Genomic DNA, 71,071 nt, shown 5'->3' with positions numbered 1-71,071 from the left:
TGAGCCTGGAGCAACTGCGGGCTGCTCGCCTCTCCATGGCCACTGTTATTAGGCAAGGTTGCAGAGTGCAGAGAGGAGGGAATCACAGCACTCCAGGGACCAGGAAACAAGGCTCCTCCCATGGCCCAGGGGTGTCCCTGCCACCGGACACAGCACTACTACTACAGGCAAATGGAAACAGAGATAAGGACACTAAAGCAAACTTTACATGCAGATGCAGGTTGCCAAATTCAACATAACTTTGTAAGGTGGATGGATGGATGGATGGATGGATGGATGGATGGATGGATGGATGGATGGATTATGGATGGATGAATGAAAAGATGGATGGATGGATGAGTGGATGGATGGATGGATGGATGGATGGATGGATGAAAAGATGGATGGATGGATGGATGGATGGATGAGTGAATGAATGAATGAATGAATGAATGAATGAATGAATGAATGAATGAATGAAAGAAAAGATGGATGGATGGATCAATGAATGGATGGCTGGATGAGTGAATGAATGAATGAATGAATGAATGAATGGATGGATGCTTGTCCCCATCTTCGTGACACCTCATTTGTTTTTCCCTTTTGGGCCCCGGAATGTTAAGGGTCTTGCATGGAGCAGCACCCACTCCTGATCCACAAAGATGATCCAAGGGCTGGAGCAGCTCTGCTGTGAGCACAGGCTGAGGGAGCTGGGGGTGTGCAGCCTGCAGAGGAGAAGGCTCCAGGGGCACCTCAGAGCTGCCTGCCAGCACCTGAAGGCATCCTGCAGGAAGGCTGCAGAGAGACTTTTGCTGAGGGGGTCTGGAGCCAGGCCAAGGGGCAATGGTTTGAAGCTGAGGCAGAGCAGGGTGAGAGTGGAGCTGAGGCAGAAGTTGTTGCTTGTGAGGGTGGTGAGAGTGTGGCCCAGGCTGGCCAGGGAGGCTGTGGCTGCCTCCTTGCTGGGGGTGTTTGAGGCCAGGCTGGCTGAGGCCTTGAGCAGCTGAGTGTAGCTGAGAGGTGTCCCTGGGCATGGTGGGGAGCTTGGAGCAGGTGAGCTCTGAGCTGCCTTCCAGCCTGAGCCATTGTAGGGTTCTCTGATATCCATTAGAAATGGCACTTAGAGCAGTACCATTTGTAAAACTCTGGGTGTCATTTTTATCATCTTCCTCACAGTATGTTGGCAAGAATTAATTCAGTTCAATTAAAGCCCAACCCCGAAAGAACTAATAAAACATTGATAGGGAAAGGGAAATCTATGAAAAATGATCCCCAGCTGCAGCCCCTGGTACTTGCTGGAGAGAAAAAGCTGAATGAGGATCTGAATGTCTAAAAATAGGCATTGGGTGGGGGGTTGTGGTTTTTTTTTTCCCCCTTCCTGAATGGTATTGAATTATTGAATTGCATTCTGGTGGTGTAGAGCAGATAATGGATTCACTAAATTCAGCCCTAAAGGATTTACTAGAAGATCAGATAAATATAGTTAGAGACATGAGGAAAAGTATAAAAATGCCATCAAGAGCTTTCAAATTTCTTCATTTTAAAGCCAGATTAAGAGGAGAGAAACTACAGGGAAGAGATGGATATTGGTTGCTTAATTAGATAAAGGCAGTACCTTGATTTTAATGAGCTTTCTCCATCTACAAGTGGCCTTAAAGACTGCAGCAATTTACACCAACAGGTACCTAATAGGGCTGGTAGATAATATTGCCCTTAGTTATAAAGCACCTACCATAAGAACTCCTTAGCATTCCCTTTGCACATGAACACACTGCAAAGCCTTCTGGACAGTTGATTTTCAATCATTTGGCTTTGGTTTCCAAATCTCCACCTACCCTGCGAGCCTGGGCTGGTGGATTAGTCAGTGCTGATAAGCCTAATTGAGGGCACTTAGAGATGTCCTACCTCTTAATGACCAATTTGTAATTATCCAGGGCTGCTTCCCATTATTTCTTGGCCAACTGGAACAAATCAAACCCTTCCTGCTTAGTAACCAAAGGTGTAAGCTGCTGCCATCTCTCAGGGAGGAAGGGCTGGGCGGCGAGAGGAAAGCTCACACCTCTGCTGATCCTAAAGCAATAAAAATGTATTTCAAAGCTATTACAATTTTCCAGTCAAGGTCAAGGAAGATTTATGAGCTGGTGGATTTCTTGCAAAGGCACAGCTTTCCTGGCCTCCAGCTGCAGAGGAAGAATAATGGGGTTTGTTTCTTTGGGTTAAACTCCAGGCAAAACAAATGGCAACCCTCTGCCTGCTTCTGAACCTGCAAGCACTCACGTCAGACTTCCTCAGCTCTTCACGTGGTTGAACTTCTACAAGCCAGAGCACTGCAGATGGCAGTGCAGGTTGGTGACATTCATCTACCTCTTGCCAGCTGCTGGAAGCCAGACAGGATGTTCCAGGGGCAGCAGATGTTGTCCTGCATCTCGTCCTGGGCTTGAGCTGTCTCCCACCCACGCAGACGCGGTGGGCAAAGTTCTGTTCCTGTCCTTCCCAAAAACGGGCAAGATGCCATTTCTCTCTAAAAATATCCCAGCTCAGGGCTTTTAACTGGTTTCTAACACTGCTGTCTTCGTACAAGTTCCTTGGCATAGCAAGCTGCAGCACATCCCAGAGGGCTCACTCCGTACTGTGTATCCTCAGGCAAAGGTGGCAGCTGCAGGGTACCATTACCCAGCCACGCTTTACTGCTAGCCTGCTTGGGATCATTGACTTTCAAGAAGCTGCTCAGGTGTTGTCCCCTGGACTCCATGGAAATGACCTAGGAAAGCCACAGTGCCAGATGAATTTTGTGAGTTCTGCAGGCAGCTGCCCCTCTCTGTTCCAGAAGTACTCCCCTGTGGCTTGGCAGAGTCATTAAGCTTGGAAAAGTTCTCTAAGATCACTGAGTCCAACCTTCAACCCAACCCTACCATGGCCACTAGACCATGGCCCCAGGTGCAATGGCCACAGGTTTCTCCAACACCTCCAGGGATGGAGACCCCACCACCTCCCTGGGCAGCCTGTGCCAAACCCTGACCACTCTTGCAGCAAGGAAATGTTTCCTCATACCCAATCTAGAGCTCCCCTGGCACAACTTGAGGCCATTCGCTCTTGTCCTGTCACTTGTTACTTGAGAGAAGAGATAAAAACCCCCCTGGATCCAGCCTCCTCTCAGGGAGCTGTAGAGAGCCAGAATGCCTCCCTTCAGCCTCCTTTCCTCCAGGCTGAACACCCCCAGCTCCCTCAGCTGCTCCTCCCCAGCCCTGTTCTCCAGACCCTTGCCCAGCTTCATTCACCCTCTCTGGACAGGCTCCAGCCTCTCAATATTCTTCTTGCACTGAGGGGTCCACAATTGAAGCCAGGATACATTCACAGATAGTTCAGCTGCAGAAAGTTTGCAAACAGGAGGTACAAAAGTTAACTTTAAGAAGTGACACCTTGGCCTTTTCACCACCACTTGGACCTCCCACAAATAATCTCTCTCACTAGCTTCTTATTATTACTTTCTGAATGGGTCCATTTAGAAGCATCCAGCAGCTCACCTTCGTTCTTCTGAACTGACTTTGTGGCCATGTCTCTAAATGGCTCTTGCAGATAGCAATGCATCATTTCAGCAATTAATTACTTATTAAACTCTTGGTCTGGTGTGGAAATGTATGGAGGAGTGCTGCAAAGGCTGATGGCTGTGATACAGGCTGGCTGCTTCCTGTTAGAAAATTGAGAGTAATGATTTCAAATTAGAACCCACTGAGGCAGTTCTTTCATACCCAGATACGCAGCAAGCAACAGGCCCCAAAGGTCCATGGAAGGAATGTCACCACCAGCCTGTGTCACAGGGCCTGGACACAAGTTTCTACTGGCCCCAAGGCACTACACCAAGGCATAGAGGTGGCAGTCCTGGTTGAGTTAGAGGTTGGACTTCATCTTGAAGGTCTTTTCCAACCATAGTGACTCTGTGGTTCATTAGGTATAACAATTTCTATCAAGAAATAGAGCTTTAATTTAGCCCAAAGTGGAGAGTTCATCATCGTCATCATTATCACTGTCATCATCTTGACTCTCGGGCAAGCAAGAAGATCCTGACCTGAAGGAATAAGAGGCAAGTCATCCAAAGGAAGGATTTCTGACACAGTTTGTCCTCGTGCCTGCCAGTCCTTGGACACTGCTGGCATGCTCTGGATTTTCAACCCAGCCACTCCTCTGTGGAAAGTGGAGAGGTTCCAAGAAACATTCAGGGCTCTCAGAGCACTCAGCTTTTGTGAGGGACAGGAACTGGGAAGGAAAGTGTAGGTGGAAAAGGAAAGGAAAGGGGGGGGAAAGGAAAGGAAAGGGGGGGAAAAGGAAAAGGAAGGGGGGGAAAGGAAAAGGAAGGGGGGGAAAGGAAAAGGAAGAGGGAGTGGGGAAGGAAAGGGAAGGGCAAAAGGGAGAGGCAAAAGCAGAGCAGGAGAAGGAGGAGTGGTAGAGGGAGTGGGGGAGGAAAAAGGAGAGGGAAAGGATAAAGAAAGAGAGGAAAAGGAATGCATAGAGGAAAAGGGAAAGGGAAAGGGTATAGGCAAAGGGACGAGAAAAAGGGAAAGGGAGAGGGTATAGGGAAAGGGAGAGGGTATAGGCAAAGGGACAGGGAATATGGAAAGGGAGAGGGAAGGGGAAGAGGGAAAAGGAAAAGGGAAAAATGAAATAAATGATAATAAAAGGAAGGAAGGGAGGGAGGGAGGAAGGGAAAATAAGCAAAGAGCAAAGTTTGTGTTTCCCAAGCCAATACCTCCCTCATATCCTCCCAGAGCTACCCAATGTCAGGGCTTGCTTATCCCGGTGGAGATGTACTGGACCCCTCTCTCATGCCTCTTCCTCACTGCTGTAGCTCTTGTTGCCTCTCTGCCCTCAGTACTGCTCCCAGTAGTGCCTTGTAGAGGTAGGTATTTTGAGGCAGCCCAGGATTGACATAGTATAGGTAGCACAGCCCTTTGAATGGCAAATTCTTCTGAATGCAGACCTAGCTGGAGGCCATCCACTTCCAATGCAAATGAGGGTCACTTGTGCCACCACCACCGAGGGAACTTTGTCTTCACAGCCTGGCTCAGCAAACAGGCGTGGGGCAGCACAGCAAGCAGTGCCCGAGAGAGCTTCACCTAAGGAATCTGCCATCAGGAGCACAGCTCCCTGCTTGACAGCTGCACCACTGCATTCTGATTTGCAGCTTTATTAATTGGGAGACCCTTACAATAACCTCTGCTAATCACTGCCTGAGCAGCTGCCAGCACACTGTCAGGAGGATGCCAACAGATGAGGAGCCTGCACTCGCTTGAAGCTGTATCTGCACAAGCAGGCTGCTGCCCAGCACTTGTTGAAACTGCCAGAATGAAACCCTTCTCACACACCCCAGAGTGGCAGTGCAGAGCGTTTCATAAGGCATTTGTGTTGCACATAGTGGTGCCACTTCCTTCCACGAAGCACCAGCAAGAAAGGAAATTGTACTGAGAAGAGTTTTGGTGACTTGGAAAACAGAAGCCATGGGTTCAGCAGAGAAATAAGTTTTGTATCTCTGATGAGGAATTCTCTGGTGAAGTTTTCCATCACAGTTATGAGTTTGGATCAATTCAGTTCAGACACACAGGGCCATGTTAGCATCTTACTCATACAGCCTCATTTCAGTTAAGCCTGGAATGGCTCAGGTGGGCAGGGACCTCAGAGACCTACTCCAACCTCCCCACCATGAGCAGGGACACCTCTCAGCTACACTCAGCTGCTCAAGGCCTCAGCCAGCCTGGCCTCAAACACCCCCAGCAAGGAGGCAGCCACAGCCTCCCTGGCCAGCCTGGGCCACACTCTCACCACCCTCACAAGCAACAACTTCGTCCTCAGCTCCACTCTCACCCTGCTCTGCCTCAGCTTCAAACCATTGCCCCTTGGCCTGGCTCCAGACCCCCTCAGCAAAAGTCTCTCTGCAGCCTTCCTGCAGGATCCCTTCAGCTATTGGATCATTGTGGCCTCCCATGGACTCACTCCACAGCTCTGTGTCCTTCATGCTGGGGACCCCAGAGCTGGAGGCAGGATTGGAGGTGAGGTCTGAGCAGAGCCAAAGGGCAGAATCCCCTCTCCTGCCCTGCTGCCCACACTGCTCTGGCTGCAGCTCAGCACACAGCTGCCTGCTGGGCTGCATAAGGACACTGCTGGCTCCTGGGGAGCTGCTCAGCAACCAACACCCCCAAGGCTCTCTCTTCAGAGTTGCTCTGAATCCACCAAACAGAACGGCAAAGTTTTCATTTCAAAAATTAGGCTGAAGCAGAAAACTTCAGACAAGCCCAAAGCTGGCCACATTTTTACTTGCATTTGGGTGATGCAGCAACCAAGACCAACATCCAACAGCTGCTCCAAGAGGAAAAACAGTAACAGACAACACCCACAGGACTATTTCACAACATATCTGCAACATGCACAGTGCAAGATGTGCTTCCCCCAGTCCAACATTCAGCTTGCAGAAGTGTGATCCACCTCTCCCACAAGACACTGGGCAGGAAGGAGAATCCCAGAGCTGATGTCCTTAACCACTTTTAATTGAAGATATCTGGAAGGGCTACACTCTGCTGACAGAGGGTAGAAGGGCTCTGCAGAGGGACCTCGACCAACTAGACAGATGGGCAGAGGCCAACAGGATGGCATTCAACAAGTCCAAGTGCCAGGGGCTGCACTTTGGCCACAACAACCCCATGCAGAGCTACAGGCTGGGGTCAGAGTGGCTGAGAGCTGCCAAACAGAGAGGGACCTGGGGGTGCTGACTGACAGCTGCCTGAACATGAGCCAGCAGTGTGCCCAGGTAGCCAAGAAGCCAAGGGCATCCTGGCCTGCATCAGGAAGAGTGTGGCCAGCAGGAGCAGGGAGGTCATAGTGCCCCTGTACTCTGCACTGGTTAGGTCACACCTTGAGTCCTGTGTCCAGTTCTGGGCCCCTCAGTTTAGGAAGGACATTGAGAGACTTGAAGGTGTCCAGAGAAGGGCAACAAGGCTGGGGAGAGGCCTTGAGCACAGCCCTGTGAGGAGAGGCTGAGGGAGCTGGGGTTGCTTAGCCTGGAGAAGAGGAGACTCAGGGGTGACCTCATTGCTCTCTACAACTATCTGAAAGGAGGTTGTAGCCAGGAAGAGGTTGGTCTCTTCTCTCTATCAACCAGCACCAGAACAAGAGGACACAGTCTCAAGCTGTGCCAGGGGAGGTTTAGGCTGGAGGTGAGGAGAAAGTTCTTCACCAAGAGAGTCATTTGTCATTGGAATGTGCTGCCCAGGGAGGTGGTGGAGTCCCCATCCCTGGAGGTGTTCAAGAGGGGATTGGATGTGGCACTTGGTGCCATGGCTTAGTCATGAGGTCTGTGGTGACAGGTTGGACTTGGTGATCTTTGAGGTCTCTTCCAACCTCAGTGATACTGTGAGACTGTGATACTGTGACATATGCTCTGTATGGAGGTCCTGTCTGTCCACTGGCAAGGTAAACTCCATCTCAAACCCTATAATCCTGGAATCCTAGAATGGCTTAATTTGGAAGGGACCTTAGAGATCATCTGCTCCAACCTCCCTGTGTGGTCCATAGCACTTCCCATCCAAGTATGTGAAACCAGTTTACACATATTATGTACTGACTAATTAATTAGAATGGCTTTTGGGACTTGTAGATATGATCATCATTTGATCATGCTGGAAACTGAGCCAGAGAGAGGCAAAACCCCTCCTGAGAGGTCACAGCTTCTCCTCACATGGTAGTTAGGAAGGAACTCAGCTGTCTGACTCACTGCTACCACCCCAGAAGACAAGGATTCCTTAGCACAGCCACACCAATGCTACTGATTCTCCTGCTTCTTCCTGGGTTTCTTCTCCTTTAAAAGGCTGTGTTATAGAGTCTTGAATGAGGTAGTGATAGGACTAGGGGGAATGGAATGAAGCTGGAGGTGGGGAGATTCAGGCTAGATGTGAGGAGGAGGTTCTTCCCCATGAGAGTGGTGAAGCCCTGGAATGGGTTGTCCAGGGAGGTGCTCGAGGCCCCGTCCCTGGAGGTGTTTAAGCCCAGGCTGGATGAGGCTCTGGGCAGGCTGATCTAGTGTGGGGTGTCCCTGCCCATGGCAGGGGGGTTGGAACTAGATGATCCTTGTGGTCCCTTCCAACCCTGAATGATACTATGATACTATGTCATCGAGAAGAAAGCTCATATTTAAGCACTCTTAGGTGTTTGACAAATCCACAAACCCAAGGAAATTCAGATTTAAGGCTGGAAAATCCAGACTGGCACTCCCCCCCCTACTGACAGAGCCACCAGACTCCTTGCTTTTGTGCATGCAAGTCAGACCTCTTAGTGCCCTGAATACTGGGCTTTTTGTGTAGCTAAATTATAGTAACAAGTGCTCCAGTTTCACTAAACCCCACTACCTACAAGATGTGGATTACTCAAGTGTAACCTAAATCCTTTCTGCTGGGGGTGTGTGTGTTTGAAGATAAGTAGCGGGGTGAGTAGGCTAATAATGGATTGGAATCTCCTATGGAGAGTTCAGCACATCTCTAATTTCATTGCAACTCTTTTTCTGGGTAAATTTAGATGAAAGAGGAGGACACATCTCTTTCTTGCCTGCTGTTGCCTTCCCCCCCCTTTTAAGGTGTCAGGAGAATTCTGTTACATAAACTTGTGAGGAGAAGCAGGTGAAAGGCAGAAGCCTCAGAAGTGCCTTCATCTGCAGCACGCAGCTAATGGTTTGGGCTGATCAGAGTGGGGAGGAAGCTGGTCCACAGTTGTCAAGCACACAGCATTGTAGGACCTGTAGGCTGCCCAGAGAGGTGGAGCAGGTCAGGCTGGATGGGGCTCTGAGCAACCCAGTCTAGCTGAAGGTCACAGAATCACAGAGTCATCAAGGCTGGAAAAGTCCTTTAAGATCATTGAGTTCCTGCATAACCCAGCTACCATGGCCACTAAACCATGTCCTGAGCACCACATCTACAGCTTCTTGAACACCTCCAGGGATGGGGACTCCACCAGCTCCCTGGGCAGCCTGTTCCAACCCCTCACCACTCTCTCACTAAAGAAGTTTTCCTAATATCCAATCTAAAGTTCCTCTGGCACAACTCAAACCTGTTTCCTTTTGTCCTCTTGCTGGTTACTTGAGAGAAGAGACCAACTCCAGCCTCACTGCAGCCTCCTGTCAGGGAGCTGTACAGAGCACTGTGGTTTGCCCTCAGCCTTCTCCAGACTGAACACCACCAGCTCCCTCAGCCACTGCTTATATAGAACCATAGAATCAATAAGGTTGGAAGAGACCTCAAAGATCATCAAATCCAACCTGTCATCCAACACCTCCTGACAACTAAACCATGGCACCAAGTGCCACATCCAGTCCCCTCTTGAACACCTCCAGGGATGGTCACTCCACCACCTCCCTGGGCAGCACATCCCAATGGCTAACAACTCTCTCTGTGAAGAACTTTCTCCTCACCTCCAGCCTAAACCTCCCCTGGTGCATCTTGAGACTGTGTCCTTTTGTTCTGGTGCTGGTTGCCTGGGAGAAGAGACCAACCCCTCCCTGGCTACAACCTCTCTTCAGGTAGTTGTAGAGAGCAATGAGGTCTCCCCTGAGCCTCCTCTTCTCCAGACTAAACAACCTCAGCTCCCTCAGCCTCTCCTCATAGGGCTGTGCTCAAGGCCTCTCCCCAGCCTCATTGCCCTCCAAACCCCTCCCCAGCCTCACTGCTCTTCACTGGTGTGGTGGGTTATGCCCATCCTGAAAGCAGCAGGGGAGAGGTTGTGAGAGCCTTGCTGTCCCCAGAGGGGGGTTTTCCCCCCAGGAAACCAAGTTCGTCTGTTCCACTCCCCCTTCCTGTCCAGCAAAGCTATAAGGGGAGGGTACAGCGACCATTTGGCTCTTTTGCTGCTGTCTTGCCGGGATGAGAGGACTAAGAGAACCACTGCTGGCTTCCTGCCTCTGCTACATGGTCAGGCCTGGCCTTTCTCCCTGCTGCATCTTCAAAGAACTATTGGGTTTGTATATATTCTTCTTATATATCCTTGTTCCTTACCCTTGGGAACCCTACCGGGTATTGCTTAAAGAAAACTTTTACCTCTCTACTTCCAAACTGACTCCCAATTATTTCTCAGTAGATTTGCCTCCTCCTTTTTTCCCCCCTTATCATCTTCCTTTCCCTTTTGTTTTGTTTTGGTTTGGTTTGTTTTATTTTGGTTTGGTTTGGGTTTTTTTTTTGGGGGGAAGCAGGGGAGGGATTCTCAGTCTTGCCCCCATCTGAGCTCTTAAGCCCCAGTTAAGGCTCAAACCACCACAACTGGACATGCTCCAGCCCCTCAATGTCCTTTCTATGTCACCCAGAATTGAACCCAGTACTCAAGCTGTGGCCTCACCATGGCTGAGTACAGAGGCACCATCACTTCCCTAGTGCTGCTGGCCTGGTTTTGACCTAGGCCAGGATGCTATTGGCCTTCATGGCTGCCTAGGCACACTGATGCCTCATGTTGAGCCATCCATCAACATCCCCAAATCCTTTTCCACCTGGCTGCTTTCCAGCCACTCTGCCCCAAGCCTGGAGCACTGCTTGGTGTTGTGACCAAAGATGTTCCTGCTCATTGCAAGGAGGCTGAACTAGATGACCTTAAAGGTCCATTTTAACCCAAGCCATTCAGTGACTCTATGAATTAACTTAAAATTGAACCACTAAGCCACCTTTCCTTATGTGGAGACCTAACCCCATAGTTATAATATCTTCACTGTAACTGACGTGGCATTTCTGCCACTCAGGTCCTACAGGTATCAGTCTTTAGGAGGAGGAAGCCTCAGGTTCTACAGGCACCAGCCTTTAAGGGCAGAAGGCCTCGGGTCCTGCGGGCACCAGCCTTTAAGGGCAGAAGGCCTCGGGTCCTGCGGTCTCCAACATTTAAGGGCAGAAGGCTTTGGGTCCTACGGGCACCAGCATTTAAGGGCAGGAAGCCTCGGGTCCTACAGGCAGCAGCCTTTAAGGGCAGAAAGCCTCAGGTCCTACGGGCACCAGCCTTTAAGGGCAGAAGGCTTTGGGTCCTACGGGCACCAGCATTTAAGGGCAGGAAGCCTCGGGTCCTGCGGGCACCAGCCTTTAAGGGCAGAAAGCCTCAGGTCCTACGGGCACCAGCCTTTAAGGGCAGAAAGCCTCAGGTCCTACGGGCACCAGCCTTTAAGGGCAGAAAGCCTCAGGTCCTACGGGCACCAGCCTTTAAGGGCAGGAAGCCTCGGGTCCTACGGGCACCAGCCTTTAAGGGCAGAAAGCCTCAGGTCCTACGGGCACCAGCCTTTAAGGGCAGAAAGCCTCAGGTCCTACAGGCACCAGCCTTTAAGGGCAGAAGGCCTCGGGTCCTGCGGGCACCAGCCTTTAAGGGCAGAAGGCCTCGGGTCCTGCGGTCTCCAACATTTAAGGGCAGAAGGCTTTGGGTCCTACGGGCACCAGCATTTAAGGGCAGGAAGCCTCGGGTCCTACAGGCAGCAGCCTTTAAGGGCAGAAAGCCTCAGGTCCTACGGGCACCAGCCTTTAAGGGCAGAAGGCTTTGGGTCCTACGGGCACCAGCATTTAAGGGCAGGAAGCCTCGGGTCCTGCGGGCACCAGCCTTTAAGGGCAGAAAGCCTCAGGTCCTACGGGCACCAGCCTTTAAGGGCAGAAAGCCTCAGGTCCTACGGGCACCAGCCTTTAAGGGCAGAAAGCCTCAGGTCCTACGGGCACCAGCCTTTAAGGGCAGGAAGCCTCGGGTCCTGCGGGCACCAGCCTTTAAGGGCAGGAAGCCTCGAGTCCTACGGGCACCAGCCTTTAAGGGCAGGAAGCCTCGGGTCCTGCGGTCTCCAACATTTAAGGGCAGAAGGCTTTGGGTCCTACGGGCACCAGCATTTAAGGGCAGGAAGCCTCGGGTCCTGCGGGCACCAGCCTTTAAGGGCAGAAGGCCTCAGGTCCTACGGGCACCAGCCTTTAAGGGCAGGAAGCCTCGGGTCCTGCGGGCACCAGCCTTTAAGGGCAGAAGGCCTCGGGTCCTGCGGGCACCAGCCTTTAAGGGCAGAAGGCCTCGGGTCCTACAGGCACCAGCCTTTAAGGGCAGGAAGCCTCGGGTCCTGTGGGCACCAGCCTTTAAGGGCAGAAGGCCTTGGGTCCTGCGGGCACCAGCCTTTAAGGGCAGGAAGCCTCGGGTCCTGCGGGCACCAGCCTTTAAGGGCAGAAGGCCTTGGGTCCTGCGGGCACCAGCCTTTAAGGGCAGGAAGCCTCGGGTCCTGCGGGCACCAGCCTTTAAGGGCAGAAGGCCTTGGGTCCTGCGGGCACCAGCCTTTAAGGGCAGGAAGCCTCGGGTCCTGCGGGCACCAGCCTTTAAGGGCAGAAGGCCTCGGGTCCTGCGGACACCAGCCTTTAAGGGCAGGAAGCCTCGGGTCCTACGGGCACCAGCCTTTAAGAGCAGGAAGCCTCGGGTCCTACAGGCAGCAGTCTTTAGGAAGAAGCCCAACCCCAGCACTTTCTGGCAGTAGCAATATGTGCCCATTTTCTACCCATACATCCACATCCATGCAATCCTACCAGCAGGCAGACACCAGAGTGAGCACTCAAGTTGCTGTCCTGCCCTTTCCCTTTTGGTTTTATCCAGCAAACTGAAGAGAATCTGGCAAGGCTTGTTTTACAAAGGGCAATTAAACAGAAAGGTTTGGGTAGGTCTGAGATGGAGGAGAGGTTTGCAGCTGGTGGGCAAGCAGCTCACACGCTGCATGGCTCTCTGGCTGTGGCTTTGTAGGTTTGAAGCATGACTTTGGCACAGCTTTTACCAGGGACTGTGAATATTCATCACCTGTGTGTTCCAAGGGAGAAAAAAAGCACAACCACTTATGGGGAAAGATGATTTACAATACAGCTGAAAAGAAAACACCAAAAAAACCCAACAATCCCTGAACTAATGTTTTTGAAGTATAAGGAAAACTTTGGAAGGAGCAGGTGAAAAACTCTTTCTGTGGGCCCTGGTCTGCCCCAACAGAATGGGAATTGGAAAGGCCTCCCAGCATGGAACTTGATGAGAATTAGATCTTGCTTTACATCATGCTGGAAACCAAATCCCCAGCTTGGTTACAGGAGTGCAGACTGTGCCTGATGATCCTGCCCTGCATTTCCACCTTGCTCTCATCTCTGTCCCACCACATCCCAGCAGAGGTGGATCTGGCCCTCAGTGAGCAGTGTGCCTGAAAGGAGAGTGACAGAACCCAGGAGCCTGCACATCAGCAGAAAGAATTCCTGGCTCCCAGCTTGCCTTTCACACAATCATAGAGCTGTCAGGCTTGGAAGGGACCTCAAGGATCAGCCAGTTCCAACCCCCCTGCAATGGCCAGGGACACCTCACACTGTGTCACAGTTGCTCACAGCCACCTCTAGCCTGGCTGCAAACACCTCCAGGCAGGAGGCTTCCACCACCTCCCTGGGCAACCTGTGCCAGGCTCTCACCACCCTCATGGCCAACAACTTCTTCCTCACAGCCAAGCTCAATCTCCCCACTTCTAGTTTTGCTCCATCCCCTCCAGTCCTATCACTCCCTGACACCCTCAGAAGTCCCTCCCCAGCTTTCTTGGAGCCCCCTGCAGATCCTGCAAGGCCACCAGAAGGTCTCCTGGGAGCCTTCTCCTCTCCAGCCTGCACAACCCCAACTCTCTCAGGCTGTCTCCAGAGCAGAGCAGCTCCAGCCCTCTGCTCCTCCTCCTGGCCCTTCTCTGGACACCTTCCAGCCCCTCCAGATCCTCCTTGGCACAGAGGCTCCAGAACTGGCCCCAGAGCTGCAGCTGTGGTCTGAGCAGAGTGGAGCAGAGGGGCTGAATCCCCTGCCTTGACCTGCTGTCTATGCTTCTCTTCATCAGCTGGCAGCTATTAATGCCTTCCCCACTAACACTCATTTGAAAGCCTTTCTCTTCATGTTTGAGGTATTTGCCTTCAAAGCCACTTCAATATTCCAGCTGCAGAGATTCTCACCACCTTTGACTCAGCTAACATTTGCTTGCCAGAGCCCCAGCTGAAGCAGTTGGTAGTTTCTAGAAGAGGTGTTGGCATTAATGTGCTTCTGTTACGTCTTGTTGCTCCAGGAGATGCTTGTCGATGCCAAGGGTGCCCTATATTTGTCCCTGTTTTGCTTAGGGTTGACAGGTTCCTCGTTGGTTATTGCCCATGGGAAGCCTGTGGGGCAATGTTAGAGTCTGAAATGAAAAGTTAGCTGCACTCAGGACTTTGCCAAGGTTTCAGAAAGTTGGAGAAGGGTGGCCCCCTCACAGGTTACATTACAACAATGCCAGGGCCATCTAATTCCATTGGTCTGAAGAACAGTAAGGACAGACAGGTTAAACTCATTCCACTGCAGTACTGAAACCCTGATGTCGTGCAGCAGAGCTGTTCTGTGCTCTCTTGGCTCTGGGCTGTTGGATTCTGCTGCTTCACTGGTGGGGTTCAGGCTGTGCTCTCTTCCTTCTGACCTTGAGCCTTTGCTGTTTGCTTCCTGTAAATGGTATAAGGGGAAGGGGGAGGCTGAGCTTTCCTTGGGGACCTCTGTCCATAAGGGGCAGCAAAGGGGGAACTGAGTGAGCTGTTCAGCTGTGTCTGTGTGTGTCAATACATTTTGTACAGGTTGATTGTCTTTTATACTGCCAGATTTAGTTTCTTTTGTAAATACAATTGCATTTTTACCACCACATTCTGAGTGTGGTGGATTTGCCCTCTGGGGCAGAATTACTGACCACTCTTCATTATCTTTGGTCTGGGACTGGAGGAAGGCAAATGTCACTCCAGTCTTCAAAGAGAGTAAGGAGGAGGACCCAGGTAACCCTGGATCAGTCAGCCTCACCTCCATCCCTGGAAAGGTGATGGAGCAACTTATCCTTGGTGCTGTCCTTAGGCGTAGCAAGGACAAGAGGGTCATCAGGAGCAGTCAGCATGGTTTTACCAAGGGGAAGTCATCTCTGACCCACCTGATAGCCTTTGATGTGGACGTAACCAGGTGGATAGGTGATGGTAGAGCAGTGGATGTGGTTTATCTTGATTTCAGTAAAGCATTTGACACTGTCTGCCACAGCATCCTCACAGCTAGACTGAGGCAGTGTGCTCTGGAGGATCAGAGAGTGAGGTGGATGGGAAGTGGTTGAAGAGAAGAAGTCAGAGAGTTGTTGTCAAGGGGATGGAGTCTGGTTGGAGGCCTGTGTCTGGTGGAGTCCCTCAGGGTTCAGTAGCGGAACCAAAGCTGTTCAATATCAACCATCAACCACATGGATGATGGCCCAGAGGGCACTGCCAGCAAGGTTGCTGATGGCACCAAGCTGGGTGGAGAGGCTGCCACAGGAGGACTGTGCTGCCATCCAGCCTGACCTGGACAGGCTGAGAGCTGGGCATGGAGAAACTGAATGAAATCCAACAAGGGCAAGGGGAGAGTCTGGCACCTGGGAAAGAACAACCTCATGGAGCAGGACAGGTTGGGGACTGAGCTGCTGGAGAGCAGGGAAGGGGAAAAGGACCTGGGGGTCCTGGTGGATGGGAGGTTGACCATGAGCCAGCAATGTGCTCTGGTGGCCAGGAAGGCCAAGGGCATCCTGGGGTGGATTAGAAGGGCTGTGATGAGTAGGTCAGAGAGGTTCTCCTGCCCCTCTGCTCTGCCCTGCTGAGACCACATCTGGAATCTTGTGTCCAGTTCTGGGCCCCTCAGGTCAAGAAGGACCTCAGGGAACTGCTTGAGAGAGTCCAGCACAGAGCCACAAAGCTGCTGCAGGCAGTAGAAGATCTTCCTGATGAGGAGAGCCTGAGGGAGCTGAGGGCTCTGGAGCTTGGAGAGGAGGAGCCTGAGGGTGAGCTCCTTGCTGTTGCTAAAGCTGTGCAGGGGGAGTGCCCAGAGGCTGGAGCCAGGCTCTGCTGGGGGCTGCCCAATGCCAGCACAAGGGGCAGTGGTGGAAGCTGAGGCAGAGGAAGTGCCATGGAAACAGGAGGAAGAATTTTTTCCCTGTGAGGGTGACAGAGGCCTGGAGCAGGCTGCCCAGGGGGGTTGTGGAATCTTCTTCTTTGGAGACTGGCTGTGTTCCTGTGTGCCCTGCCCTGGGTGCTCCTGCTCTGGCAGGGGGATTGGACTGGATGACCTCTGGAGGTCTCTTCCAGCCTCTGACATTCTGTGAGAGTCAATCCATACCAGCTGATGTTTTGCTTCTTTGCCTGTGGTATAAGGCATAGAGCCTTCGTTTATTTCATGACAGTGCTTTGTCTGCCACTAACCCAAAGACATTTTTATGACCTCCACTGGTTCTTGGCAAACTCTGGGCACTGTCATTTCTGATTGCATGGAATGAAGACAAGGTGCTAATTTGCTGAGTGACAATGGAGACAGGATTGTCTAAAACATGTGCAGTCTCCTTTTCATCTCACATTCCTGTACCATCAGAAGGAAATTGCTTCTCTTTCATAGAAAAATCTATACTGATGAGTTCCAGGATTACCAAGGTGTTTGAAGTGTGGGTTAAACATTGGAAAGCCAAGACTACAAGCAAGTTGTTGCAAGGCTCTTTTCTAAGGTTTCAGTCCAGCAGCTGAATAAGGAAGAAAACCACCAAAATGGGAGACCAGCAGTGATTGTTAGAAGATGATTTAATGAATATGCTAAGGGCTTGTGCCAATAATTGCCCTCACATAAGAGCACTCAGTGTTGATACCCTCTTGAACTATCCTTGTCAACAGACATTAGCACATCATTCCATTCAAATGTCTGGGTCCTGGAGTAATTGCAGACCACAAGCAGAGCTGCCTGGTTTGACTTTTGATTCCTGTGACTTGGCAGAAGACTTAGCTGTGGTCTCTCTGAATAGCTATGACTGCAGCAGCAGCTGGAGTAGAATCATACAATCACAGACTTGCTCAGGTTGGAAAGGACCTCAGAGATCAGCTGCACCAACCTCCAGTTGTAAGTGAACTGGGAGAGAAATTAGCCCTAAAAGGCAGGCTAATGATAGAGAGAAAATCTCCTGCACCATTTTTAATAGGAGGATAAATGGCTGGATGTAGACCTTCAGCTTTGCATGGCATCTGTTATGGAAACTAAGAGAGTTCAGTGGAAGGGTCTTGCGAGTGCCAAGTTCCAAGTAACTGGGTCATGACCCCCCAGAGAGATTATTAGTGCTGTGGTTATTCCCTGGTATCAGCATTTCAGCTCTGGTAGTCACTGAAATATTTGTCCAAGCTATCTGAAAATTATGATTAGAAGAGAAGGTCATCAGTGTTTATTGCAGGATTTCATAGGATGGCTCAAGGTGGGAGGGAGCTGAGAGCTCATCTGCTCCAAGCTCCCCACCATGCCCAGGGACACCTCTCAGCTACACTCAGCTGCTCAAGGCCTCAGCCAGCCTGGCCTCAAACACCCCCAGCAAGGAGGCAGCCACAGCCTCCCTGGCCAGCCTGGGCCACACTCTCACCACCCTCACAAGCAACAACTTTTGCCTCAGCTCCACTCTCACCCTGCTCTGCCTCAGCTTCAAACCATTCCCCCTTGGCCTGGCTCCAGACCCCCTCAGCAAAAGTCTCTCTGCAGCCTTCCTGCAGGATGCCTTCAGGTGCTGGCAGGCAGCTCTGAGGTGCCCCTGGAGCCTTCTCCTCTGCAGGCTGCACAGCCCCAGCTCCCTCAGCCTGTGCTCCCAGCAGAGCTGCTCCAGCCCTTGGATCATCTTTGTGGCCTCCTCTGGCCACTCTCCATCAGCTCTGTGTCCTTCTGCTGGGGACAGCAGAGCTGGAGGCAGGATTGGAGGTGAGGTCTGAGCAGAGCAGAGTCCAGGGGCAGAATCCCCTCTCCTGCCCTGCTGCCCACACTGCTCTTGCTGCAGCCCAGCACACAGCTGCCTGCTGGGCTGCAGGAGGACACTGCTGGCTTCTGGGGAGCTGCTCAGCAACCAATACCCCCAAGGCTCTCTCTTCAGAGCTACTCTCAACCCACTCTGTACCCAAAGTGGATTTGTGCCCCTGGAGACCATTAGACAGTCTCCAGCAGTCTCTTCCAACCCCTAGCCTGCTCTGACTCCAGGATCATGTGGAGGAGTCACGAGGGCCCTGATGCCTTCCCAACATATTCTTTCTTCAAGTCTTCCACTTCACATATTTTGGCTCTTGCCAATAAGCAGCACAGAATCCATTACAGAGGAGTCTTCTGCAGTGGTGTAAAGGGGTGTGAGGAATCATTTCAGCAGCCCTGGTTCCTGCCAGTAATGCAGAGGTTTATATCTCCACTCCTGATGTTCTTGGTGGCTCAGTGTCCGTGCTGGCCTCAAGCTGCACCGTGCTCATCCACGCCACAGCTTGACAGCTCTTCCTCCTGCCAAGTCATGTTTGCAAGCCCACATTGGGTGTTATGCTGCAGGAAGCAGCTCAAGCCTGGCCAAAGTCGTTCTTCACCTCAGTCTGAGAGGAGCTGAGCTTGCCCAGCTGTGGAAATGCCAAAGGGATTTGCACAGAGATTGCAAAAGCCAAGTAAAAGTAGGCCGTGGTAACACCATCCCTGCCTTCCTCAGCTTCAAAGCAGGGCTGAGTGCTTGTGGCTGGAGAATGCAGGCACTGCCTTTGGAAAGAGCCAGAGCTGGGTTTAGTGGCTGGTGTTAGCAGAAGGGGCAATAAAAACAGGCAGCAGATAGCATTGGATCACCTGAAATTGCCAGCTGTGTCCTTTTGGTAAGCAATTGCCCAGCCTTGCAACACAGCAGAGCAGCTGAGGGAAGGGAACACAGAACAAAATGAAACTGAAACCTCTCCTGATGCTCTCACCAGAAATCCAGCCCAATCTTCTTCAGAGCTGTAGTAGTGGTAGGACTAGGGGGAATGGAATGAAGCTGGAGGTGGGGAGATTGAGGCTGGAGGTGAGAAGGAAGTTCTTCCCCATGAGAGTGGTGAAGCCCTGGAATGGGTTGTCCAGGGAGGTGGTTGAGGCCCCAGCCCTGGAGGTGTTTAAGGCCAGGCTGGATGAGGCTCTGGCAGCCATCCAGCTGGTGGCCAGTCACCAGTGGCGTGCCCCAGGGATAAGTGCTGGGCCCCATCCTCTTTGACATCTTCATTGGTGATCTGGAGGAGGGCATTGAGTCAGGCATCAGTAAATTTGCAAATGACACCAAGCTGGGAGCAGATGTTGGTCAGTTAGAAGACAGAAGGCTCTGCAGAGGGACCTCTACAGGCTGGACAGATGGGCAGAGGCCAACAGGATGGCATTCAACAAGTCCAAGTGCCAGGGGCTGCACTTTGGCCACAGCAACCCCAGGCACAGCTACAGGCTGGGGTCAGAGTGGCTGAGAGCTGCCAAACAGAGAGGGACCTGGGGGTGCTGATTGACAGCTGCCTGAACATGAGCCAGCAGTGTGCCCAGGTGGCCAAGAAGGCCAATGGCATCCTGGCCTGCATCAGGAAGAGTGTGGCCAGCAGGAGCAGGGAAGTCCTTGTGCCCTGTGCTCAGGACTGGTTAGGTCACACCTTGAGTCCTGTGTCCAGTTCTGGGCCCTTCAGGTTAGGAAGGACATTGAGAGACTTGAAGGTGTCCAGAGAAAGGCAGCAAGGCTGGGGAGAGGCCTTGAGCACAGCCCTGTGAGGAGAGGCTGAGGGAGCTGGGGTTGTTTAGCCTGGAGAAGAGGAGGCTCAGGGGAGACCTCATTGCTGTCTGTACATACCTGAAAGGTGGTTGTAGCCAGGAGGAAGGGGTTGGCTTCTCTCTATCAACCAGCACCAGAACAAGAGGACACAGTCTCAGGCTGTGCCAGGGGAGGTCTAGGCTGGAGGAGAGGAGAAAGTTCTTCCCAGAGAGAGTTGTTAGCCACTGGAATGTGCTGCCCAGGGAGGTGGTGGAGTCCCCATCCCTGGAGGTATTCAAGAGGGGATTGGATGTGGCACTTGGTGCCATGGTCTAGTCATGAGGTCTGTGGTGACAGGTTGGACTTGCTGATCTTTGAGGTCTCTTCCAACCTTGGTGATACTGTGAGACTGTGATCTAGTGTGGGGTGTCCCTGCCCAAGGCAGGGGGGTTGGAACTGGATGATCCTTGTGGTCCCTTCCAACCCTGACTGATTCTATGACACTATGAATCTGCCCCTCCAGCTGGGCTGCATGCACAGCCTGTGTGATTTTCTGGAAATAAAGAAGAATTAACCAACAACCAAAAGCATTTTAACAAAGGAAGCATTTAACAAAGGAACAAAGGAGGGCAGTGATGAGAGCCCCGTGGTCTGTTCAGCACGTTCCAAGAGCAAATTATGTCCCCTGTGTGCTACACTTGGGGAAACAAGAGATCAGAAGGCTCTGCTGCTGATTTAGAAGTCTTGGCTGTCTTGGAAGGCAGGGAAAATATTTCACCAGTTGCAGAAGATGCTGTTGTGGATAAAGGTTTCTCTTCCACCTTCATCAAGTAATTAGGTGGGTGTTTTAATTAGTCATCCTAATCCAAGCCTCGAGGAGGCAAACACCCCGGGGTCAGTAAGGCTGCTGCAGCCTGAGCCTCGTTTGCTCAGGGTCACAATGCTGCCGGGAGAGATGACTTAGTGCCAACACCTCCCAGCATGGGGGAGCCACAGACTCATACAATGGTGGTGGTTGGAAAAGGTCTCCAAGGTCACCAGCTCCAACCATACTCCTGTGTTAGAATGATGGAATTGTTGTGGTTGTTGGAACAAACCTGGCAGATCACTGAGTCCAACCATCATCCAACTCATGTCAGCCTGCAGGGGAGAAGGCTCCAGGGGCACCTCAGAGCTGCCTGCCAGCACCTGAAGGCATCCTGCAGGAAGGCTGCAAAGAGACTTTTGCTGAGGGGGTCTGGAGCCAGGCCAAGGGGCAATGGTTTGAAGCTGAGGCAGAGCAGGGTGAGAGTGGAGCTGAGGCAGAAGTTGTTGCTTGTGAGGGTGGTGAGAGTGTGGCCCAAGCTGGCCAGGGAGGCTGTGGCTGCCTCCTTGCTGGGGGTGTTTGAGGCCAGGCTGGCTGAGGCCTTGAGCAGCTGAGTGTAGCTGAGAGGTGTCCCTGGGCATGGTGGGGAGCTTGGAGCAGAGGAGCTCTGAGCTCCCTTCCCACCTGAGCTCTTCTATGATGCCAATCTCCTCAGCACCAAGCTACACTTTCCAGTTGCAGTTCCTGTAGCAGAGCCGCCATGTGCTTCCTGGTTGGGAAGTTCTGCAGGGCCAGGATCTGCAGGTAAGCCCACATGCACTCATCTCCTGTGCTGTCAAAGTTGTGGCATCTTTGTTGACTATCAAAGACTTCCACCATCCTCTGGCCTTAATCTTCAGACTTGCTTCCAGACCCTCAGAAGCTGTCTTTGGCTGAGTGCAGCTGAGCAACCCAAACCCTTTGTGGATGTGGTGGAGTTTTCCCTTTTCTTTTCAATCCCCATCAAGCTTGAGATTTTATGTAACCAATTTAAATGTGTCATAAGAGAGTTTATTTGGCTGCAGGCAGTGCTTTCCTGATGGGTTTTGCTCTTTTTTTATGTTCTCTTTTTTCCCCTGAGCTGATAAGAATGGCATTAGCAGGTATTAGCAACTCAATTAGGTAGCAGGCATTAAAAACAAAAGAACCTGTTCAGGTTCACTGAAGCAGATTTACTTCTAGTTAAAGGGAACTATTTTTTTTATAAGTTCTTTATTTACATTGCTTTTCAGGTATTACTTATCAACCACAACCCAGTGAGCTCATGGAAGCCCAGAATGGCTCAGGGTGGAAGGCAACTCAGAGCTCATCTACTCCAAGCTCCCCACCATGCCCAGGGACACCTCTCAGCTACACTCAGCTGCTCAAGGCCTCAGCCAGCCTGGCCTCAAACACCCCCAGCAAGGAGGCAGCCACAGCCTCCCTGGCCAGCCTGGGCCACACTCTCACCACCCTCACAAGCAACAACTTCTGCCTCAGCTCCACTCTCACCCTGCTCTGCCTCAGCTTCAAACCATTGCCCCTTGGCCTGGCTCCAGACCCCCTCAGCCAAAGTCTCTCTGCAGCCTTCCTGCAGGATGCCTTCAGGTGCTGGCAGGCAGCTCTGAGGTGCCCCTGGAGCCTTCTCCTCTGCAGGCTGCACACCCCCAGCTCCCTCAGCCTGTGCTCCCAGCAGAGCTGCTCCAGCCCTTGGATCATCTTTGTGGCCTCCTCTGGCCTCACTCCACAGCTCAAGAACCTCTCCAGCACTGCCACAGTCTCTTGCTTTGTAAAAGAAACCATCCCCACCATCCCCCTGACTCTCTGCCAATGTGCCTGTATTCCCCAGAGGGACTCTAATTCATCATCAAGAAGATCCTTGTTTCAATATTCTCCAGAGAAAATGGAGTTACACAACAGCAGCTGTGGCAAAGTGTTTGTGGAGAGTCATCACAGATGTGTGATCAGTGCTCTGCTGCATTTCTTACCACGCCAGCAAAACCAGTGACCTCATATCTCACAACACACTGCAGCAGAGGCTTCTCACTAGCAACAGAAGCTTTTCCCTCCACCCACCCCAGAGGCAGTATTTTCTTCTATTTGCTTGTTGAAACATTCTCACCAGGACTGAACACTAGCAGTTCACATGGGCCCTACCTGGCACCTTCCTGGTCAAGAGAAGTCTGAAGGGAGACCTGGCTGCTCCCTCCAGCTCCCTGGGAGGAGGCTGCAGGGAGGTGCAGCTGCTCTCTTCTCTCAAGTAACTACCGAGAGAATGAGAACAAATGGCCTCAAGTTGCAGCAGGGAAGGTTTGGATTGGAGAGCAGGAGAACTTTACTTGCTGCAAGAGTGGTCTGGCATCAGACCAGGCTGCCCAGGGAGCTGGGGGAGCCACCATCCCTGGAGGTGTTCAGAGACCATGTAGATATGGCACTCTGGGTTCAGTGGGCATGGTGGTGGTGGGTTGACTTCTGGACTGGATGATCTTAGAGACCCTTCCCAGCCTTAGTGACTCTGTGACTCCATTTAGAATGCAAAAAATGTGTGGAGCCCTTCTCAGACTTGAGGTTAGAGAAGAGAAACTTCTTAGCCTGGAATGTTTCTGTCTTGAGTCTCCTGCAGAAGGCAGCATTAGTGATCCTCTGCAATCAAATGAACTCTAGGAGAACTAGAACCTGAGAATGGCAGGTTCAGATTTTTCCTTCAAGCTGTTCAGCATCTCTACTAATAGCTAAACTCCTGCTGAAAGGATCTGACCTTTAGAATCTATTTGAACAACAGCAACAAAGCTTCTTTCCTTTTGGGAATCTGCCTCCACTGAATCGTTTCCAATCCTCCAGGCAACTTTGCAGTATCAAATACACTGTTGTTATAAAATCGTGTTACAAGCAGTTGTAAGTGAACTGGGAGAGAAATTAGCCCTAAAAGGCAGGCTAATGATAGAGAGAAAATCCCCTGCACCATTTTTAATAGGAGGATAAATGGCTGGATGTAGACCTGGAAACTGAGAGAGTTCAATGAAAGGGTCTTGTGAGTGCCAAGTTCCAAGTAACTGGGTCATGACCCCCCAGAGAGATCATTAGTGCTGTGGTTATTCCCTGGTATCAGCATTTCAGCTCTGGTAGTCACTGAAATATTTGTCCAAGCTACCTGACAATGATGATTAGAAGAGAAGGTCATCAGTGTTTATTGCAGGATTTCATAGGATGGCTCAGGCTGGAAGGGAGCTGAGAGCTCACCTGCTCCAAGCTCCCCACCATGCCCAGGGACACCTCTCAGCTACACTCAGCTGCTCAAGGCCTCAGCCAGCCTGGCCTCAAACACCCCCAGCAAGGAGGCAGCCACAGCCTCCCTGGCCAGCCTGGGCCACACTCTCACCACCCTCACAAGCAACAACTTCTGCCTCAGCTCCACTCTCACCCTGCTCTGCCTCAGCTTCCAACCATTGCCCCTTGGCCTGGCTCCAGACCCCCTCAGCAAAAGTCTCTCTGCAGCCTTCCTGCAGGATGCCTTCAGGTGCTGGCAGGCAGCTCTGAGGTGCCCCTGGAGCCTTCTCCTCTGCAGGCTGCACACCCCCAGCTCCCTCAGCCTGTGCTCCCAGCAGAGCTGCTCCAGCCCTTGGAGCATCTTTGTGGCCTCCTCAGGACTCTCTCCAAGAGCTCTGTGTCCTTCTTAGTATCACAGTATCATTCAGGGTTAGAAGGAACCACAAGAATCATCTAGTTCCAACCCCCCTGCCATGGGCAGGGACACCCCACACTACATCAGCCTGGCCACAGCCTCAGCCAGCCTGGGCTTAAACACCTCCAGGGATGGGGCCTCAACCACCTCCCTGGACAACCCATGCCAGGGCTTCACCACTCTCATGGGGAAGAACTTCCTCCTCCCCTCCAGCCTCAATCTCCCCACCTCCAGCTTCATTCCATTCCCCCTAGTCCTATCACTCCCTGAGATCCTGAGCAGTCCCTCCCCAGCCTTCTTGGAGCCCCCTTCAGATCCTGGAAGGCCACAATGTGGTCACCTGGGAGCCTTCTCTTCTCCAGCCTGAACAGCCCCAACTCCTTCAGTCTGTCCTCACAGGAGAGGTGCTCCAGCCCTCTGATCATCCTCCTGGCCCTTCTCTGGACACCTTCCAGCACCTCCACATCCCTCTTGCAATAGGGGCTCCAGAACTGGAGGCAGGACTCCAGGTGGGGTCTGAGCAGAGCTGAGCAGAGGGGGAGAATCACCTCCCTTGCCCTGCCGGCCACACTTCTCCTGCTGCAGCCCAGGATCTGATTGGCTTTCTGGGCTGCAAGTGCACACTGAGAGCTTCTTCTGCTGGGGACAGCAGAGCTGGAGGCAGGACTGGAGGTGAGGTCTGAGCAGAGCAGAGCCCAGGGGCAGAATCCCCTCTGCTGCCCTGCTGCCCACACTGCTCTGGCTGCAGCCCAGCACACAGCTGCCCGCTGGGCTGCACCATCTGTATCCTTCTCACACAACCAAGTACACTTTAATGTGAAATTTTGATCCATCAGTGCTCTTTTCATTACAGTCTCTCTGGCTGAACCTAAAGCAATTCTATGACAATTTAGTGGATTACTCTGATAGCAAATAAATGTAGTTGTTGTTTTTGGTACTTAAACACAGCATGAACCATGGCATGAAGTGCCTTCAGAATTCAAGAGGCTTCTGTGGCTGGCCATTCCATCAGCTGTGGAGGTACCCCAAGACCTTAATGCTGTTTCCTTTTGTCCCCTCACTTGTTAATTGAGAGAAGTGACCAAGCTCCACCTCGCTGCCACCTCCTGTCAGGGGGCTGTGGACAGTGGTAAGAAGCAAGCAGGCCTTGCTCACCTGTGCTCACCTGCTTTCATGCAGTTAATTTGCTTCTGCTCTTGCTTGCAGAAGTAAAACTTTCACTGAGCTGTTTAAAATATGATCAGAAAGTGTATTCATCACAGACTCTTTCAGAGCAGGTTCTTCTCCCTGGCATTTCCCTGCTCCCCACAGACATGTTCCTGGGGATGGTGTTTTGCTCCAGGTGTTTGCCTGCCCTTTTGCTGTGCAGGTGCTGCCTGTTCCACACAGCAAATGCAGCAACAGCCAATAGCAGCCTTGGCAGAGCTAAAAGGCAGAACTCTGGAAATCTTGTTAGCTCCTCTCCCAGGAAATGCAGGAGCTGGCACCTGCTGCAGGAGCAGCTGTTCTCCTCATCTTCCAGATGGCTACGGAGAAAGCCATCAAATCCCGGCTGCGCTCAGCCCTTCAGTGAAAGCTGACCAAACCCTGAACCCACCCAAACCATCTCTAGGGGCAGCCTTACCTGCTGTATGGACACAAGGACTCAAAGGCTGGCTGCATCCTGTGTGTGCTCCATGAAAGTGCCACCAGGTGAGCCCAAACACAGGCCACAGGTGGCATCTGAGGCTCCTGCCCAGGAGCTGAGACCATCCTTCCTGAGATCCCTAGCAGTGGTCTTACCATCCTGCCCTCACAGAAACATCATCTAGAGACATGCCACAGATTTGCAGATGGATGCACACACCTACAGACATGGCACTGACAAGCAGAGTTCCTGGAGAAAGAGAGTAAATGCATCATGGAGTCCTAGAATGGCTGAGGGTGGAAGGGACCTCCCAGATCATCTGCTCCAACCTCCTCCCCATGACCATAGACACCTCTCAACTAGACTCAGCTGCTCACTGCCTCATTCAGCCTGGCCTTGAACATGTCCAGGGAGGAGGCAAGTATGCACTTGCAGCCCAGAGAGCCAAGCAGAGCCTGGGCTGCTGCAAGAGAAGTGTGGCCAGCAGGGCCAGGGAGGGGATTCTGCCCCTCTGCTCCACTCTGCTCAGACCACAGCTGCAGCTCTGGGGCCAGCTCTGGAGCCTCTATGCCAGGAAGGATCTGGAGGGGCTGGAAGGTGTCCAGAGAAGGGCCAGGAGGAGGAGCAGAGGGCTGGAGCTGCTCTGCTCTGGAGACAGCCTGAGAGAGTTGGGGTTGTGCAGTCTGGAGAGGAGAAGGCTGCAAGGAGACCTTCTGGTGGCCTTCCAGGATCTGCAGGGGGCTCCAAGCAAGCTGGGGAGGGACTTTTGAGGGTGTCAGGGAGTGATAGGACTGGGGGGGATGGAGCAAAACTAGAAGTGGGGAGATTGAGATTGGCTGTGAGGAAGAAGTTTTTCCCCATGAGGGTGGTGAGAGCCTGGCCCAGATTGCCCAGGGAGGTGGTGGAAGCCTCCTGCCTGGAGGTGTTTGCAGCCAGGCTGGAGGTGGCTGTGAGCAACCTGCTGTAGTGTGAGGTGTCCCTGGCCATGGCAGAGGGCTTGGAATTGGCTGAGCCTTGAGGTCCCTTCCAACACTGACAATTCTGTGATTCTGTGAGGCAGCCACAGCCTCCCTGGCCAGCCTGGGCCACACTCTCACCACCCTCACAAGCAACAACTTCTGCCTCAGCTCCACTCTCACCCTGCTCTGCCTCAGCTTCAAACCATTCCCCCTTGGCCTGGCTCCAGACCCCCTCAGCAAAAGTCTCTCTGCAGCCTTCCTGCAGGATGCCTTCAGGTGCTGGCAGGCAGCTCTGAGGTGCCCCTGGAGCCTTCTCCTCTGCAGGCTGCACACCCCCAGCTCCCTCAGCCTGTGCTCCCAGCAGAGCTGCTCCAGCCCTTGGATCATCTTTGTGGCCTCCTCTGGCCTCTCTCCAGCAGCTCTGTGTCCTTTTTCTGCTGGGGACAGCAGAGCTGGAGGTAGGATTGAAGGTGAAGTCTCAGCAAGCAGAGCCCAGGGGCAGGATCCCCTCTCTTGCCCTGCTGCCCACACTGCTCTTGCTGCAGCTCAGCACACAGCTGCCTTCTAGGCTGCACCATCTGTATCCTGCAGGATCCCTTCAGCTACTGGAAGGCAGCTGTAGGCCTTACAAGTTCACTGGTGTTAAGGGGATCTTGGCAGGGTGAAGCTTTGGAGTGTGGTGTTCAGTGGTGCAATGCAAGATGTGTTGGTTTGATGTCCTCAGCAAGGTCTGACAGTGTTTTGCATACTCTATTTAATATATCAATAACAGATGCAATTTATAGCTAGCTTACATGTTATATAGAATAGCTGACTTCCAAGAGAATCTGATTTGTGGGGTCCCTGAGATGTATCAAAATGTCACCCATCCATAATGTATGAGTTCATCTGTTCAGAGATCCAGCCCTTCCCAGCCTATGCACATTCACGTGACTGTATCCCATTGCATTCAGCTCAGTTGTGAGCAGATTACTCACTGGAAAAGAGCTTGGGAAGGAGAATGTTTGCCATTTGTTCTGCAGCCAGAACAGATGTCTACACCGTGCTTCTGCACATCCTAACACGAAAGCTTGGATTTGTCATCAATGATTGATCATGCCGTGCTGCTCTCCAAACGTGCCTCTGTGCTCACACTGCTGGGATGTCTGCAACAGTGGCCTCCAGACCTTGGAGCCTTTAATAAGCAAGGTAGCTCACCTCATTGTGAAGGGGCTTTCTCCTCCAGCCAGCTGATGGGATAGGAGCTGCCCTTCCTTACTCCTTCCAGCTGCCCCATGCTGCCTGTGACAGTGCAGACCTGCCACCACCTCCTGTGAGGAGCCATTCCCCTTGCAAACGTTCCTTGCAAAGGAAGCCTCAGGCACCTTACAGCCCTTGCCTAGCTCCCTCCCACTCACACTTGGAGTCCTAAACCCCAGTACACACGCAGGTGAGAAGTTCAGTGGATAAGGAGGGTGGAAACATAAAGCAAATAAGAATGCAGAAGAGATGAAATTATTATACCTTAACATCATCAGAGTCACAGAGCCACAGAAGGGTCTGAGCCAGAAGGGAGCTCCACAGCTCCTCCAGCCCAACCCCCCTGCAGTCAGCAGGGACATCCCCGTGTTCAGCTCACACCATGAGCCATAAGCCCTCAGAGTTTCTTGTTCTCAGGACCAAGCTCTTCAGCACATGGAATCAGTCACCTCCCTCTGATCAGCCCTAAGACCACATTCAATGGTACTGAATCATAGCATCACAGAATGGTCTGGCATGGAAGGCACCTCCAAAGCTCATCCAGTCCAACCCACCTGCAGTCAGCAGGGACATCCCCAACTAGATCAGGTTGCCCACAGCCCTGTCCAGCCTCACCTTGAATATCTCTCTGCACAACCTGCTCCAGTTTTCCACCACTCCCATAGTATCACAGTAAAGAACTTGTTCCTCACATCCAATCTAAATCTGCTCTTCTCCAGCTTAAAGCCATTGCCCCTGGTTCTGCTCCTGCAGGCTTTTGCAAACAGTCTCTCTCCAGCCTTCTTGTAGCCCCCTTCAGGTCCTGGCAGGCTGCTATTAGGTCTTCCCTGAGCCTGCTCTTCTCCAGGAAGGAGAGTCCACAGGAAAGAGTACATCTCCTGATCCGTGTTTGGCCCATTAACTGGAGAAGAAACACAGGGCACCCCTGTGCTCTGGGCATCTTGGGTACTCAGAGTCCTGCTTTGACAGGCAAAGTTGTACTGTGGTGTCTGCTGCAATGGTGGGAAGGAGGAGGGCACCTCCCTGGCCTCTTGCAGAGGGTCTCTCCACGCCCTGAAGGACCCTACCAGCCAGAGAGGGAAGAAAGCCATCACTCCTCTTGCTTATTGCCCTTGGCTCTGCTGAGCTCTGCCATCACAGACTCCCAGACACATGCAGATTGGAAAGACTCTGGGGACCATGGAGCCCAGCCGATGGCTCATGGCATGGCTGCAGGACTCAACCTTTCTGATCTGGTTCCTCAGCCCATCCTCCCAACACCCATGCCCCCCTGTTTAGGAAGGCTGTGCTGTGTTTTTATTGCAGATTGCCAGTGCTGATGAAGAAAAAAAGGCTGCTTTGCACATCTTTACCCATTTTACACAGCCTTTTAAAGCTTCTTACTGCCTGGTCTAAATTCTCCTGGAATCTTCATTGGATTCCAATACTCCCTTCCCCAGGATATATATTGGGAAAGTGCACACCCAGGCAGGAGTACTCAAACTCTTTAGAAGTCATTTTGGTGGGCTGGGTGCTGAGCACATGAAGGAGAAGATCCTGTGCTCCGGTTTTAGAAGCATCTAACTGCATTGGCACAACAGACAGAGCTTTAGAATGCACTGATGGCTGCTTCAAATGACCACTGTAAATCACAGTCTGCAGCAGGGAGCAGCAATCCTTTCTCTGTGCTCTGAAAATGTATCAAAACACAAGCACAGATGAGTTTTGAAGTGCTGGTCAACAAGGTATTGGGCTCAGAGTCAAATTGGCTCCCAAAGCAGACAACTCAGGATCTTAACTATCTTCAGAGATTTCGTGTGCACATAATACACACAGCTGATCCTGCAGCCAACACCCAGCCCCCTGGAAATGGTTTTGTAAACCAAACAACATGTTAGCACCCAGTCCCACCATGGTGGAGGCTGGAAGAGAGCTCTGAGAATCATCCAGTCCAGCCCCCCTGCTAAAGCAGGGCACCCACAGCAGCTTGCCCAGGAGCACAACGGGCAGGGGAGGTTGGAAGCTCTCCAGAGATGGAGGCTCCACAACCTCTCTGGATAGCCTGCTCCAGGCCTCCTCCCTCACACCAAAGAATTTTTTCCTTCTGTTCAGATGGAGCCTCAAGGGTTCCAATTTGGGCCCATTGCCCCTTGTCCTGTCCCTGGGCACCACTGACAAGAGCCTGGCCCCAGCCTCTTGCCCCCCACCCTCAATGCTGTTCCTCCTCAGCTTCTCAGCCCCTGGGCTCTCAGCCTTTGCTCCTCATAGAGAAGCTCCAGGCCACTCAGCAGCTTTGTAACCTTCACTGGATTCTCTCCAGTTGTTCCCTTGTCTCTCTTGAAGCAGGGATTCCAGAACTGGACCCAGTGCTCCAGATGTGGCCTCACTGTGGCAGAGTAGGGGAGGAGGAAAACATCCCTCCACCTCCTCATCACACTCTTACTATACTCATTTTTAAAGTTTCATATTACAAAGGAGCAAAGAGTAAGCAATTCTCCTATCATTTACTCTCTAATGCACACAGAAATTCAGCTCACCATTGGAAGCTATTTAAACACCTCAGAGATGCCAAGATCCTACTGAGAGCAGCCACATTTAGTTGGTGCTCAAGCATCCTTAAGGCTCAACAATACCTTGGCCCTTGCCTGGGCAACTACAATCCCCACTAAGATCAAGGTCCCCATAGCAAATAGACATGAGCTAAGTGTGACTGTGTCCCAAATTACTGCAGAAGACAGAAGACATGCTCTTGAAAGCAGTCCTGAGGAGAGAGGCTTGGGGGTGCTGGGGGAGGAGAAGCTCACCAGGAGCTCTCAGTGTGCACTTGCAGCCTGCAAAGCCAACCAGATCCTGGGCTGCATCAGGAGAAGTGTGGCCAGCAGGGCAAGGGAGGTGATTCTCCCCCTCTGCTCAGCTCTGCTCAGACCCCACCTGGAGTACTGCCTCCAGTTCTGGAGCCCCTATTGCAAGAGGGATGTGGAGGTGCTGGAAGGTGTCCAGAGAAGGGCCAGGAGGATGAGCAGAGGGCTGGAGCACCTCTCCTGTGAGGACAGACTGAAGGAGTTGGGGCTGTTCAGTCTGGAGAAGAGAAGGCTCCCAGGTGACCTCATTGTGGCCTTCCAGGATCTGAAAGGGGCTCCAAGAAGGCTGGGGAGGGACTGCTCAGGATCTCAGGCAGTGATAGGACTGGGGGGAATGGAATGAAGCTGGAGGTGGGGAGATTCAGGTTGGATGTGAGGAGGAAGTTCTTCCCCATGAGAGTGGTGAAGCCCTGGAATGGGTTGTCCAGGGAGGTGGTTGGGGCCCTGTCCCTGGAGGTGTTTAAGGCCAGGCTGGATGAGGCTGTGGCCAGGCTGATGTAGTGTGGGGTGTCCCTGCCCATGGCAGGGGGGTTGGAACTGGATGATCCTTGTGGTCCCTTCAAAGCCTGATTGATTCTATGATACTATGATACTATGATAATTGAGCCTGGGTTCCCACAGGGCTGTATCTAAGTATTAAGATGCTTCCTCCTCTTTAAACAAATTAATTGGACTTAACTAACCCCCTCCACTTCTGGACAGATGTGTGTGGTAGGGAAGCAGGCAGCTGGACTGAAGGGAGCCTTTACAAGGGCATTAAGCTGCCTTACCATTACTAGTTTGGGGGTGGGGGTTGTGTTGTGCAGCGGGTTGCATAGGTGGGGATGTTGAACCCACCAGGCAGAGCAGCGTCCTCAAAAACATGAAGAGAATGTTACTGCCACCTGGGTGCGGGAGGGAGATTGCAAGGTTCAGCACCACATGGCCACTCGCAGCCTGGAACAGGGAGGAATTCTACTCCCTGTTTCTCCATGCCTGACAGAATCCCAGAATAGATCTGCCTGGAAGAGACCTCCAAGCTCACCCACCCAACCCTCCACCCAGCACTGCAGGCTCAGCACCAAACCATGTCCCTAAGCACCAGTTCCACACTGCTGAACACCCCCAGGGATGGGGACTGCAGCACTGCCCTGGGCAGAACATTCCCATGGCTGAGAGCCTTCTCTGGCAAGAAATATTTCCTAGCCCCCAGCCTGAACCTGCCCTGCTGCAGCCTGCAACCATTGCCTCTGCTCCTGGCCCTTGCCACCAAGGAGCAGAGGCTGTCCCCTCCTCACTCCAACCTCCCTGCAGGGAGCTGCAGAGAGCAAGGAGGTCTCCCTCAGCCTCCTCTTCTCCTGCCTCAACACCCCCAGCTCCCTCTGATCCTCTTTTTAAATTTCAGGTATTTTAGGCAGTTGTTCTTTAGAGGCTTCAATCAGAGCCATTCCAAACTAAGCAAAAACTCAGACATCTCTAACCTCCAGGAATTAAGTTTGTATTTATGTAGAGCAAATTTGGTATCAAGTTTATATACATTTATATTATAAACTATAAATTTATATACCTCTGCTGTGGGAGCTGGGTGGGTTCAGCCTGCAGAGGAGAAGGCTCCAGGGGCACCTCAGAGCTGCCTGCCAGCACCTGAAGGCATCCTGCAGGAAGGCTGCAGAGAGACTTTGGCTGAGGGGGTCTGGAGCCAGGCCAAGGGGGAATGGTTTGGAGCTGAGGCAGAGCAGGGTGAGAGTGGAGCTGAGGCAGAAGTTGTTGCTTGTGAGGGTGGTGAGAGTGTGGCCCAGGCTGGCCAGGGAGGCTGTGGCTGCCTCCTTGCTGGGGGTGTTTGAGGCCAGGCTGGCTGAGGCCTTGAGCAGCTGAGTGTAGCTGAGAGGTGTCCCTGGGCATGGTGGGGAGCTTGGAGCAGATGAGCTCTGAGCTCCCTTCCAGCCTGAGCCATTCTATGATCCTGTGAGAGCTGCCTGCCCCTGCACTGCACTGAGAGCTCTCTGTGCCCGTGGACTCTAAACCCAGTGGGATTCAGTGTTAGTCCTTAGACACAGCCTCCTCCACAATTACAGATGTGAGGTACTGTTAGTGACCAGCAAGCTCCATGCCAGGGTCCCACTACAATTTCTGTATCATTGTAGGCATTGCACAGCTATTTTTAGTTTCAAATCCATCACAGTCATTCCCCTGCAAGGAGAAAATGGCCTAAATGTAGTACAACCTAGATAGAGCAAAACCTGCCCAGCTTTGTGAGTTGAGCCCCTAAAATAACCTCTTTCAAGCAGAAAATGGAATGTGTTCTCCATGTTCTGAAGCTAATAAAAAGGTACAGGAAGCAAATTAGAGGACCTTTCCCAAAAGTTCATTTCTGTCCTAGAATTCAGTGTGAGCTGCTGCCTGATACAATGACTGCTTTTCATTTGGAACTTACCTGAAGGTGCAGGGGGAGATTTGGGACACCAGGACTTCTGCTGGCTTTTGGAGCAGCTATAATGATATTTCCTCTGGCAGAAAAGGTGAGCAGCTTGCAGTTTTCACTCTTTAGGATTTGATTTGTGTCCTAAATCATTCAAAAGTATGAGAATAATTATATTGGGGAATTTGTCCTGCTCTGAGCTGGACCAGCACCAATTCTGCTCAGTGCTGTGACACAGCTCAGGGCAGGGCAGCTTGGCACAGCCAGGGGCTGCTGCTAGCAGGGAGAAGCTGAGGGGCAGAGCTCCTGCCAAGGCCTGGGGGCACAAAGCCTCTGCCTCAGGCTTGCTGCTCTGCACACCAAGGGCACTGCCACAGCTCTGCCCCACCTTGGGGGGCAGGAAGGCAGAGGGGGCAGCTGTGGGCAGGAGCAGACAGCAGAGGGGAGCCTCAAGTGCCCCCCAAGGCATTGCAGCCCATGGATGGCATCTTCAGCAGCAAGCTGAGGGCTGCCCAGGCTCAAGCCTCTTCTTCCCTGGCTGCTGTCCCAGCAGGACTCTCTCCCTTCTGCCTTCCATCCCCAGCCCTGTCTTCCTCACTCCAGCTCCAGAATCCAGCTCCTGAATCTGCTTCCCATCTGCTGCTGAGCCCAGGCTGGGACTTGCCCAGGGCCTGCCCCCAGCATCAGTGGTGCCAGTGGTGCCATCCTTGCCCTCAGGGCTTGGCTTCCAGCTTGCTTTGTGTCTCTGTGTCTCTATGCCATGGCATTGTTCTTCTTCCCATCCCAGCTGGGTTAGTTTCTTCCCCAGCCCATCAGCCTCTCTCCCTCCTTCCCTTTCTCTTCCTTTAGGGAAGGCAGAGGGGTTCCTGCAGAGCCTCTGGCACTCAGCTGCTAGCTGTCCCCACCATGACCACTGGCAGCCTGAGCATGCACTCCCCTCTCCCCCAGTGTGTTTGTGACACTGAACAACCTTTCCTTGCAGACCCTTCACAGATTATTTTTAACGATGAATGCATGGCACTGGAGGGCAAAAAGCTCCTCACAGAGATCTGGAAACTATCAATTGTCTCCATGGTTTCCCCAGGAAACCACTTTGAGCCTGAGCTCTCTGGGCAGAGGCAGTGCAGGAGCATGTGGTGCCAGCATTTTGTTTCTGGCACAGCAAAAGAACTTCTCACAGAAATTATCATTCAGAAAGATTACCATGAAATCAAATCAGGAGGCTTCTGAGGACCTCCTGGGTCTCTGATAACATCCACAGCAGTAGTCTGAATACCAGAATAGCTCATTTGATCTTCAGCAGCACACACCAGTTAAGTCAGAGCAGAAGGAGCCTGGAGCAGGCTGCCCAGAGAGGTTGTGGAGTCTCCTTCTCTGGAGCCTTTCCAGCCCTGTCTGGATGTGTTCCTGTGTGACCTGTGCTGGATTCTAAGGCCCTGCTCTGGCAGGAGGTTAGGATTGGATTGTCTTTGGAGGTCCCTTCCAACCCCTAACACCCTGTGATCCTGTGAGGTGTCTCAGGCCAGTCGGGCTGGACACTGACAGCCCTCAGAATACGGTGGGGAAGGAAACCTACCAAGAAATTGTCACTGATGGAGTTAGAAACTTCTGTGGAGATCAAGGCATAACAAATACCATGAGACAACCTTTGCTCTTCCAGAAACCTCCCTTAGACCATTCAAACCCATGGAGAGCAGAAGAGCTTCATCTCCCTTTTCTTTCAAGGCTGCCAGCACTTTCCTGTCCTGCTTCTCCTGCCTGCTAGGGCTCTGTAAGAAGGTCTCAACCCCACAGGACAGCTCCCTGCTTCCTTCTCTCTGCACAGCCACCAATCCTTCTTTACCATTAAATACTTTGGGAGGCACAATCTCCTCTTGCCTTCTGAGAGGGATTCTTTTAAGAGTGGGAGAGTGACAGAGGATGCCAACATCCCCAGCTGCCACCATCCTGATCTGTGCTGGATCGCAGCGCTTCAGGCAGTGCTGGCAAACTCCCTCGGCACTCTCAGCAACGTTCCGGTGACACAGGAGATGTGTTTAACATCTGGAGATCCATGTCAGGCATCAGAGCTCATTTTGCAGGAACACAGCTCAGGGTTTCCTAATCATGATGACTTTCCCAGGCTCATAGACAAAAACCATTGTAGAATTCAGAAAGTTTTCCAAGGGATTAATTAAAATTGATATTGTTACTGACAGGAGTCCTTCTGCTCCTTTTGCTGGATGTAGAAAGGAATGAATCTGCTGCCTCACTTCATCCGTACCTTGGTGAGCCCACTGCCTGAGAGAGGGTTTAATAAATGTCTATCAACATCTGAGGGCTGGGGGTCAGGAGAGAGGAGACAGGCTCTGCTCAGCTGCACCCTGGGGTAGGACAAGAAGCAATGCACAGGAGGTTCCAGCTCAGCATGAGGAGGAACTTCTTCCCTGTGAGGGTCCCAGAGGCCTGGAGCAGGCTGCCCAGAGAGGTTGTGGAGCCTCCTTCTCTGGAGCCTTTCCAGCCCTGCCTGAATGTGTTCCTGTGTGACCTGTGCTCTGGCAGGGGGGTTGGACTGGCAGACCTCCAGAGGTCCCTTCCAACCCCTAACATCTGTGATCCTGTCCAGAAGAAGTCTTAACCCTGGGACCTTTCCTCAGGAACCCTATTTACTCTCATTGCCACTGCAGGGCTAGCTGGGAACTGAGATGATGATCACTTAAAAACACACTTTTTGGTTCTTTGCTTGTCACTATTATTCTAGAAAACATCATCCCTCCCTGTTTTCCACAGCCTCCTCTTCCTCTTCACCACACCACAGCCCTCATGGGTGCCTTCAGCCTGTGCTGTTGCAGCTCTGTTTCACTCAGGTTTCCCTTCCAGCCATCTGCATTAAGCTGTAATGGAAACCTATCCTGTGGCTGGTCTCAATACAGCTCACTAATGAAGGATTCATATCTAACCTTTCTCCAGAGGACCTGTTTTGTCTTGTACTCTGCTTAGTACTGCCTTAGCAAGGGCCACACTTGGTTACTGCTGCCAGAGTGAGAGCCACCATGCCCTTCCCTATCTCATCTTGTGCTGTCAAACGGAATTCCATACACTGCTAGAATAGCTGAGGCTGAAAAGGACCTCAGAGCTCACCTGCTCCAAGCTCCCCACCATGCCCAGGGACACCTCTCAGCTACACTCAGCTGCTCAAGGCCTCAGCCAGCCTGGCCTCAAACACCCCCAGCAAGGAGGCAGCCACAGCCTCCCTGGCCAGCCTGGGCCACACTCTCACCACCCTCACAAGCAACAACTTCTGCCTCAGCTCCACTCTCACCCTGCTCTGCCTCAGCTTCAAACCATTGCCCCTTGGCCTGGCTCTAGACCCCTCAGCAGAGGTCCTTCTGCAGCTTCTCTGTAGGATCCCTTCAGGGCCTGGAAGGCAGTGATCAGAATTTGTTTTTACAGCACAACTTCCCTGCAGGTATCTCCACACCCCCAGCATTAGATTTCCCTCCTGTTGCTGGTGATGCAGACAAGGAATCACATTTCCTTTCTGTGTAACCATCTCAGTTACCTCCCATATCCTACTCCTGGGGCAGTGGCGAGGAACAAACCCCACACCATACAAATCCAATTAACAGTGAGGGAGATTCTGTTCGTATTTATTGTTCAACAAGTTGGACAGCCAAAACCTAGCAGCTGAATAAATTACCCAGTGAAAAGCCTCCTCATTTGCCATCACTTCATAGATCTCTGTTGATCTTATTATGTCCTTATTTAGAAGAAGCAGGGAAAATACATACTGCAAACAGATGCTGAGATTTCATTGCAAGTGTTGTGGCAGATTTACCAACAATTTGCTCTCACCTCTGCCTTACACTAACTCATAGCTGTCCCAAAGTAATGCCAATGACAATTCAGGAGTACACCCTGGTGAAGCATGACTGAGAGGAACAGGATGTGGTCTACCTGGACTTCAGCAAGGCCTTTGACACCATCCCCCACAGCAAACTGCTGGCCAAGCTGTCAGCCCCTGGCTTGGACTGCAGCTCTCTGAGCTGGGTTAGGAACTGGCTGGAGGCTGAGCCCAGAGAGTGGTGGTGAATGGTGCCACAGCCAGCTGGCAGCCAGGCACCAGTGGTGTGCCCCAGGGATCAGTGCTGGGCCCCAGCCTGTTCAATATCTTCACTGATCATCTGGATGAGGGGGTTGAGTCAGTCATCAGCACATTTGCAGATGACACCAAGCTGGGAGCAGATGTTGGTCAGTTAGAGGACAGAAGGGCTCTGCAGAGGGACCTCGACCGACTGGACAGATGGGCAGAGGCCAACAGGATGGCATTCAACAAGTCCAAGTGCCAGGGGCTGCACTTTGGCCACAGCAACCCCAGGCAGAGCTACAGGCTGGGGTCAGAGTGGCTGAGAGCTGCCAAACAGAGAGGGACCTGAGGGTGCTGATTGACACCTGCCTGAACATGAGCCAGCAGTGTGCCCAGGTGGCCAAGAAGGCCAAGGGCTTCCTGGCCTGCATCAGGAATAGCGTGGCCAGCAGGAGCAGGGAAGTCATTGTGCCATCTGTATTCCGCATTGGTTAGGCCACACCTTGAGTCCTGTGTCCAGTTCTGGGCTGCTCAGTTCAGGAAAGATGTTGAGCTGCTGGAAGGTGTCCAGAGAAGGGCAAGAAAGCTGGGGAGGGGTCTGGAGCACAGCCCTGTGAGGAGAGGCTGAGGGAGCTGAGGTTGCTTAGCCTGGAGAAGAGGAGGCTCAGGGGTGACCCCATTGCTCTCTACAACTACCTGAAGGGAGGTTGTAGCCAGGTGGGGGTTGGTCTCTTCTCCCAGGCACCCAGTAGCAGAACAAGAGGACACAGTCTCAGGCTGTGCCAGGGGAGGTTTAGGCTGGAGGTGAGGAGAAAGTTCTTCACTGAGAGAGTCATTTGTCATTGGAATGTGCTGCCCACGGAGGTGGTGGAGTCCCCATCCCTGGAGGTGTTCAAGAGGGGATTGGATGTGGCACTTGGTGCCATGGTCTAGTCATGAGGTCTGTGGTGACAGGTTGGACTCGATGATCCTCAAGGTCTCTTCCAACCTTGGCGACACTCTGATACTGTGAAAAGCTTTGCCATTTTCTCTTCTCATCTTGTTCTGCTACTCTTCTGGCAGCTACTACCAGCTCCCTTCTTACATATAAAGTGCTGCTTTGCTCCAGAATTTCTCTGTTCTAATTCTTTCTCACCAGTCCAGATTCTTTGGTCTAAAGGAGCAGCTTTCCACCGCTGCTGGCTTTTCTGGTCACACACACACACGTGTCACAGAGCTGTAGGACTTGGAAGACATTTCTGCAGGTCCTTTAGTACAACGTCCCTGGAAGAGCAGGGCCACCCAGAACTGCCAAACAAAAAATCACACAGGCAAGATGTCCAGGTGGGTTTTGAATGCCTCCAGAGTTGGACACTCCACAACAACTCTGGGCAGTCTGCTCCTGTACCCCTCCAAGTGAAGATTTTTTTCCTGGTATTCATTTCATACACATTCCATGTTCTGATTTGCTTACTAACAAAATTTACCTTTCTTCTTGGCCACACTTCACTGGAATCCATCAACTACATCCAAATAGATGGCACATGTGCATGAAAATCAGAGGAAACATGCTAGCTGTTCCTCTTGGCATATTGTGCCCATCCTGGCTCTGAAAGAAAGCCATTCATGTTTTAAGACTTCAGCTGTTACCCTAACGGAGGGAAGAGGCTTGAATTTGTTCATAGAATCATTGGGGTTGGAAAAGACCTCTAAGAACATTGAGTCCAATCATAGCCCAGCAGCAGGGGACCTCAAAGATCATCTAACTTTAAGCTCCCCACCATGCCCAGGGACACCTCTCAGCTACACTCAGCTGCTCAAGGCCTCAGCCAGCCTGGCCTCAAACACCCCCAGCAAGGAGGCAGCCACAGCCTCCCTGGCCAGCCTGGGACACACTCTCACCACCCTCACAAGCAACAACTTCTGCCTCAGCTCCACTCTCACCCTGCTCTGCCTCAGCCTCAAACAATTGCCCCTTGGCCTGGCTCCAGACCCCCTCAGCAAAATTCTCTCTGCAGCCTTCCTGCAGGATGCCTTCAGGTGCTGGCAGGCAGCTCTGAGGTGCCCCTGGAGCCTTCTCCTCTGCAGGCTGCACACCAGAGGTGTTGCAGCCCTTGGATCATCTTTGTGGCCTCCTCTGGACTCGATGCCTTCTCCATGTAAGCACTCAGATGCTACCCAAGTGGCTAATACAGATATCTGCAGTGTGATAGCACTGTTTCTTATTTCAAAGACCTCTCTTAATTCCATTTCCCCTTTTTATTGTGCAGAAGCTGTTGCAGCATTACCTCCAGACCATGTTTTGACAACCTCATTTTCCTGAGTTACACAAGTAACTAGCAGAGACGCTTCTGTGCTCCCGCGTGATGTATGGGTCAGTGCTTCCCATTTGCAGGGCAGAACTGCCCATCTATCACCAGCTGAAATCATCTGGGAGTAATGGAACTAATGCACAGCAAGATTTAGCTGAAACAGTTTGCGTAGCAGGAGATAGGAAAATTAGAAACCAGGACTCCTACTCCAGACACCAGGAGCAGGAACTCCCAGCCTGTGCATGGTGCCACTCCTGCCCATCAACATCACTTCTCCACTAACTCCCAGCCTGGTGGAACACTTGCCCATCAACATAGAATAGAATAGAATAGAATAGAATAGAATAGAATAGAATAGAATAGAATAGAATAGAATAGAATAGAATAGAATAGGATAGGATAGGATAGGATAGGATAGGATAGGATAGAATAGAATATAATAGAATAGAATAGAATAGAATAGAATAGAATAGAATAGAATAGAATAGAATAGAATAGAATAAAATAGAGCAGGTTGGAAGAGACCTTCAAGATCATCGTGTCCAACCTATCATCCTACACCACCTAATCAACTAACCCATGGCACCAAGCACCCCATCAAGTCTCCTCCTGAACACCTCCAGTGATGGCGACTCCACCACCTCCCCGGGCAGTTCATTCCAATGGGCAATCACTCTCTCTGTGTAGAACTTCCTCCTAACCTCCAGCCTAAATACGATGAGATAAGCTTAAAGCTCTTCTCAAATGTATTGCCTCTGATTTAATGTGCTAAAATTCAGGAATTACAGAAATTCTGGTTTTTCAAAGTTCAAGGCATTTGGATGGTACAAATAGTTTGTGGATGAACTTCAGGAGCCACATCGTCGAAGTTTACTTCGTCAGATATTTTGTGCCATTCCAAGCCCCCTAGGATGTGGGGGAAAAAATAAACCACACAAAACCCCCCAACCCAACTGGAAAGTTCTCGTAAGTGTCTTGTCAAGTGAAAACCTTTCTGGGGTTTGAGTCTGGGGGTTGTGAGAATTATCTTCATTCCAGATGGGTCTGCACATTGGCCACAGCAACCCCAGGCAGTGCTACAGGCTGGGGTCAGAGTGGCTGAGAGCAGCCAGGCAGAGAGGGACCTGGGGGTGCTGGTTGATGGTAGGCTGAACATGAGCCTGCAGTGTGCCCAGGTGGCCAAGAGGGCCAATGGCATCCTGGCCTGCATCAGGAAGAGTGTAGCCAGCAGGAGCAGGGAGGTCATTCTGCCCCTGTACACTGCACTGTTTAGGCCACACCTTGAGTCCTGTGTCCAGTTCTGGGCCCCTCAGTTTAAGAAGGAGGTTGAGAGACTTGAAGGTGTCCAGAGAAGGGCAACAAGGCTGGGGAGGGGTCTATGAGGAGAGGCTGAGGGAGCTGGGGTTGCTTAGCCTAGAGAGGAGGAGGCTCAGGGGTGACCTTCTTGCTCTCTACAACTACCTGAAGGGAGGTTGTAGCCAGGTGGGGGTTGGTCTCTATTCCCAGGCAGCCAGTACCAGAACAAGAGGACACAGTCTCAAGCTGTGCCAGGGGAGGTTTAGGCTGGAGGTAAGGAGGAAGTTCTACACATAGGGAGTGATTGCCCATTGGAATGGGCTGTCTGAGGAGGTGGTGGAGTCACCATCCCTGGAGGTGTTCAGGAGGAGACTTGATGGGGTGCTTGGTGCCATGGGTTAGTTGATTAGGTGGTGTTGGATGATAGGTTGGACTCGATGATCTTGAAGGTCTCTTCCAACCTGGTCTATTCTATTCTATTCTATTCTATTCTATTCTATTCTATTCTATTCTATTCTATTCTATCCTATCCTATCCTATCCTATCCTATTCTATTCTATTCTATTCTATTCTATTCTATTCTATTCTATTCTATTCTATTCTATTCTATTCTATTCTATTCTATTCTATTCTATTCTATTCTCCTAGCTCTGTCATGGCCAACAGATAAGCAGGTTCATTGTGACAAGTGCTCTGCTCCAAGGAGAAACTTTCCAAAGCCTTGACAGCATGAATGCCTTGCCCAGGCTTTTCTGCTATCAGAGCAGATGTCTAAAGCATCAGCTCCATACAGGGAGCCCTCAGAAGTTTGCATTGTTTCTGCTGCCTGAGGGGCAGATATTTAAATGTTCTTAATATTGAGCCAACTCAGCTCTTATCAGAGCTACACAAAGCCACCACATAATTCAATAGACAAATTGTCTGAGCTTAATTAATCCCATAAAATGACAAATTAGCCTATTTTCTGAAACAAAACAAGCCAAGAGAAAAGAGAAGTATCTATACTTAATAGCTAGCCAAATGGCTACAGACCACATCAGGCTGAATGAATCAGCTACCATCTGAGGTAGCTACTACCTGAGGGGAGAGACTTGGGGGTGCTGGGGGAGGAGAAGCTCAACAGGGGCTCTCAGTGTGCAGTTGCAGCCCACAAAGCCGATCAGATCCTGGGCTGCATCAGGAGAAGTGTGGCCAGCAGGGCAAGGGAGGTGATTCTCCCCCTCTGCTCAGCTCTGCTGAGACCCCACCTGGAGTCCTGCCTCCAGTTCTGGAGCCCCTATTGCAAGAGGGATGTGGAGGTGCTGGAAGGTGTCCAGAGAAGGGCCAGGAGGATGAGCAGAGGGCTGGAGCACCTCTCCTATGAGGACAGACTGAAGGAGTTGGGGCTGTTCAGGCTGGAGAAGAGAAGGCTCCCAGGTGACCTCCTTGTGGCCTTCCAGGATCTGAAAGGGGCTCCAAGAAGGCTGGGGAGGGACTGCTCAGGATCTCAGGGAGTGCTAGGACTAGGGGGAATGGAATGAAGCTGGAGGTGGGGAGATTGAGGCTGGAGGGGAGGAGAAAGTTCTTCCCCATGAGAGTGGTGAAACCCTGGAATGGGTTGTCCAGGGACGTGGTCGAGGCCCCATCCCTGGAGGTGTTTAAACCCAGGCTGGATGAGGCTCTGGGCAGCCTGATCTAGTGTGGGGTGTCCCTGCCCATGGCAGGGGGGTTGGAACTAGATGATCCTTGTGGTCCCTTCCAACCCTGACTGATACTATGATACTATGATGCATCTGTGATGGAAGCACGTTGAGCAACAGATCCTAGATGCAAAGTGTATTGATGAGAACAAAACATCCCACAGAGCAGATTTATAGTCTATAATCCAGACAAAACCTCTGCTCACATAGATCAGCTCTGTCACATAACACAGCTTCCATCCAGTGTCCAGGAGCGCTGCAGCACTTGGATTCATTTAGCAGATGGGTTCCGTGCTAGTCCTGATTTCATGCAGCGATGATTAAGGATGAGAAATATCACAGACAAGTTGGCAACTGCAATAAATCAAAGAAGCTTTGCTCAGCTTTGCTTTATGCATTTGCACCAGACTTTTGAAGCCAAGGTGATTGAATTAGTCATGTACAATAATTGTTTTCTGGGGAAAAGAAGAGTGTGCTGTGATAACTTTAGGTCTTCAGATTTCCTAAGTGTTCAAAGCCAGGGGGGTAAATCAAGCTTTAATAGGCTGTTATGAACCTTCTGTCAGGAGGTGTTGCATATACACCAAAATTAGTTTCTACCCAGGCTTTCTGTTGCTGTTGAGAGTGGTCCAAGCTGTAAGTGAAGGGTGAGATGAAGTGCATTAATCAAACAAAGCTGGCAGCACTACCTAAGCCACTCAAGGTATTTTTTTATATATGCTGTTCCAGCCTGTGCCTCACAGACTGCCACCAGCAACAGCAAACATCTGCTGGGCTGAGGATCTGCTAAATTTATAGTGCTCAGAGCCCAATTTGAGTCACCCACACCTGGAGAGAGTCTAGTTGAGAACTATGAAGATGTCTTGGGGACTGGCACATCTCTGCTGTGAGGAGAGACTGAGAGCCCTGGGGCCATTTAGTCTGGAGAGGAGAAGGCTGAGAGGGATCTGAGCAATGCCCATAAATGCCTGAGGGGTGGGGGTCAGGATGAAGGGGCCAGGATTTTTTGTGTGGTGCCCAAGGAACAATAGGAACAAGCTGGAACCCAGGAGGTGCCACCTGAACATGAGGAGACACTTCTGTGTGGTGAGGGTAGCAGAGCCCTGGTGCAGGCTGCCCAGAGAGGTTGTGGAGCCTCCTTCTCTGGAGACATTCAAAACTCACTTGGGTGTGTTCCTGTGTGCCCTGCCCTCTGGAGGTCCCTTCCAACCACTAACCTTCTGTGAAAGAGCAGAGTTGTGAGAGAATAGAATAGAATAGAATAGAATAGAATAGAATAGAATAGAATAGAATAGAATAGAACAGAACAGAATAGAACAGAACAGAATAGACCAGGTTGGAAGAGACCTTCAAGATCATTGAGTCCAACCTATCATCCAACACCACCTAAGCAACTAACCCATGGCACCAAGCACCCCATCAAGTCTCCTCCTGAACACCTCCAGTGATGGTGATTCCACCACCTCCCCAGGCAGCACATTCCAATGGGCAATCACTCTCTCTGTGAAGAACTTCCTCCTAACCTCCAGCCTAAACTTCCCCTGGTGCAGCTTGAGACTGTGTCCTCTTGTTCTGGTGCTGGCTGCCTGGGAGAAGAGACCAACCTCTGCCTGACTACAACCTCCTTTCAGGGAGGTGCAGAGAGCAATGAGGTCTCCCCTGAGCCTCCTCTTCTCCAGGCTAAGCAACCCCAGCTCCCTCAGCCTCTCCTCACAGGGCTGTGCTCCAGACCCCTCACCAACTTTGTTGACCTTCTCTGGACTCATTCCAGCAAGTCAACCTCCTTCCTAACCTGAGGGGCCCAGAACTGGACACAGGACTCAAGGTGTGGCCTCAGCAGTGCAGAGTACAGGGGCAGAATGATCTCCCTGCTCCTGCTGGCCACACTCTTCCTGATGCAGGCCAGGATGCTATTGGCCTTCTTGGCCACCTGGGCACACTGCAGGCTCATGTTTAGGTGTTTGTCAATCAGCACCCCCAGGTCCCTCTCTGCCTGGCTGCTCTCAGCCACTCTGACCCCAGCCTGTAGCACTGCCTGGGGTTGCTGTGGCCAATGTGCAGCACCTGGCACTTGGATGTGTTCAATCTCCTGCCCTTGGACTCTGCCCATCTGTCCAGCCTGTTGAGGTCCCTCTGCAGAGCCTCTCTACCCTCCAGCAGATCAACTCCTGCCCTCAGCTTGGTGTCATCTGCCCTCATCCAGATCATCAATAAAGATGTTAAAGAGCAAATACAGGGTACAGGCTGTAGAGCTGTGCTGCCTAGAGCCGTCACAGTGCCCCGGGAGCACCTTGAGCTTACTCCACAGCACACACTTGGAAGATCCTCCCTGGTTTAGATCTCTTGTGTCACACCAGTGGTGACAAAAAGGGAAGAACAGGTACAGCAGAGCATTTGTCCATGGCATCAGAATTTCCTAGTGCATAGCAAGCTGCTGTAATTGCCATAGTTGCCCGACATGGAAGGCTTCTGCTTTCCTGTTCAATCTGAACGCTCAGAGAGCAGGAGATCAGAAGCCCCTAAGGTCTCTTGCCTGTGTAATTTCATTTATTTAAAAATTAATCACAGACCAAAGGAGAGAGCAGCAGCAAGTCCCACAAGAACTGTCTTAAATTCTGCTGCCTTCACACTTGCTTAGTGGCAGTCTTTCCTTGTAACGAGGTACTCACTGTGATTTAAGTGTGACTGATGGTAGGAAGAGAGATGAGTATTTATTCATTTACTCATTGATTTATTTATTTATTGATGATGATGCTGAGATTTTTATCAGCTGACAGGCTGTTTGGGGACAGGAGCCTGTCCAAAGAGCTCTCATGCTCCAATTTACACTTCTGTATGCTTGTTTAGACAGCACACTCCTAGGAAACGGGAAAGTATACATGCTGCAACTGAAGTATTTTAATGCCTTTCATCAATATTCTGTCACAACCATCCCTAAGAAGCCCTATCCACAATACAGCTGGCTGACACCCCTCAGGCTGCACTGCCATCCAATGAACCCTGGGCAGGCTGAGGGCTGGCTGCAGGCCAACCTCATCAAGTTCAATAAGGACAAGTTGCAGAGTCATGAAGCCATGGAGGAACATCAGGCACCAGGACATACCATGGGTCTCCTGCTGCTTTGCAGCTCCATGGAGAAGGACCTTGGAGTGCTGGTGGGCAGCAGGTTCTGCATGGGACAGCAATGTGCCCTGGGGGCCAAGAGAGCCAATGGCATCCTGGGGTGCAGCAAGCAAAGTGTGGCCAGCAGGGCTGGGGAGGTTCTGCTCCCCCTCTGCTCTGCCCTGCTCAGACCACAGCTGCAATCCTGTGGCCAGCTCTGGGCTCCCCAGTTCCAGAGAGACAGAGACCTGCTGGAGAGAGTCCAAGGGAGAGCCAGGAGGATGCTTAGGGGACTTGAGCATCTCCCCTGTGAAGAGAGACTGAGAGCCCTGGGGTTGTTCAGTGTGGAGAGGAGACGGCTAAGAGGGATCTGATCAATGTCTATCAATATCTGAGGGCTGGGGGTCAGGATGAGGGGGCCAGGCTCTTTGGGTGGTGCCTTGTGATGATTCAGGCTGGGTGCCAGCTCCTGATGCCACCGCACAAGCCACATCTGTGATCTCCCAGAGGGTCCAGCAGCCTCTCTTGGGCCTGGCTAGGTCCAAGGCTGGGGGAGGAGAGGGTGAGAGAAAGAGCCCTGAGGGTTTTGGGTGTCCCCTCAGGTGGGGGTGGGATGCCTTTGGGTATGGTTTGGGATCTGTTTTGTCACTGTGCTTGTGGTTCTCTGTAAAACTTTCACTGCTTTTCCATTTAAACTTCCCACCACTTTTGCAACCCCTTTGTCTGAGTCTCATTTTTGCCTGTGGTGGGAGAATTGGGCTCTCAACCTACCACATGCCCAGTGACAGGACAAGGAACAACAGGAACAAGCTGGAACTCAGGAGGTGCCACCTGAACATGAGGAGACACTTCTGTGTGGTGAGGGTGGCAGAGCCCTGGAGCTGGCTGTCCAGAGAGGTTGTGGAGTCTCCTGCTCTGGAGCCTTTCCAACCCCTCCTGGCTGTGTTCCTGGGCCCCTGTGTGCCCCTGCTCTGGCAGGAGGTGGGACTGGGTGATGTTGAGGTCACTTCCAACTCCTACCATTTTGTGATTTTCTTGTTTAATTTTCCCCTCCCACACCTGGACTTTGATGGTTTTCAGATGCTGAATTCCCTGAATGAAAGAGACCCAAACATCTTTCAGCTGCTTTTGTGCACGGAGGCAGCAGCTCTGATAGAAACCTTTCAGAGGTCTGTGGCAGTTCAGGCTGGGTGCCTCCTGTTCCTGCCACATGAGTCCTGAGTGTCCAGCCAGGAGGTGTGCACAGGGAGCAGCCTATTCCATACCCATAATATCCTGCCCCCTATAAAGCCCTCTGCAAAGTCTTTCTCTGCCTCTTCCTCCCCTCTCTGCTCCCATGGGAGATGCTCCCTATCAGGTAATGCTGGGGGAGGATCTCCAGGCTCTTGGCCTGGCTGGGCCTAATGCCAGGAGGAGAAGGGGGAAGCAGTCTCAGACCTGGCCAGCCTGAGACCAGCCTAGCAGTGGGGGGGGAGAAGGAGCCCTGGGGGGTTTGGGTATCCCCTCAGGTGGGGAGAAGGGAAGTGCTGGGAGGCCTTTGGGGGTGCTGCAGGGGACTCTGTAGGCTTTGGGATTCTTTTGTCACTGTGCTTTGTAGCTTCTGTACAACACTTAACTGCCTTCCATTTGAACTCTCCATCACTTCACAATCCATTTGTGTCAGTGGCATCCTTTTGCCCCTCTCAGGGGCAAGCGAGGATCTGCCTGGCCTCACACCAGGACAGAGGTCTCTTCCATCAAATCAGAAATCCACATGACATGGAAAGATGCTGCTCCTGTGTTTGGGCTAAACCTACTCCAGGTATTGTCATTTGTCTGACTCAGAGGAACATCCCCATGTGAACCTTCCTCCTTGTGGTGGGTTGAAATTGCCCCCCCTTTCCCCCCCGCAACATTAACCATTTGCCAGAGCAGCTCAGCTGGAAGATAATGCAAGCTGTGTTTGCAGGCAGAGCTGCACTCTGCAGTGGGATTCAATGGATGTGTGCAAAATATCCAGGGGTTACAACAGCTACAGGGATTTACAAGTGATAAACAGCACAAGAACAGCACTGGCCAAGGAGCAGGGCAAGCTACCAGCTTCTCCCTCTCTGCCTCACCCTTAGCCCTCTGTGCAAAAGGGAGAAGAGACAGAAACAGAGGAGTTGTGATACCAAAACAATGCAGCCAGGGTCAAGCAGAAGCAAGTTAGGATCTCTCCCAGAGAGAAGGAGCAGGAAGAGAGGAGATTGTTTGGGTACAACTGGGTTTAGTCACTTATCTCTCCAAAGGGATTGTTTAGAATGATCTTTCTTGTCCTTTTCACACCCAAGGGTGATTTGTTTGCATTTTGCTACTCTTCTGTTCAAGATCTGTGACATGTTTTTAAAGGCATAGCCTAAAACTGCCACACTCCAAAACATAGCCTAGGAAAACTGCAGGGCACAAAAACCATGTCAGCAGTTCTCAGATCCTTCCCAGGTCCTTTTATTCTTCGTCAAGCATCCTAGGGATGATGAGGGGCAACCAAGGCTGAGATGTCATCAGCTTCACTAAGGAGAAATAAAGCACAAGCATTCCAGTTTTGTCTTCTCCCAGATCCTGATGCTAGAAGAACTTCCTGAAATCTTCACATCTGAGACAAAAACATCTTCCTGCTTCTCATGGCTGTGAGGGAAAAGTATGATACATATTACACAGAAAAACCAGGTTGGAAGAGACCTTCAAGATCATTGTGTCCAACCAATCAACCAATCCAACACCACCTAAACAACTAGCCCATGGCACCAAGCACCCCATCAAGTCTCCTCCTGAACACTTCCAGTGATGGTGACTCCACCACCTCCCTGGGCAGCACATCCCAATGGGCAATCACTCTCTTTGTGTAGAATTTCCTCCTAACCTCCAGCCTAATCCTCCCCTAGCACAGCCTGAGACTGTGTCCTCTTGTTCTGGTACTGGCTGTCTGGGAGAAGAGACCAACCTCTGCCTGTCTATAACCTCCCTTCAGGTAGTTGTAGAGAGCAATAAGGTCATCCCTGAGTCTCCTCTGAGAAGAACAGCTGCAGAGACATCTTCTGACTCTTAAAACCCATGAAAATGTCTCAGAATAATAGAAGCACCGGTTGAGTTAGTGCAGCTGACCGTAGTTTCAGCTTGGAGAAGACCTCTGTGCAAGGGTAAGCAAAATAAAGGTGTCTTCAGCTTTTCAGAGAGAGATTGAGGACCAAGAGAGGAACCAGACTGTTATCCTGAGGGATAATAAGACACAAAAAAAACACTGGGTCCTGAGGCAGCTACAGAAGGGATTTAGCCAGTTCCAGGCAGCAAAACGTCTGCCTCAATACTGCAAAGTAATTGAATTCTAATGAGGAATTTTTCATCCCATGCCACCATGTCTTTTTTCAAACACAAAACATATCACAGAGTTATGGAATCAGAGAATGGTTTGGGTTGGAAAATTGCTCCAAGATCATCCAGTGCAACCATCAACTAACACCACCAGCGCCATCAAACCATGTCCCACAGTGCCATGGCCACAGGTTTCTTCAACACCTCCAGGGATGGGGACTCCACCACCTCCCTGGGCAGCCTGTGCCAGTGCTTGACCACTCTTGCAGCAAAGACATTGTTCCTCATGTTCCCTAACCCTAACCCTAACCCTAACCCTAACCCTAACCCTAACCCTAACCCTAACCCTAACCCTCCCCTGGTGAAACCTGAGGCCTAATAGCAACCTTCCAGTACCTTAAAGGGGCTTATAAGAAGGGTGGGGAGAGACTGTTTACAAAGGCCTGAAGGGACAGGACCAGAGGCAGTTGTTGCAAATTAGAGCAGAGCAGATTTAGATTGGATGTGAGGAACAAGTTCTGCAGCATATGGGTGGCAGAACTCTGCAACAGGTTGCCCAGGGAGGTGGTTGAGGCCTCACTGCTGAAGATATTTGAGGTGAGGCTGGACAGGGCTGTGGGCAACCTGATCTAGTCAGGGATGTCCCTGCTGACAGCAGAGGGGTTGGAGTGGATGAGCTTTGGAGGTTCCTTCCAGCCTGGACCATCCTGTGATTCTATGAACTCCTCTCCTTCTATGACCTGATACTAGAGACAAAAGACCGACTCCCACCTAGCTCCAATCTCCTCTCAGTTAGTTGTAGAGAGCCTCCTCCTCTCCACACTAAGAACCCCAAAGTCGCTCAGCTGCTCCTCCCCAGCCCTGTTCTCCAGACCCTTCCTGTGAGAGAGTAAAAGTTTGTCTCTCTTGGTGTGACTCAACAAAGATAAAATCACTTGCTGCTTGCCCAGTTGGGCAGAGCCACTGGAAGGAAGGTGCAAAGACCAATCCTGGATGCAAATCAGCTTGCGATTGCATCGTGATAACACGGGACTACAACAATGGACCCAAGGACCCAGCCATCACACCTTTAGGGCAAGATAATCTCCACCCATCAAGTACCCAGGGAAGGGTGATACAATGGATTCAGCACCTGTTTCCTGATGTGTAATGAGTGTGGGGGCTTGTCTGGATGGAGATGGAGGAGGCGGAGGCCCACTCTCCATCCAGAACCTTGCCCAAACACACAGGAGGAAAAGTTCTGCCTGCTGCAACTCATGGAGAAAAGAGGCTGCCCAGAGGACCACAGCTCTTCTCCAGCCAGAGCCTCAGCACCCTTCCTGTACCAACCCAACATCTCCTGCAGCACCTTTCCTCCACAGACTCAAACTGTCTTGGGGGGGTGAGGGGTGTGGCAATACAATTCCTTTCCTCTTCTCTCTCTCTCTCCTCTCTCTCTCTCTCTTTTCTCCCTCTCCCCTTCTTCTGTCCACTTTATTTATGTAATAAATAACCTAGCTGTTGATACTTTGGCCTCGTTTGTGCCTCTAATTTCACAACATGGGAATATTTAAAAGAACTGTGTCTCCGGACCGAGACCCTTCCCCAGCTTTGTTGCCCTTCTCTGGCCCTGATCCTGACCCCTTCATGGAGTGAGGGACACAAACCTGAGCAGAGTATTGAAGGTGTTTGTCACAGGAGCAGATTCCAACGTCGATGTTTTTACCAAGACAGAGTTCAGCAGCAATGCCTGGGAGCAGAGAAGGGCTCCTGTCACTCATTGTTGAGCAGCCATTATCACTTCACTTACAGCCTTACTTTGCTACACCAGATCAAAAAAAATCCCTCAGTGGAACCTGGCACTGCTTTCTGAGCTCTTTTCTGTCTTAGTTTCCAGTGCAGTTTAATGCCCAGATTAAGAAATAAACCTGCAGGAAATACAGCATGGAGAAATGCCTTTTAAAAATGCAAGAAAACACAAGAAAGCAAAGGGAAGCAAATAGAACTTCAGGAGCTGTGTGGGGAATGCCTGCCTGTACTGGAGTTCATGCTGGCCCCAAACCTGGAGTCTCCAGGGGAACTGAGACTGAGCCTCACTCACTCCAAGGCTCCTTCATAGCTCGTGCCATTGACAGGAATTCACTCCCCACAAGGTCTTCTGTGTTTTCTTCAGTAACTCCTGCACCAGTGCAGGTTAGGGGCTGACCTGCTAGAAAGCAGCTCTGCAGAGGAGGATGTTGGAGTCCTGTAGGACCATAAACTAGCCATGAGCCAGCAACAAGCTCGTGTGGCCAAGCAAGCCAAAGGTATCCTAGAGTCCATAAAGAAGAGCATGGCCAGCAACTTCAGGGAGGTTCTTCTTCATCTCTATGCCATCCTAGCTGGGTCATATCTGGAGCATTTTCTCCAGCTAAGAGTTCCCCAGTTCAAGGGAATCAAGGGGCTGCTGGAAAGAGTTCAACAGAGGCCGCAAAGCTGCTGAGGGGCCTGGAGCAGCTCTGTGGGGAGCAAAGGCTGAGAGCCCTGGGGCTGAGAGCCTGCAGAAGAGCAGCCCCAGAGGGGAGCTGAGCAATGCTCAGCAAGAGGTAAAGGAGCTGTGGGGGGCAAGAAGCTGGGACCAGGCTCTGCTCAGTGGTGCCCAGGGACAGGACAAGGGGCACAAGTCAAAAAGTGGAGCCCAGGAGGTTCCACCTGAAGAGGAGGAGAAAGTTGTTTGGTGTGAGGGTGCTGGAGGCTTGGAGCAGGCTGCCCAGAGAGGTTGTGGAGTCTCTTGTCTGGAGAGATTCCAACCCCCACTGGATATTTTGATCCTAGGCAAGCTGCTGTGGGTGCTCTGCTTTCACACACAGAATCACACAGAATCACCAAGTTGGAAGAGACCTCAAAGATCATCAAGTCCTACCCATCACCACAGACCTCATGACTAAACCATGTCACAAGGGGATGATCTCCAAAGGTCCCCTCCAGCTCCCCCCACTCTGTCTTTCCATGGTTCTTCCCTACACTGGTAGTCATAGACAAGAGGGTAGACCTACCCTGATCTCTCCAGACAGACATGTAATAGAAACACTGAAAAGAGGAGATTCATTCTATATGCCTTAGATTAGAACAGGTGTGTCATTAAATATAGCAATGAATGGACCTCACTTAACTGCACTTAGGGCAGTTGCGTTCTAGAAGGATTTTCCAACACACTCCTTCCAGAGGTGCCTGGCATGTGAAATTTCATGGACTCCTTGTTCTGTACCAAGTCAAACTGTTGAATCTGCATGAGGAAACGATGACTTTGGACACAATCCACCTTTCAGAATAGAATAGAATAGAATAAACAGGTTGGAAGAGACCTTCAAGATCATCGTGTCCAACCCATCAACCAATCCAACCCACCTAAACAACTAACCCATGGCACCAAGCACCCCATCAAGTCTCCTCCTGAACACCTCCAGTGATGGTGACTCCACCACCTCCCCAGGCAGCACATTCCAATGGGCAATCACTCTCTCTGTGTAGAACTTCCTCCTAACATCCAGCCTAAACCTCCCCTGGCACAGCCTGAGACTGTGTCCTCTTGTTCTGGTGCTGGCTGCCTGGGAGAAGAGACCAACCTCTGCCTGGCTACATCCTCCTTTAAGGTAGTTATAGAGAGCAAGAAGGTCTCCCCTGAGCCTCCTCTTCTCCAGGCTAAGCAACCCCAGCTCCCTCAGCCTCTCCTCACAGGGCTGTGCTCCAAGCTCCTCACCAACTTTTTTGCCCTCCTCTGGACACCTTCCAGCAAGTCAACATCTTTCCTAACCTGAGGAGCCCAGAACTGGACACAGGACTCAAGGTGTGGCCTCAGCAGTGCAGTGTACAGGGGCACAATGACCTCCCTGCTCCTGCTGGCCACACTCTTCCTGATGCAGGCCAGGATGCCATTGGCCCTCTTGGATGCCTGGGCACACTGCTGGCTCATGTTCAGCCTCCCATCGACCAGCACCCCCAGGTCCCTCTCTGCCTGGCTGCTCTCAGCCACTCTGACCCCAGCCTGTAGCACTGCCTGGGGTTGTTGTGGCCAATGTGCAGCACCTGGCACTTGGATGTGTTCAATCTCCTGCCCTTGGACTCTGCCCTTCTGTCCAGCCTGTTGAGATCCCTCTGCAGAGCCTCTCTACCCTCCAGCAGATCAACTCTTGCCCCCAGCTTGGTGTCATCTGCAAATTTGCTGATGATGGATTCAATGCCCTCCTCCAGATCATCAATAAAGATATTGAACAGGCTGGGGCCCAGCACTGCTCCCTGGGGCACACCACTGGTGCCTGGCTGCCAGCTGGCTGTGGCACCATTCACCACCACTCTCTGGGCTCAGCCTCCAGCCAGTTCCTAACCCAGCTCAGAGAGCTGCTGTCCAAGCCAGGGGCTGACAGCTTGGCCAGGAGTTTGCTATGGGGGATGGTGTCCAAGGCCTTGCTGAGGTCCAGGTAGACCACATCCACAGCCTGCCCCACATCCACCAGGCAGTCACCTGGGCATGGAAAGAGATCAGGTTTTAGGTTCTAGGTATGCATAAGCAGTCCATGTAGCTAATAAAACCCCAAGCAACCAGCCAAGCAACCAATCCACCCAGCAACCTACCAACCCACCCAACCCCATGGTGTCCCTCATGACGTTCAGTAACCCAGGGCTCATTCCTGCATCAATGTTTCTCACTGTGCTTCTGTTTGATTTCTCTGCCCCTCCTGAGTAAAGGCAGCTAACACTGGTTTCTTGAGGCAGTTACTACAAGGAGGATCTGAGGGGCTCGTGTGAGCAACGTGGTGTTTGAAGAACTGATTTCTGCAGCCAGGACATAAGGCTGACATATCATTGCTAAGCAGAAAGTTGCCTTCCAAGCAGCTGTACGAAGTCCTCTTGACATTTAAGAACAGGATGCACACATCAGATGGTGGTAAGTAACCCGCTGGCACATCAGAAGCAAGGAATGAATAGAGAATTATATCTTGTTCCAACAAATTATGAACAATCCCTGAGTGTGCAGGCAGAACCTGTTTCAAAGCAGAAGCCTGGAAGGAATTAGGTTAGCTGTAACCTGGAGAATTAGCCTGCTGCTGCTCTTTATCTGTCCACATTGTGAAGAAATGAATTGGGTGTTGATAAGAGCAGTCTTGAGAGCTAAATAAATTCACAGTGCAGCTGCTTCAACAGCAAAATGAATGTTGATCCTGTTTTAAATGGTCAATTAAGGATTGCTGCCTCCAGTTCTGCTGTCCCCAGCAGGAGAAAGACACAGAGCTGTTGGAGAGAGGCCAGAGGAGGCCACAAAGATGATCCAAGGGCTGGAGCAGCTCTGCTGGGAGCACAGGCTGAGGGAGCTGGGGGTGTGCAGCCTGCAGAGGAGAAGGCTCCAGGGGCACCTCAGAGCTGCCTGCCAGCACCTGAAGGCATCCTGCAGGAAGGCTGCAGAGAGACTTTGGCTGAGGGGGTCTGGAGCCAGGCCAAGGGGGAATGGTTTGAAGCTGAGGCAGAGCAGGGTGAGAGTGGAGCTGAGGCAGAAGTTGTTGCTTGTGAGAGTGGTGAGAATGTGTCCCAGGCTGGCCAGGGAGGCTGTGGCTGCCTCCTTGCTGGGGGTGTTTGAGGCCAGGCTGGCTGAGGCCTTGAGCAGCTGAGTGTAGCTGAGAGGTGTCCCTGGGCATGGTGGGGAGCTTGGAGCAGATGAGCTCTGAGTTCCCTTCCAGCCTCAGCCACTCTGGGATTCTTTGATTATACACTGAAAAGAACTCTAAGACATAGCCTAAGGTGGCCTTAACCTTCCAGACCTATTGACTGTGTAAGAGTGCAGTCAAACCCGCTAAGAGCCATCCCAGCAGTGCAGATGTCTGTTAACAGAGGGTGTGGGTAACTGGAAGCCAGGAGAGGCAAGAGGCACACACACATCACTGCAAACCATCTCCGTGCAGACACTTCAGGCCCTGTAAGGAGCAGCCACCCACAGCTTCTGTTGATGTCTGCATTTCCATGGCACTGCTTCCTGTGACTCCTGGATCAGGTCATCTGTGCCTGCTGAATCCAAAGTGCAATTAGCTTACACTGGGCTCCAAGTGATTCATTGTTTTAGACTTCATTTCACTTCCTCCAGGAGGACAGCACATCATTTTGAGCAGCAGCACTTATTCCCCTCTATAAAATGCGTTCCACTTGTCTTGACCTTCCTTTCCTTTCCTTTCCTGCTTACACACCAAAGGTCATTTGATTGAGTCCCTGTTAGGGATTGCAGCTGTTCATGAGACCCAGTGAGCTTGGAATCCTCATACAGTGCTGTGCTTCTGAGGTGGAATGGGACTTCATAGAGCAAAATATAAAAGCTATGGGTATGGAATCAGAGAATCATTTCAGCTGGAAAAGAGCTTTAAGATCATTCTCTAACTCTACCAAGGATGGTGCTGAGCCATGTCCCTGAGCACCACAGCTCTGCCTCTTTTCAGCACCTCCAGGGATGGGGATTCAATCACCTCCCTAGGCAGCCTGTGCCAGTCTTTGAGAACCCTTTCAGGGAAGAAGTTTCTTCTAATGTCCAACCTAAACCTCCCCTGGCACAAGTGGAGACCATTTCTCTTGTCCTATCATGTGTTACTAGAGTCAAGAGGCCCACCCCCACCTGTGTCCAGCCTACTTTCAGGGAAGTGTAGAGAGGCAGAGGGCCTCCCCTCAGCCTTCTTCCTCCAGACTATGTATTTCAGGTGATTCAAAGTCAAATTCATGTCTGAAATGAGGGAAATTCTGCCTTGGCTGCACGTGCTTGTTTCCTTTTGGATTACACTCTGGTGTGTTTCCTAGTTACTTCTCCTGAAGAAGACTGAAGCTTCAAACAGAATCATAGTTAAAATAACACACCCAGCATGAAAAACTCCCCAAATTCTTCCACCTTTAGAGAAAACCACTAAGGGAGAAGGAAGAGGCTCTGCTGGGAGTCTCAAGTGCAACCACATCTCCTCATATTTGCTTGTTGAACAAGATCAGCTTTTGCTTCCCCCATGCAGAGAGCAGCCTGCCCAGCAGGATCTGCATTCACAATGAAGGCTCCTAGGCAGTAACACAGCAAAAGCAGAGCCATCAGCCAGCAGAACGCTTCCCTGCAGCAGCACAGAAAAGAGCAGCATGCCTGCATTTAGTTTTTCTCTCATCCCACCCTGTTTTCATTCCACACCTGTCAAGGCATCTTGTCACTGCCTTCCTATTCATTTCTTGGGATATAAGAGCTGACACATGGTGAATTTTGGGGAAGCTAAACACAAATATTAATCTACAGCAGCAAAGCATCAACATTCCTGGAGCTCTCAGCCTCTGAGTTGTTTTGGAGAACAAGGTTCACTCAGAACCTAAAAATGCTTCCAGGTCCTAGAAGATGTTCTAGAATGAAAAACATCATTGGTGTCCCCAGCAGAAGGAGGACACAGAGCTGCTGGAGAGAGGCCAGAGGAGGCCACAAAGATGCTCCAAGGGCTGGAGCAGCTCTGCTGGGAGCACAGGCTGAGGGAGTTGGGGCTGTGCAGCCTTCAGAGGAGAAGGCTCCAGGGGCACCTCAGAGCTGCCTGCCAGCACCTGAAGGCATCCTGCAGGAAGGCTGCAGAGAGACTTTGGCTGAGGGGGTCTGGAGCCAGGCCAAGGGCAATGGTTTGAAGCTGAGGCAGAGCAGGGTGAGAGTGGAGCTGAGGCAGAAGTTGTTGCTTGGGAGGGTGGTGAGAGTGTGGCCCAGGCTGGCCAGGGAGGCTGTGGCTGCCTCCTTGCTGGGGGTGTTTGAGGCCAGGCTGGCTGAGGCCTTGAGCAGCTGAGTGTAGCTGAGAGGTGTCCCTGGGCATGGTGGGGAGCTTGGAGCAGATGAGCTCTCAGCTCCCTTCCAACCTGAGCTATTCCAGGATTCTATGGTTTCTGCCTATGAATCTATAGCCTAGAATGTCTAAAACTGCCCTAGGTCAACTAATTACATAAAAATTACATATTCAGTTACACATTACAGAACCTGATTAGGGGATCAGAACATCTCCCCTAAAAGAGAGGCTGAGAGCCCAGGGGCTGTTTAGTCTGGAGACAAGAAGTCTGAGAGGGGATCTGGTCAATGACTATCAATATCTGAGGGGTGGGGTCAAGTGGAGGGGCCAAGCTCTTTTGGGTGGTACACAGTAATAAGACAAGGACCAATGGATGCAAACTTGAGCATAGAAGATTTCAGCTCAGCATGAGGAGAAACTTCTTTACAGTGAGGGTGCTGGAGCCCTGGAGCAGCCTGCCCAATAAGGTTGTAGAGTCTCCTTCTCTGGAGACTTCCAAATCCACCTGGGTGTGTTCCTGTGTGCCCTTCTCTAGGTGATCCTGCTCTGGCAGGGGGTGCTCAGTGGTGGTCCCTTCCAACCTCTAACATTGATCCTGTGACTTGGGCAAATCTGAATCTGTTGACTCAGTCCCTTCAAGGCATTTGGAGCCCCCTGTGTGATGAGATGTACTTCATAATCACAGATTGATCAGATATTCTGAGGAGAATTTTCCTCTGCTTTCCTAGAACTGATGACACTGTTATGAACAGAATAGACTAGACTAGACTAGACTAGATTAGACTAGACTAGAATAGAATAGAATAGAATAGAATGGAATGGAATAGAATAGAATAGAGTAGAATAGACCAGGTTGGAAGAGACCTTCAGGATCATCGTGTCCAACCCATCAACCAATCCAACACCACCCAATCAACTAAACCATGGCACCAAGCACCCCATCAAGTCTCCTCCTGAACACCTCCAGTGATGGTGACTCCACCACCTCCCCAGGCAGCCCATTCCAATGGGCAATCACTCTCTCTGTGCAGAACTTCTTCCTAACCTCCAGCCTAAACCTCCCCTGGCACAGCCTGAGACTGTGTCCTCTTGTTCTGGTGCTGGCTGCCTGGGAGAAAAGACCAACCCCCACCTGGCTACAACCTCCCTTCAGGGAGTTGGAGAGAGCAAGAAGGTCTCCCCTGAGCCTCCTCCTCTCCAGGCTAAGCAACCCCAGCTCCCTCAGCCTCTCCTCACAGAGCTGTGTTCCAAACCCCTCATCAACTTCATTGCCCTTCTCTGGACTCGTTCCAGCAAGTCAACCTCCTTCCTAAACTGTGGGGCCAAGCCCAGAGAGTGGTGGTGAATGGTGCCACAGCCAGCTGGCAGCCAGGCCCCAGTGGTGTGCTCCAGGGATCAGTGCTGGGCCCTGTGCTCTTTAACATCTTCATTGATGATCTGGATGAGGGCATTGAGTCCATCATCAGTAAATTTGCTGATTACACCAAGCTGGGGGCAGGAGTTGATCTGCTGGAGGGTAGAGAGGCGAATGTGCCCATGCCTATGACAAGAACAAAATACCCAACTCCATTCAGACCTGGCACAGCAGAAAGGGGATTCTTTTAGGAGCTGTAAGAGGAACTTGAACAAGGAAGACTTTTGGAAGCCTGCTTCTTGCTTTTCCTCTTCTCTTTTTTTTCAGCTATCCACACTCCAGACTCTTCTTTCCACCTTCCCTCCCAATGGTGAGCCTGTGCAGGAAGACACAGCAGACAGCACAGCACAGCCACCTCAGCCCTACCCCAGGATCTGTTTATTTGTGCTGCAGGCAGGCAGGTTTCCCTTTCATGCACAGCCATCGCTGCTCACCACACTGATTTCACAATGCCAGCTCAAAGGAAAACCAACAAAACCCAGCCTTAGCATGAAGAGAAGAGAAAATAAAGGAGAGGGGAAAAAAGAAAGAACAGAGTAAGATCTCTCTTTTGATGTTGTTCTGAATATTAGCCACACTGGGCCTCACAGTTCCTTTCCTCTACCCTTCTGCAGCAGCTCCATTGGCAGCAAAGGTCTCTTGGAGAAGACAGGAAAATAAACAGCATTTTCTGTTGTGTTATTGGGCTTGCAAGTTCTCCTGCCTGGGGACACAGATGGACATATCAACTCTGCTGTGGTGCACCAAGAAAGGCTCTGATTGTCCTGGTTTGTTACCTGAAACACTCTTTCAATTAAGAGGCTGCTGGGGGGAAACTTCCAAAGGTATGAAAGCAGTGAAGGCTTCACAGGCTTCCCGGAAATGAATGGGAAGAGAGAGCTTCACAAACATCTGTGGCTTTGTTACAGCTTTCCCCAGCTGGCTCCTGTCTCTATAGAGATGCAAGAAAAATAAGCCAGATCACAAGGGCTGGATACCAGCTTTAGCTACTGAGGGACCCAAGCATCTTGCACAGGATAAGGCTGGCCCACCAACCTTCTCTTAATTCTGGACCGTGCTGCAGCTTGGAAGGCAGAGCAGATTTTGCTGCTGCATTTCCTAATCAGATGAAGCTTCAATGAGCATAGAACTGGAGGCAAACCAGGCTCCTTTAATTAACAGCAAGTAAAAACATGCATGGAAATCACAACTGAAACCCAAACATTTAAGAGAATGGCCACTGTGCTTGCTTTGCCCAAACACATAACTTATCAGTATGTAACTAAAGCAGGCTGTCAGCTTAGGAAGCTCAAGGAGAATTAGCTGTGACTAGACCTGCCTTAGGCAAGTGGAGAAAGCAGCTGGGTAGTTTTAATCTGAAGGATCCCAAGTAAGATCTCACAGGATGTTAGGGGTTGGAAGGGACCTCTGGAGATCTGCCAGTCCAAGCCCCCTGCCAGAGCAGGAGCAGAGAATCCAGCACAGGTCACACAGGAACACATCCAGACAGGGCTGGAAAGGAAGGCTCCAGAGAAGGAGACTCCACAACCTCTCTGGGCAGCCTGCTCCAGGCCTCTGGGACCCTCACAGGGAAGAAGTTCCTCCTCATGGTGAGCTGGAACCTCCTGCAGTTTATATCCATTGCCCTTTGTCCTATCACAGGATGCAACTGAGCAGAGCCTGTCCCTGTCCCTTCCTTCCTGACCCCCAGCCCTCAGCTATTGATAGACATTGATCAGATCCCTCTCAGCCTTCTCCTCTGCAGACTGAACAGCCCCAGGGCTCTCAGCCTCTCCTCCCCAGGCAGTGCTGCAGTCCCTTCAGCATCCTTGAGCCCTCCCTTGGACTCTCTCCAGCAGATCCCTGTCCCTGCTGAACTGGGGAGCCCAGAGCTGGATGCAAGATTCCAGGGGGGGGCCTCACTAGGGCAGAGTAGGGGCGTGGGTAATAAGCTTATGAAGTTCAAAGAGAAGTGGCTGCCTCAGACCTGCCTCAGGCAAGTGGAGAAAGCACCTGGGTAGTTTTTATCTGAAGGATCCCAAATAAGATCTCCATTCTTGAGAGTGATTTTGTTCATTTAAGACTCCAATTACGAGCTGACTCTGGCTATAAGGGAAAAAGGTTTGGGTTAGGAGGACACCAAGAGTCTTTCTACACCCACAGTGACTTCATAATCAACAACACTCTTCCTTCTACCCTATGAGTGCACCATGTGTTCAATTCAATTCTCTTACATGAGGTGAGCAATGCTTAAAGTCCACTGGAAGACTCTGAATTGCTAAATCCAATTTAATGAAGATTCAATCATCAATTAAAAAGGGAAGGGGGGGGGGGGGGGAAGACATTAATGACATTCTCCTCCCAAACCAATGAAAATGCACAAATCCTTCCATCTGGGTAGCAAGGGGAAAGAAAGGAAAAGTGAAAACTCCTCACATAGCTGCTGCTGATTTTGGTCTCATTCATGTGGAGCAGCTGGGTGGCTCAGCCTCCTCAGCAGTGCTTCCTTCTATGGAGAGAACTGCAGAGGACAGCAGCCCAAGCAGCCTGACCACCTGCTCCTGTGGATGTTCTGCTGAAGGGAACTGTCACAGGTGTTTCCCTGAGACACCTTTAGAGGACCAAGGCAGGAAAGAGTCGTGCCTGTCACACCCTTATCTGACCTCTATTTTTCGCAAGTGACTTTTGCCTCTTCAGCCCCAAACAACTACCTTCAGAATTTCAGGTCTGCTTAGGTAGCTCCCACGTGCTGGAAGCGAGATGATGTCTTTCAATCTTGCTGCAGCAGGCAGATGTCAAGCCTCAGGTCAGCAGCCATCCCACCCAGGATGCTGGCTGTCAGGATCAATCTGCTGATGCATGCACTTGGCATCTGCTCTCTAACAGACACAAATAGGATCTGTGTGGGCCACCGTGAAGGAGCTGCTGCCAGCCTTCAATCCAGGCTAACAGCTCCGAACCACCTTCTTGAGCAACGCTTGGTACAGGACTTTGCTCTCCCCTAACCAATGGAGAGAAAGCTCTGAATGTATTCAGCAAGATGCATTCACTCCTGCAGATCTGCAGCAGCCTTGAGCCTGGATGGCTTCTGAGAGCTGCTGCCCTCACACTGAGCAGAAAGACCACACACAGTCACAGAATCACAGAACACATCCAGCTGCAAGAGACCTCCAAGCTCACCCAGCCCAACCCTACACCCAGCACTGCAGGCTTAGCACCAAGCCATGTCCCTAAGCACCAGCTCCACACTGCTTGAACACCCCCAGGGATAGGGACTGCAGCACTGCCCTGGGCAGAACATTCCCATGGCTGAGAGCCCTCTCTGGCAAGAAATAGTTCCTAGCCCCCAGCCTGAACCTGCCCTGCTGCAGCCTGCAACCATTGCCTCTGCTCCTGTCCCTTGCCACCAAGGAGCAGAGGCTGTCCCCTCCTCACTCCAACCTCCCTGCAGGGAGCTGCAGAGAGCAAGGAGGTCTCCCTCAGCCTCCTCTTCTCCAGCCTCAACACCCCCAGCTCCCTCAGCCCCTCCTCTAGCCCAGGGGCTCCAGGCCCTTCTCCAGCCTGGCTGCCCTGCTCTGCACAGGCTCCAGCCCCTCAATGTCCTTCCTGCAGGGAGGGCCCAGAGCTGAGCACAGCACTCCAGGTGTGGCCTCCCCAGTGCTGAGCACAGGGGGATGGTCACCTCCTGGCCCTGCTGCCCACCCTGCTGCTGACCCAAGCCAGGAGGCCTTTGGCTTTCTTGGCCCCCTGGGCACTGCTGGCTCCTGCTCAGTGAGTGCCAACCAACACCCCCAGGTCCCTCTCCCAGCTGCAGCTTTCCAACCACATCTCCCCAGGCCTGGAGCTGCCCATGGGGTTGTTGTGATCCAGCTGCAGGACCTGGCCCTTGGCCTTGTTGACCTTCACCCAATCAGCCTTGGCCCATGGGGGTCAGCTGTCCAGGTCCTGCTGCAAAGCCTCCCTAGCCTCTAGCAGCTGGGCACAGCCACCCAGCCTGGTGCCATCTGCAGAGTTACTGAGGCTGCCTCAATGTCCTCAGCCAGGTCATTCACAAAGACACTCAAGAGGACAGGTCCAAGTGCTGAGCCCTGGGGGAAACCTAGTCATAGGGCCTAAACTTCACAATGTATTCTGCTGCTCTCACCCCAGACAGAAAGAGGCAGGTTTGCTTCATATTGGTTCAGGCTCCATCCAGCACCATACAACTCCTGCCTCTGTAGGTGAGAAGTCCCCTCTGGGCAGTTGCAGATGTGTTGCTGGGAAACTCAGTGGCCTCATGACAGAGAAGATGAAGAGGAGAACCAGGATTTAGTCATTTCATCTAATTTCTTCTTCTCACACTCAAACTTTGTTTTAAGAGAAGAAAACATCTTTATGATGATTACTCTGCCTACCTTTTCTCATCCTTTCTGTCCTTCACTTGGCAATCCCTCCTTAGCAAACCAGCAAAGAGTAGAAGAAAATCCAGTAAACAACATGAGATTTGCCAAGCTAAGTAGCTCACTGTGACCATCGCAGTATCGCAGTATCACAGTCTCACAGTATCACCAAGGTTGGAAGAGACCTCGAGGATCATCGAGTCCAACCTGTCACCACAGACCTCATGACTAGACCATGGCACCAAGTGCCACATCCAATCCCCTCTTGAACACCTCCAGGGATGGGGACTCCACCACCTCCCTGGGCAGCACATTCCAATGACAAATGACACTCAGTGAAGAACTTTCTCCTCACCTCCAGCCTAAACTTCCCTGGCACAGTTTGAGACTGTGTCCTCTTGTTCTGGTGCTGGTTGCCTGGGAGAAGAGACCAACCCCTTCCCGGCTACAACCTCCCTTCAGGGAGTTGGAGAGTTCAGGTAGTTGGAGAGAGCAATGAGGTCTCCCCTGAGCCTCCTCTTCTCCAGGCTAAGCAACCCCAGCTCCCTCAGCCTCTCCTCACAGGGCTGTGCTCAAGGCCTCTCCCCAGCCTTGTTGCCCTTCTCTGAAAAGTGTCTCAATGTCCTTCTTAAACTGAGGTGCCCAGAACTGGACACAGGACTCAAGGTGTGGCCTCAGCAGTGCTGAGCACAGGGGCAGAATGACCTCCCTGCTCCTGCTGGCCACACTCTTCCTGATGCAAGCCAGGATGCCCTTGGCCTTCTTGGCCACCTGGGCACACTGCTGGCTCATGTTTAGGCAGCTGTCAATCAGCACCCCCAGGTCCCTCTCCGTTTGGCAGCTCCCAGCCACTCTGACCCCAGCCTGTAGCTCTGCATGGGATTGCTGTGGCCAAAGTGCAGCCCCTGGCACTTGGACTTGTTGAATGCTATCCTGTTGGCCTGTGCCCATCTGTCCAGTTGGTCGAGGTCCCTCTGCAGAGCCCTTCTGTCCTCTCACTGACCAACATCTGCTCCCAGCTTGGTGTCATCTGCAAATGTGCTGATGACTGACTCAATCCCCTTATCCAGATGATCAGTGAAGATATTTAAGAGGATGGGACCCAGCACTGATCCCTGGGGGACACCACTGGTGCCTGGCCACCAGCTGGATGTGGCACCATTCACCACCACTCTCTGGGCTCAGCCTCCAGCCAGTTCCTAACCCAGCTCAGAGTGCTGCTGTCCAAGCCAGGGGCTGACAGCTTGGCCAACAGTTTGCTGTGGGGGATGGTGTCAAAGGCCTTGCTGAAGTCCAGGTAGATGACATCCACAGGCCACCCCACATCTACCAGAGAGGTTACCTGATCATAGAAGGAGATTAGGTTGGAGAGGCAGGACCTGCCCCTCCTAAATCCATGCTGGCTGGACCTGAGCCCTTGGCCATCCTTCAGGTGCGCAGTTATTGCCGCCAGGATAATCTGCTCCATCACTTTCCCTGGCACTGAGGTCGGGCATCCACAGTCCTAGCCTTCATCTGCCTCTGCTTCAGCAAAAACTGCTTGGCCAACACCTTTTCATAGGTAAAGACCATTGCTGCTGAGCCTCTAGCAACACCTAAACATCCTGCACATCAGGGTTCTCAAACACTGGAACAGGCTCCCCAGGGAGGTGGTTGAGTCCCCGTGCCTGGAAGAGGCAGAGATATGGTACTGAGGGCCATGGTTTAGCAGCAGACTCGGTAGAGTTGGAGAACAGCTGGATTTGATGACCTTGTGTTTTGACTGGGATTAAATGAATGAGGAGGGAATTACACAAATATAGTTACCTTCCTTTTCCCCAAAAGCCCCACCCCAAAATGCTGTACAAAGCTGATTCAGTTAGTGACAGGATCTATTCAGACGTGATTTCTACCAGGATGCTTCTGGGCAGCTTTAGTACAATTTACAGACTTCAGCAAATGGAAAAGGCTAAGCCACAACACAGCTTCACCCCAGTTGTGAAACAGAGGCAAGCCAGGACCTTAAGGAAAGCTGATGAGAACACCAGGTTTTACTCACGAGGGCAGAGCAGGAATCTGCCATTGGCCCCTAGGTGTCTCTTTGGTGGCAGGCTCCAGAGCTGCAGGTTTATAATCCAATGTGTGATAATGCCAAGGAAAAGGACCTTGCCAGGATCAAAGTGTCCATAGACAGGGCTGCCATGAGGGGAAACTCCTGCAGTAGCACTGTCTGAGCAGCACAAGGAAAAGCCACAGTCTCGCAGCAGGGAGCATCACTCCAGCAGCAGGCAGGGAAGCAGGACCCCAGAGCAGGCAGGTCCTGGGAAAAGCCAGCTCTGAGGCCTGGTTTCTCCAATTTCTTCATGAATGCAGAGCGAGTCCAAGATGAGCCCAAATGAGAGTGGAAAAACGAGAGAGGAAAAATGAGAGCAGAAAATTGGGAGTGGAAAAATGGGAGCAGAAAAATGAGAGAGAAAAATGGGAGAGGAAAAATGGGAGCAGAAAAATGAGAGAGAAAAATGGGAGACAAAAACTGGGAGCAGAAAAATGAGAGAGAAAAATGGGAGAGGAAAACTGGGAGCAGAAAATTGGGAGTGGAAATATGGGAGTGGAAATATGAGACAGGAAAAATGAGAGCAGAAAATTGGGAGCAGAAAAATGGGAATGGGAAAATGGGAGTGGAAATTGGGAGCGGAAAAGTGGGAGTGGAAAACTGGGAGTGGAAAAATGGGAGTGGAAATATGAGAGAGGAAAAATGAGAGCAGAAAAATGAGAGTGGAAAAATGAGAGTGGAAAATTGGGAGCAGAAAAATGGGAAGAAGGAAATGAGAGGAAAAATGAGAGGAGAAAAATGAGAGTGGAAAAATGAGAGTGGAAAATTGGGAGCAGAAAAATGGGAAGAAGAAAATGAGAGGAAAAATGAGAGCAGAAAAATGAGAGCGGAAAAATGAGAGTGGAAAAATGAGAGCGGGAAAATGAGAGCAGAAAATTGGGAGCGGAAATTGGGAGCGGAAAAGTGGGAGTGGAAAAATGGGAGCCAAAAACTGGGACTGGAAAAATGAGAGTGGAAAAATGAGAGAATAAAATGGGAGCAGGAAAATGAGAGCAGAAAACTGAGAGTGGAAAATTGGGAGCGGTGAAATGAGAGAGGACAATTGGGAGGGGGAAAATGGGAGCAAGCGACCGCTTTCTGGTCACTCTGTTTAAGGCTTTCCTAGACAATGTGTCCAAGGCCAATGTGTCCTGGGTGTGACACACCACACTGATCACAGGTCCCAAACCCAGCAGACTTTCCCCATGGGTAAACACTAGTGAGGGCATCTGATCCATGGGAAGCATGGGCACCGTTCACTTGCCCCAGCGGAAGGAGTAGGCAATTTTGCACCTTGGAAGGCTTTTGTCTTTCCCATTCAAGCCTCTGCTGATGGAGGTGGGGGAAGGGGGTTTGGAGCATCCTGCAACACCTTGCAAGGCTTTTCCAGCTAAAACAATCCTAGGATTCTCTGTGTGGCCAGCAGGGGCAGGGAAGTCATTCTGCCCTGTACTCAGCACTGGATAGGCCACACCTTGAGTCCTGTGTCCAGTTCTGGGCTCCTCAGGTTAGGAAAGATGTTGAGATGCTGGAAGGTGTCCAGAGAAGGGCAACAAAGCTGGGGAGGGGTTTGGAGCACAGCCCTGTGAGGAGAGGCTGAGGGAGCTGGGGTTGCTTAGCCTGGAGAAGAGGAGGCTCAGGGGAGACCTTCTTGCTCTCTCCAACTCCCTGAAGGGAGGTTGTAGCCAGGTGGGGGTTGGTCTCTTCCCCCAGGCACCCAGCAGCAGAACAAGAGGACACAATCTCAAGCTGTGCCAGGGGAGATTTAGGCTGGATGTTAGGAAGAAATTCTTCCCAGAAAGAGAAATTGGCCACTGGGATGTGCTGCCTGGGGAGGTGGTGGAGTCCCCATCCCTGGTGGTGTTCAGGAAGAGGCTGGATGAGGCCCTTGGTGCCATGGTTTACTTGATCAGATGGTGCTGGGTGATAGGTTGGACTCGACGATCTCAAAGGTCTTTTCCAACCTGGTTAATTCTGGATTCTGTCATGTGTTGGGGTTATTTGTTTATTTATCTATTCCCAGCAGCTGTTTTCCTGGGAGCCTGTTTGAAGGAGCTGAACAACTTTAACCATCTAAATACAGATATTTTTCACGTCTCTGATTGTTTCACAGAAAGTTTCATCAGCCCCAAGCGAAGGCTTTGGGGCAGCTGCTCATGGGGTGCAGTGTTGTAACTGCAGCTTCATTGCTCCATGTTATTGCGTGGTAGTTTTAGACTACGCCTTTGTAAGTCTTCACAGACCTTGAACAGAAAGTAGTAAAATGTAAACAAATCACTCTTGGGTGTGATAAGGACTAAAGATCATTCTAAACAATCCCATTGGAGAGAGAGCTACCATAACATCTTGTTCCCCACACAATTTCTCTTCTCTTCTTGCTTTTTCCGTCGGGGAGAGATACCAACTTGCTTCTGCATGAACTTGGCTGCATTGTTTTGGTATTAACTTCTCTCCTTCTGTCTCTTCTCCCTTTTGTAGAGGGGGATCAGGGGGAAGCAGAAGAAGTTAATAGCTTCCCCTGCTCCTTGCCCAGTGCTGTTCTTGTGCTGATTATCACTTGTAAATCCCTGTAGCTATTGTAACCCCTGGATATTTTGCACACATCCATTGCATTCCGTTGCAGTTTGTAGCTCTGCCTGCAAACACAGCTTGCATCTGCTTCCAGCTGAGCTGCTCTGGCAAAGTTAACGCTGGGGGGGAATTTCAGCCCTCCACATATTGTTATTAGGGAATGTTGGCCATCAGCACCACGAGGTCTCAAAGAGGGAGAAGCTCAGAGGGAGGACAATGAGCTGGAAGGGAGTTTGGATCAGCTCCTAATTAACTGATCTTTTGGAAGAGAATAAAGCTCAGTGAGAGGCTACATTTTACATGAGGCAAACAAAAGGAGGAGAGGTGCAAAAGCTCAGATTATTTTCTTGTTCATGTTGAAGAAGTGCTTAGAAATGAACTCATTAGAGGCCTCTGCATCACACATAAACTGATCGAAGCTCTCTTGTCTGTTGAGCTAATCTGTCAAGAAAGGCTCCAGACTTAATCTGTCTTGCAAAGGGCCACGTTTCCAATGTGCTAAGACAACCATTGCAGGGTAAAGCTCAGCAGAGACATCAAACATCAAATCCTTTGGAAAACAAGCTGAAAGCAAAAGCTCTTTACCTTTCTGAGCGCTGCACATCAGCAGCTTTGCTAATCCCTTACCCAAGTTTAATCTTTGGAAGCCAAGTTATAAATTAATATAATGCAGTAATTTGTTGTCTCAGTATCAGAAAGTAATAGCAGGAAAAAAAAAAACCAATTTCAAAAGGGACTTTTTCTTTTCTTTTCCTTTTTTTTTGTGTGTGTCTAACTTGCCAGTTTTGCCAGCCTGTGAGTTCCCTTGTGGGAAATCCATTATGTTGTGAAAATACTACTGGGAGCGTTGGCTGCTCCTCCATGCATTCCATTCAGGCTTTCACATCACAGACTGATGTTTTGCAGGAACAAGTCTCTAGTGGTAGCTCAAATATGTGATAGCACAGAATGACAGAATGGCAGGGGTTGAGAAGAACCTTTGGAGATCACCCACTCCAAGCCCCTGCTAAAGAAGGGGCACCCATGGCAGCTTGCCCAGCAGCACAATGCCCAGGAGGGGTTGGAAGCTCTCCACACAAGGAGACTCCACAATCTCTCTGGGCAGCCTGCTCCAGGCCTCCAGCACCCTCACAACAAACAACTTTCTCATCCTCTTCAGGTGGAACCTCCTGGGTTCCAGTCTGTGCCCATTGCTCCTTGTCCTGTCCCTGGGCACCACAGAGCAGAGCCTGGCCCCAGCCTCTTGCTCCCCACAGCTCCTTTGTCTCTTGCTGAGCATTGCTCAGCTCCCCTCTGGGGCTGCTCTTCTCCAGGATCTCAGCCTCAGGGCTTTCAGCCTTTGCTCCTCACGGAGTTGCTCCAGGATCCTCAGCAGCTTTGTAGCCTCTGCTGAACTCTTTCCAGCAGTTTTCTGACTCTCTTGAACTGGGGAACTCCAAAATGGACATAATACTCTAGATGTGGCTCAACTAGGATGGAGTAGAGGTGGAGAAGAACTTACCTTATGGGTTCCACTTGTCCTGTCCCTGGGCACCACTGAGCAGAGCCTGGCACCCCCATCCTCTTGCCTGCCACCCTTCAACCCTTGCTGAGCATTGCTCAGCTCCCCTCTGGGGCTGCTCTTCTCCAGGCTCTCAACCCCAGGGCTCTCAGCCTTTGCTCCTCACAGAGCTGCTCCAGGCCCCTCAGCAGCTTTGCAGCCATCTCTGGACTCTCTCCAGCAGTTCCCTGTCTCTCATGATTTTGGGATCCCAGATCCGGACCCAGTGCTCCAGATGTGGGCTCACTAGAGCAGAGCAGAGGGGTAGGAGAACCTCTCCTGACCTGGCCACACTCTTCCTAAACAACTTGTTCCTCTCTCATGCTTTACTGCTGGTCTTGGTGTGTGACTGCTGGAACCGAGGGCTAACCATGGGAGAGAAAGGATGCACTGCCACAGTTACTCCTGCAGGGAAAGCAGGAGCAGCCTCTCAGTATGTAACAGACTCATCTGAACCGATTCCAACAGCACTACAGTGCCTGTAACCGTGGTCCCTGTACTTTCAATCCCACTACAGCTTCCCTGCTAAGTAATTCTCTTTATTTCAGACTTGCTTTCCTCTGCAGAAGAGGAATGTGAAGTCCTGCTGGAGGAAGTCTCAGTCCTGGGGGCATTCCATAATGGATGACTTGGCTTCCTGTCTGGAAGTGCTTCCGCTGTGCTGAGCAGTGGCTGCAGAGTGGTTACCAGCAGCTCCTTTTGTGATTTCTGCAATGCTTTCCTTGTAATTTCTGCACAGGAGCTTCTCCTCTTCCACAGAGTAATTGATTTTTTTTTAAATAGCTTTCCTGTGGTTCTACAACTCATTCCAGAATGGAACTTTGCTTTTTCTATTTATTTTTCCCCCCTCTTTTATGTTTTCCCTCTCTTTTTATATTTTTCCTTCTTTTATACTTCTCCTTTTTATTTTTTCTGTTTTTACTCTTTTCCCCCCCTCTTCTCAGATGCTTAATTATCTCTTACAATAGTACACACAATCAAATTGCACAGCTGCTGGATAGGGAGTTTCCTGGCACCCATCAGCAGCCACAAAAGAAAAGAATGCTTTGATAATTTTGTCATAGTGTCATAGAATCAGTCAGGGTTGGAAGGGACCACAAGGATCATCCAGTTCCAACCCCCCTGCCATGGGCAGGGACACCCCACACTACATCAGCCTGGCCACAGCCTCAGCCAGCCTGGCCTTAAACACCTCCAGGGACAGGGCCTCGACCACCTCCCTGGACAACCCATTCCAGGGCTTCACCACTCTCATGGGGAAGAACTTCCTCCTCCCCTCCAGCCTCAATCTCCCCACCTCCAGCTTCATTCCATTCCCCCTAGTCCTATCACTCCCTGAGATCCTGAGCAGTCCCTCCCCAGCCTTCCTGTAGCCCCCTTCAGATCCTGGAAGGCCACAATGAGGTCACCTGGGAGCCTTCTCTTCTCCAGACTGAACAGCCCCAACTCCTTCAGTCTGTCCTCACAGGAGAGGTGCTCCAGCCCTCTGCTCATCCTTGTCAGACAATCCAGTTATTCCCCACCCCCCCACCCCCCCATTTAATACAATTTAATAGAATAGACCAGGTTGGAAGAGACCTTCAAGATCATTGTGTCCAACCCATCAACCAATCCAACACCACCTAAACAGCTAACCCATGGCACCAAGAACCCTATCAAGTCTCCTCCTGAACACCGCCAATGATGGTGTCTCCACCACCTCCCTGGGCATTATCATAAGATTAATTATTTTTTTGCTGTTGCTGCCAAGGAGAGTGCTAAAACAATGTGAAATGGCAGCCTTATCATACCAGCAAAAGACTGCTCTCTGCCTATCAACTCTGTCCTTCCACTATCAAGTACTTCACAAGAATCCCAGAGCAGCTCAGGCTGGAAGGGAGCTGAGAGCTCATCTGCTCCAAGCTCCCCACCATGCCCAGGGACACCTCTCAGCTACACTCAGCTGCTCAAGGCCTCAGCCAGCCTGGCCTCAAACACCCCCAGCAAGGAGGCAGCCACAGCCTCCCTGGCCAGCCTGGGCCACACTCTCACCACCCTCACAAGCAACAACTTCTGCCTCAGCTCCACTCTCACCCTGCTCTGCCTCAGCTTCAAACCATTCCCCCTTGGCCTGGCTCCAGACCCCCTCAGCAAAAGTCTCTCTGCAGCCTTCCTGCAGGATGCCTTCAGGTGCTGGCAGGCAGCTCTGAGGTGCCCCTGGAGCCTTCTCCTCTGCAGGCTGCACACCCCCAGCTCCCTCAGCCTGTGCTCACAGCAGAGCTGCTCTGCTCTGCATCTTTGTAGCCTCCTCTGGCCTCTCTCCAGCAGCTCTGTGTCCTCCTTCTGCTGGGGACACCAGAACTGGAGGCAGGGTTGGAGGTGAGGTCTGAGCAGAGCAGAGCCCAGGGGCAGAATCCTCTCTCCTGCCCTGCTGCACACACTGCTCTGGCTGCAGCTCAGCACACAGCTGCCTGCTGGGCTGCAGGAGGGCACT

The sequence above is a fragment of the Melanerpes formicivorus genome, unplaced genomic scaffold (assembly GCF_026170545.1).
Source record: "Melanerpes formicivorus ecotype bairdi unplaced genomic scaffold, bMelFor1.0.p_v2 SCAF_78, whole genome shotgun sequence".
Taxonomy (NCBI): Eukaryota; Metazoa; Chordata; class Aves; order Piciformes; family Picidae; genus Melanerpes; species Melanerpes formicivorus.
The sequence above is the reverse complement of the archived record's forward strand: the minus strand, read 5'-3'. Positions refer to the sequence as shown.